Source organism: Primulina eburnea, chromosome 12 (assembly GCF_022965805.1).
Source record: "Primulina eburnea isolate SZY01 chromosome 12, ASM2296580v1, whole genome shotgun sequence".
Lineage (NCBI taxonomy): Eukaryota > Viridiplantae > Streptophyta > Magnoliopsida > Lamiales > Gesneriaceae > Primulina > Primulina eburnea.
This window is the reverse complement of record NC_133112.1, coordinates 18,786,190-18,858,278: the sequence shown is the minus strand read 5'-3', so window position 1 is coordinate 18,858,278 and position 72,089 is coordinate 18,786,190. Positions and strand designations below refer to the sequence as shown.

Genomic DNA, 72,089 nt, shown 5'->3' with positions numbered 1-72,089 from the left:
CTCCATTAAAAGCTTGCTGTTATTCTGCCAAAATCTTAGCTCACTCTTACTTGGTTTATTCATAGCAATTAAGGCTACAATTTGATCTCACTAGCACTTTGAAATAATCGTCGAATTCGATAGTGCTAAGATCAGTTACGCACTGAGAACATTTTGTAATACTAAGAGTTTCAGCTTTTGACAGTGATAAGTCCAAACTGAAGTGGGTCAGTACGAACCTTGTATTCGATCAAAGTCTTTTAGCGAAAATCCTATCCTTGAGATAGAAGGGGTTATGTAGGAGTAATTGAAATCTCCGAACATCCAGAAACAATCCTTGTGTATTTTATTTCAGTTTCGTATTCTATCTTTCAGTCAGTTACTTTCCGCAAGTACTTTAGTTTAACCGATTGTCATTGACCAACAAGATTCTGAGAATCAGTTTGTCACAAAACTGAACTCAAAATTTGAAAAGATCAGTTTTAATTGTGAGTGTTTATTCAACCCCCCCTTCTAAACACTCTTGATACGTTAATCGATCCTATCATTGTGAAACACATATAATGATCTAAATTGTAGCATGAACACCACTCGACTTAAGCTTTTTCCTTTTTCTTTAAAAGATAAAGCTAAAACTTGGCTACAAAATCTTAGATCGGGATCCATTCGAACTTGTGATGCATTGCAACAACAATTTTTGAAAAAAAAATTTCCATCTCATAGAACAAATTCTTTCAAAAGGCAAATAATCACTTTCACTCAAAAACAAGGAGAAAATTTTTATCAGTGTTGAGATAGATAAAAATAATTGCTTAACCTTTGTCCACATCATGATTTTGAAATTTGGATATTTGTTTCTCAATTTTAAGAAGGCTTAACACCTAAAGATAGGCAAATGATTGAATTTATGTGTAATGAAACTTTTGAAGATAAAGATCCAAACGAGGCAATTGAGTATCTCGATTCATTAGCTTCAAATGCTCAAAATTGGGACACTATAGGCACAATCGAACCATCAAACAAGATTCAATCTCACACATCTTGTGGAGGTATGTACACCCTCAAAGATGAACATGATCTCCAAGCTAGATTTACCTCTTTGGCAAGAAAAGTTGAGGCACTTGAATTGATAAAGAATGGTCAATTAAAATCTGTTCAAGAAATTGTGTGTCACATCTGTGATGTAGAGGCCCGTATTTCGTATACATAAATTTGCGGAATAATTTAAAATTTTCTCTTTAAATAAATAAAATGCCTCATTCATAAAATATACTGATAAAAATATTCAATGTTTAAAGTAGCAGCGGAAATAAATATCTGTTACAAAACAACAACTTAAAATAATTTATCGTGATAAAAATGAATTTGCATAAAAATGATAAATAAATTGAAACATGAGGTCCTCGGGTTCCTACTACTGCCGACCCAAGATGGCTCACTGGTCCCCGCCCTCAGTCCCGACCTCATCAGTACCTACAACAATCAAGTCTAGTAATTCTAAAGACTCTGCATGCATACATCATGAATAACAAGTAAATATATCGTAATAATCTGGCGTAACGTAAAAATATCATATCATAGAGCGTAACGTGAAAATCGTGTCATGAATAATTATAAATACGTGCATAACTGAAAAATCGTAAGTGAAATGTTTGCTAGATAGAGCCATGTCATAAAATAGCATATCATAATTTTCTGTTGAGATTATGTTCTACGCAAGTGGCCCATAACATTAACTAAATCGTCTGATCAGACTAAACAACGGTATACTGGGCGGTAGAGATCATCACAGCAATTGGACTGGATATCCGTACCCATACATGAACCGGTCAGTAGCCACCGGATGAAGTAATAATCACATAAGCTACAATCCCATGAGTGTGAAGTGGCCACAAGACATTGCATAAATCTCAAAAATAAACTTTTGTAATTTATGCACGTAATTTAATTATTATCTTGTTTTATTTTACCAATGGAGTTAGATCGTTTCCAGGCTCGCTGCAACCTAATTCTAACATGAGGAACATGAAAATAAACTTAACTTGACCAACACTTCAAAATCGAACTAAAAACGAGACTATTAAGCCCAACGAACTTAGTATCTAACAATGACTACGTACCAACCCGAACCATCATTTAGTAATGACTAAAATACACCTAAAATGATGAAAAATAAATATCAAGGGCTGTAATACACAAAAATTGTGCATGGAGGCCAAAATCATGAAATGCTCTTTCGAGAGTCACTTTGGCACATTGCACCGTAAATTTTCGTATGACCTGTAAGCTTAACCAAATCACGAGCGGCCAAAAACATGACCTTCCCTAACTCAATGAGGTACTTTCCAGTCCAAGGCCATAGGCTAAAAGCCAATTAAGAACTCAAACGAGCCTCTGAACCGAAGCACAAAACTGCTGTCAAAAATTACAGCAGCAGCTGTTGCGCGTCCTTGCTTCGTTTTCGAGACTATCGGCCATTGGGGCTTTAACCACCAACCAGAGCCTCTTCTTCTAAGGCATGGCTTGGACCATGGCTAATGGCTACAAGACAACCACAAACCAATCAATTCCATAGGACAACGCCAAGCTCCACCCGAGAACCATGTGCTTTACGTAGGTGTGTTGCTTGTTCTTGTTGTCATATATCCTTCCAGTGGCCACATGATCGACCATGGCTAGATCTAGACATCAAGAGGTATTGTACGAACCATGGCTAAGGGCTAGAAGCCAACCAAGATCCACACCAAACCACATAAAACCGAAACCACTCACACACACGAAAATCAGAAAACAGACACCGTGGGACACTTGTGTTGTTTGGTTTTAAACCGATGGGACCGTGAACCAAGACATGAAAGGACATTTTGGTCACATCCTAGACATGCCAAGGTTAGGTTCAAACCATGGCTACAGCCTTTAGGGCAGCCAAGATTAGAACACTCGCCATCGACAAGCAAGAATCCGAATTTGAGACTCGAAATGGTAGCTGCTGAAGTTGCTGTCAAAACTCGCTGCTGGGGGGGAGGGAGTGAAACCAATGGACTAACACCTTCCTCGAATACCCTATATCATGTCTATAAGCAGCCTGGAGCCCCTGGAAATCGAGCCAACCCTGAAACCATAAACACAAGCAGAAACCGTGAAGTGCATATAAAAGGGAGGAAATGAATCTTTCTATCCTTGTGTTTGGTAGATAAGGAATGAAGTGTGATTTGACATTATTTGATTGAGGAATGATTTGATTGGAGTGATGCCGATTCTTGCTTATCAAATAAGGGTAGATAATTGCTTAATTAATAATTTTAGTTGATTAAAAGGTGAGGGATTATTATGTCAAGAAAAGGATAATGAAAGATATCAATGAAAATGAGTTGTCAAACTTTTAAATCCTTTTAAGTGGGGTGGCCGAAAATTGCTATTAAAATAGGGTAAAATATTGCTTAATTATTGAATTTTAATTCTTTAAAGTTTTATCTACCCATTAGGTATTTTAGTTAATTGATAAATTAGTTTAGGATGGTAATTGTCTTGCATGCATGGCTAATTCTTTAAATTAAATTACTAACATGTTAAGTTGAAATTCCCTAATTAAAATAAGCATAGATTAACTTATCTCAATTGGTCACATATTTTAATTTAGGCTTTTTAATTGAATTATGGACATAAGGAATTTATTTACTACTTATCTCAAGTTAATTAATTAATTCTTTAAACATTCTTTACATTAAAATAACTTATTATTTATCTTAAATAAATTCTAAGAATTTTTTCTTAATTATAAAGTTTATCTCAATACTCCAAATCCAGTCCGGCCTCACTTATTTAGTTGAAAAAATAACAACTAAACTACTGCAATAAAATAATTAAATTTAAAGAAAAGAATTTAAATCCTCATGCATAAAATCATTTTAATTTAAATAATAGTAATTATGCATGGCTTATGCGTAGTCTGATTTACGGTTCTACAACTCTCCCCCCTTAAAAAGAATTACGTCCTCAAAATTAAAACTTACCGAATAACTCGGGATACCGACTCCTCATCTCTGGCTCAGACTCCCACATAGCTTCCTCCTCTGAATGATTAAGCCATTTGACTTTCACTCGCTTAAGCAGCTTGTTCCAAAGCTTCTTCTCTTGTCCGTCTAAGATTCGCACTGGCCTTTCTTTGTAAGACAGGTGCGTAGTGAGCTGCAACGGTTAAAAGTTCAAGACATGCGAAAGATTCGCCATATACTTCCTCAGCATAGAGACGTGGAACACATTGTGTACTCCGGCCAGATTCGACGGAAGAGCAACACGATAAGCTAGCGTCCCAACCCTGTCGAGGATCTCAAAGGGTCCGATGAATCTCGGACTGAGCTTTCCTTTCTTTCCGAACCGCATGACACCTTCCATAGGTGCTACCTTCACAAAAACATGGTCGCCAACGACAAACTCTAGATCTCTCCTCCTCTGGTCCGCATAACTCTTCTGTCGACTCTTAGAAGTCCTCATCCTATCACGGATCTTGACTACTACATCGGCAGCCTGCTGAATAATCTCTTGACCCAATTCTGATCTTTCCCCTACTTCATCCCAATGAACAGGCGATCTGTACTTACGACTATACAGTGCTTCATACGGAGCCATACCTATAGACGACTGAAAGCTGTTGTTATAGGTGAACTCTACTAATGGAAAATTCGACTCCCAACTCCCTGAGAAATCGATGACACAAGCACGGAGAAGATCTTCCAAAATCTGGATAACTCTCTCTGGCTGCCCATCTGTCTGAGGGTGGAAAGCTGTGCTAAACAACAACTTCGTACCCACTGCTGAATGCAGACACTTACAAAATGCGGAAATGAATCTAGGATCTTGGTCAGATACGATAGAAACGGGAATATCGTGAAGTCTGACTATCTCTCGGATATACAACTTTGCATACTGAATCATGGTGAAAGTCGTCTTGATAGGCAAGAAGTGCGCTGATTTGGTAAAACGATCAACAATCACCCATATAGCATTTGATCCTCTGACCGACTTTGGCAAACCAGTCACGAAGTCCATGGTAATATTTACCACTTCCACTCGGGAATAGGAAGAGGCTTGAGCAATACTGATAGTCTCTGATGCTCCGCTTTCACTAGCTGGCAAGTCACACACTCGGATACAAAACGTCTGATATCTTTCTACATTCCTGGCCACCAATACAGCAACTGCAGATCTTTGTACATCTTCGTACTCCCAGGATGAATATAGTACGGCGACATATGGGCCTCAGATAGAATATCTGCTCGAATAGAATCACTGCTAGGAACCCACATTCTGTCTCGGTATCTCACAATACCGTCGCTAACTGTGTACAAGATACTGTCCTTGGCCTCATCTCTCTGTTCCACTTTGCCAACTGCTCATCTGCTGGCTGACCACTGCAAATACAGTCTAGAAGGGAAGACTGAATCGTCAAAGTAGATATACGAGGAACTCTACCTTGAGGATAAGTCTCTAGACCAAACCTCTGCATCTCAGACTGAAGAGGCCTCGAAATCGCTAGATGATCCATTACTGCGACTTTTCTGCTCAGTGCATCCGCAACTACATTAGCTTTACCCGAGTGGTAGCTAATGTCACAGTCATAGTCCTTCACTAGCTCCAACCAACACCTCTAACGCATATTCAGCTCCTTCTGCGTAAAGAAGTACTTGAGGCTCTTATGGTTGGTAAAGATCTGGCATTTCTCTCCGTACAAATAATGCCTCCAAATCTTCAAGGCAAAAACTACGGCGGCCAACTCTAGATCGTGGGTAGGATAGTTCTTATCATGGACTCTCAACTTACGAGAAGCATACACTATCACTTTCCCATGCTGCATCAAAACTGTGCCTAACCCAAGCTTCGAAGCATCGGTATACAAAACAGAGTCTCCGGGCCTTGACGGCATGGCCAACACTGGTTCTGGGATAAGAGCTTGCTTCAAAGTATCAAAGCTCTTCTGACACTCATCGCTCCACACAAATTTAACATTCTTCTTTGTCAATGACGTGAGTGGAACTGCGATGGAGGAGAATCCCTGAATAAAATTTCGATAGTATCATGCTAGTCCAAGGACACTACGGATCTCTGATGCATTCTACGACACAACCCAATCTCCGAATGCTGCAACTTTCGCTGGGTCTACCTCGATACTGCTGCTAGAAACGATGTGGCCTAAGAACGCCACCTTCTCTAACCAAAATTCGCATTTACTGAACTTCGCGAATAGCTTATGCTTCTGTAGGGTCTGCAAAACTGCGGTCATATGTCTGCTGTGATCCTCTTGATTCTTTGAGTAGACGAGAATGTCGTCTATGAATACTATCACAAACTAATCAAGATACGACTGAAATACGCGATTCATGAGATCCATGAAGGTCGCTGGGGCATTCGTCAAACGGAACGGCATCACAAGGAACTCGAAGTGGCCATAACGAGTCCTAAAAGCAGTCTTGAGAAAATCTGCATCTTTCACCCTCAACTGATGGTAGCCAGAACGCAGATCGATCTTCGAAAATACTGAAGCTCCCTGCAACTGGTCAAATAAATCTTCAATCCTCTGGAGTAGATATTTGTTCTTCACTATAACCCTGTTCAATTCCCGGTAATCAATGCAGAGCCTCATCGTACCATCCTTCGTCTTCACAAACAAGACTGGCGCGCCCCATGGTGAAAACCCGGGCGAATGAACTTCTTGTCAAGAAGTTCCTGAATCTGCTTCTTAAGTTCTGCCATATCTGTCGATGCTAATCGGTACGGTGCTTTGGAGATCGGAGTCGTACCTGGCATAAGCTCAATAGAAAACTCCACCTCTCGCTCGGGTGGCACACCAGAGACTTCGTCGGGAAAAACGTCTAGAAAATCCCTAAAAATTTGGACATCGGAGGCTGATTGACTGGGTGCCTCGGGAACGGATATAAAAGTTGCCAAAAATGCTCGACACCCTCTATGCATGAGCTTCCTAGCCTGGACACAAAATATAAAACACGGTAAATGAAAGTACCTGTCTGGTTCGAATAAGAACTGCTCCATCCCAGGCGGTCGTACTAGAAGGGATCTCCGCTGAAAGTCGATCAAAACTCTATTCCTTAGTAGAAAGTCCATACCCAGAATGATATCAAACTCTGGCATCGGCAAAACGATAAGATCCGCATAAACAAGATTGGAGACTCAAAATCTTGTGCTAAAGAGCGTGAAGCTCGAGGTCTATGTCTCGGATCACATTAGTAGCTGTCATCTCCTCTCCCGAAGGCAGTACTACTGAATAGGCTATATCTAGCCCAATGGTCTTGACCTTGAGAAAATTATCAAAGGTCTCCGAAATGAATGAATGTGTAGCCCCTGAATCTATCAAGGCTTTCGTAGGTGAACCAGCTATAAAAATTCTCCCTGAAAGATTGGAACGTCAAGCTGAACCCAATAATCACAAGAACTAAACTATAGACATGCGAAGGTCAAAGTTCTTCTAACATAATTCCCGAAAGTATCACTGATTAGAGCATACAATCCTATCACAATTCTAATTTCAAAATCTTAATCCAGATTCCCAAAATATTGAATTTCAAATATTAACTTAAATCTTTAAGATACCTGTCATGAGCATGGATTCTGGGTTCGTCTCCGCTGCATGGAGTGGAAAAACTCTGCCTTGGGTAGGCAGACTCCCCTGTGTGCATTACTGCCGCAAGGGTTCTGGACTAACACACTTGTAACACTTCCCTGAACCATACATATACGCTCCAGCATGGCGGCATGTGCACCTAGGACAGACTGGGTGCTCAAAAGTCCTCGGGACTGTGCGTCCCCGTGGCTGCTGTTGTCCTCTGTTTCTGGTTGGGTCGTGGAAAGGCCTCTTACTCTGGGGCTGCTGCTGAGGAGGAGGGCGGTGTGGCACTTGGATTGATCGCTTGCCCTGGCGGTCTTTCTCTATATCATTCAGATCCTGCTCTACAGCTAGGGCTCTGGAGACAGCGACATCATAAGTAGTAAGGCCAGCCACCCTAACATCATGGCACAAGATCGGCCGTAGACCATCCAGAAAATGCATCAGTTTTGCTCTAGCATCATTCGCAATCAGGGGCACGAAATGGCAACTCCTCTCAAACTTACGGATGAACTCTGTAACAGTCAAATCTCCTTGCCTCAGGGTCATGAACTCCCTGGTCAACCTGGCACGCACATCGTCAGTAAAATATTTAGAATAGAATACCTATGTGAAGCGTGTCCAGCTCAGAGTAGCCACATTCAAGGCTACAGATGCTCTTTCCCACCATAAGTGAGCGTCTCCTCCCAACAGATAGGTCGCACAACAAACTCGGTCCTCATCTCCAAGCCCCATGAACTCGAAGATAACCTCGAGAGACTTAATCCAGCCCTCAGAAATCATGGGATCTGTCGTCCCTGAGAACTCCTTTGGTCTCATCTTCATGAACCGCTCATAGATAGCCTCAGGCCCAGTCGGCCTGGCTACCCCAGCATTGTTCCCCGCAAACTGTGCGAAGAATTGCGTCATACCGGCTTGCTTCTAGGCATTCATGTCTAGTGGAGGTGGAGGTGGAGGTGGTAAATATCTCTCCTGCCTCTAATTCTCACCGTCCTCCTGGCGAGGTTCATCATCTCTCGTGTGCTCAAGAATGCGTCTAGGAGGCATACTGTTCCACACATAACCCATACGTAACTAACATGCATAATCTTTATTATTTCTTTAAATTTAAATAAATATTGTATAATCATAATCTTGACATAAAATATTTCATGAAAACATGTTGTTAAAATATTTCATGCTTTAAACAAAATGCGTAAACGTATAACTTACAGACAGAAGATGTGACTTCGTGAGATTCTCGAGATCAGCAGTAGTACAACCCTTTACAAGAACATAGGTTCTGATACCAACTGTAGAGGCCCGTATTTCGTATACATAAATTTACAGAATAATTTAAAATTTTCTCTTTAAATAAATAAAATGCCTCATTCATAAAATATACTGATAAAAAGATTCAATGTTTAAAGTAGCAGCGGAAGTAAATATCTATTTCAAAACAACAACTTAAAATAATTCATCGTGATAAAAATGAGTTTGCATAAAAATGATAAATAAACTGAAACATGAGGTCCTCGGGTTCCTACTACCGCCGACCCAAGATGGCTCACTGGTCCCCACCCTCAGTCCCGACCTCATCAGTACCTAAAACAATCAAGTCTAGTGAGTCTAAAGACTCAGCATGCATATATCATGAATAACAAGTAAATATATCGTAAAATCTGGCGTAACGTAAAAATATCATATCATTGAGCGTAACATGAAAATCGTGTCATGAATCATTATAAATACGTGCATAACTGAAAATCGTACGTAAAATGTTTGCTCGATAGAGCCCTGTCATAAATTAGCATATCATAATTTTCTGTTGAGATTATGTTCTATGCAAGTGGCCCATAACATGAACTGAATCGTCTGATCAAACTAAACCACAGTATACTGGGCGGTAGAGATCATCACAGCCCTTGTACTGGATATCCGTACCCATACAGGAACATGAACCGGTCAGTAGCCACCGGATGAAGTAACAATCCCATAAGCTGCATTCCCATGAGTGTGAAGTGGCCACAAGACATATCGCATAAATCTCAAAAATAAACTTTTATAATTTATGCACGTTGATACCCCATGGATGAACCCATTATTCCTGGCCCATCCCTAGCCCAAATGGAAGACATGCCCATCAAGGGCCCATGTATTCTCTTATAAATACCAGGTTTGATATTAATTCATTCATTCAATATATTGTTTTCAGCAGCACCCTTAGCTGCTCCCCCCATATATCCTCAGTCACTGACTTGAGCGTCGGAGGGGCTACGCCAGGACACCCTCCTGGCCCCCTCCTAACGATCTTATTTGTGATTTCAGGCTCAGGGTAATTTCAGAACCTGCGTCTGGACTAGTGACACTTGCTGGAATCGGACCCAAAATTTCCCATGAGTATCACTTGGCGCCGTCTGTGGGAACTTTGAGTTGAGACGTAGATATGGTAGGGAAGAGAGGGAGTGGAAGAGCTACCTCAGCATCATCGCGTTCTCGGAAGGGACCCGAACCATCTCATGCTGAGACAATACAGGAACAGCCGCATCTTGAGACGAGACAGGAACTACCTCGTCAAGAGACGAGAACCAAGCAGCCCATTCACGAGACGAGGTTCGAGCAAACCCGTCCCAATGAGAATGTGGGGAACTTGACCCTGGAGCAGTTGGGCCAATTTATCGCCCGTACTGTGGATGAAGCCATGAAAGAGAACCGAGAGTCTATTTTTGCTTAAGAGCAGGCTGCTCGCCAGGAGCGAGAGGAAGATGCTGAGGGCCACCAGAGCAAGGTTGAAGAGACACAGCCCCACCAAGGGGGGAGATTAGTGAGATGAGAGAAATGTGGAAGGAAATACAGATGTTGAGACAGTAGTTGGGAAGCAGAGCGCCGGAACCCAAGAGAAGAAGTCCTTTTTCACTAGCCATTTTAGAAGAAGGGCTTCCTCCAAATTTTCGACAGTCAAATGTAGGAGAGTACAATGGACATACTGACCTCGAGGAACACTTGGGGAGATTTGATAATGCGGCCCTGTTACATCAATATTCAGATGGAGTGTAGTAGCCCGAATCCCAAATTGGGTAATTAACGGAGTAATGGTGATTAAGAAGGTTTAAGGTGTAATTTTGACCGAGTCATGATCGGACGGACCGAAGATGGTTCGGAAGCACCGAAGAGTTCGTAAGGTCCGAAGTGGGTTCGGTGGATCCGACCATTAGGTGTCAAGAGTTGATCGACACGTGGGAGTTCGGACGTTCCGAAGTGTAGGTTCGGTGGATCCGATCCTGAGGTGTCAAGAGCAGCTGGACACGTGCATGTTCGGACGGTCCGAAGTGTATGATCGGAGGATCCGATCATGAGCTGTCAAGAGCCAATGGACACGTAGCGTTCGGACGTTCCGAAGTGGTGTTCGGAGGATCCGAACATGGCCTATAAATAGTGCTCGGATTTCTCATTTGTGACTTGCCATTCCTTGAGTTAAGTCTCCTCTTTGAGAGTTTTGGAAGGATTCTAGGGCTAGTTGTTGTTCGAGCGATAGCCAAGAGCTGCCGGGATTGGTAGCATAGCAGCGCCGGAGTTTCGAGGCAATCGACATCAAAGGGCTGTCGACGGACGAAGGTAAACCCTAAACCTTTGGTAGTACTAGGGAGTACTGGTTTTGCTAGTCGAGCATGGTAGTATTGATTGAGTATGCTTTTGATGCATAGGCTTGTTCTAGACCTGATTAGCGGTGTTGCGTAAGGCTAGGCTTGCTGTGATAGAGGTACGAAAGTACTATCCGAGATATCCTGGTTGAGTATACATTCATATATGTGTTGCATGATTATTTGCTGCATTGTTATATGTCATATGATGCATGTTATTATGTCACGTTGTATGATGCATGTTGCATTTCATGTTGAGCCGTATCTTCTTCGAGATAGCCTTTACTGTTGAGCTGTATCTCTTTCGAGATAAGCTATATCTTGTGGGGCCGCTCAGCCCTATCTTGTCTTGTGGACGCATGGACACCGAGAGTACACAGTGGCCGACGGGTCGGGAGGGCTTCGGTGGTCCGGGACATTTTAGGTCCACGTCTGTCTTGTAGTGGATGCAGTGACCCAGAGGTTGGACCGCGCGGCACTATCCACTTGGCGCCTCTAGACTGAGCATTGTTGAGATCCTTTTGTGACTCCTGTTTCTTGACTACCCCGGTATCATGATCATAGCATGTGCATTTCATATAGGTCTGTATACTCATACTTTTGTACTGGGCGTTCTTATCGCTCACGTCCTCGGTTTTGTTTATTCTTGGACACCCCATTCCCTCGGGGCAGGCCTCAGGTTGGACAGCTCAGGAGGAGCAGGAGGAGGACGTTGAGTAGCTGGTTGGTTTAGTTTATCGGTATTGTTTTGATTCTGTATGGTTGTATTGGGTATTTTTATTTTGAGTTATTCTAGACTTCGATTGGGTTGTATAACCATCATTTTGATTGGTATTTTCCGCTGTTATCTCTGATTATTGTTTATTAGGTTAATTGCATGCTTAGTTCTTGATTAGTAGGTGATTCTGGAACGGGTCACTACATTTATGGTATCAGAGCATGCATGCGATTTTGGGATATAGATTTCTGTTTTGGGATTTCCGTTGACCATTTTACTAGTTTCCCCATTCTATGTTGTAGCAATGGCTGACCACTTTGGTGATGAGAGTAGTCAGGGAAGTGTAGGTCGTTGGGGTGACCAGGACGATTTGTTAAGCGTCATAAGTTACCGCATGTTTCTCTAGATGTCATTCTTTCCGTTTCTACTCCGATGGGTCATTCGGTTTTAGCCAAGCGTCTAGTGATGGGTTGTCCCTTAGATTTGGAGGGTAATGATGTTGTTATTTTCGTTTTGTTCATTCTCTTGCCTTGATTTCGAGGACGAAATCTTTTTAAGGGGGGGAGAATGTAGTAGCCCGAATCCCAAATTGGGTAATTAACGGAGTAATGGTGATTAAGAAGGTTTAAGGTGTAATTTTGACCGAGTCATGATCGGACGGACCGAAGATGGTTCGGAAGCACCGAAGAGTTCGTAAGGTCCGAAGTGGGTTCGGTGGATCCGACCATTAGGTGTCAAGAGTTGATCGACACGTGGGAGTTCGGACGTTCCGAAGTGTAGGTTCGGTGGATCCGATCCTGAGGTGTCAAGAGCAGCTGGACACGTGCATGTTCGGACGGTCCGAAGTGTATGATCGGAGGATCCGATCATGAGCTGTCAAGAGCCAATGGACACGTAGCGTTCGGACGTTCCGAAGTGGTGTTCGGAGGATCCGAACATGGCCTATAAATAGTGCTCGGATTTCTCATTTGTGACTTGCCATTCCTTGAGTTAAGTCTCCTCTTTGAGAGTTTTGGAAGGATTCTAGGGCTAGTTGTTGTTCGAGCGATAGCCAAGAGCTGCCGGGATTGGTAGCATAGCAGCGCCGGAGTTTCGAGGCAATCGACATCAAAGGGCTGTCGACGGACGAAGGTAAACCCTAAACCTTTGGTAGTACTAGGGAGTACTGGTTTTGCTAGTCGAGCATGGTAGTATTGATTGAGTATGCTTTTGATGCATAGGCTTGTTCTAGACCTGATTAGCGGTGTTGCGTAAGGCTAGGCTTGCTGTGATAGAGGTACGAAAGTACTATCCGAGATATCCTGGTTGAGTATACATTCATATATGTGTTGCATGATTATTTGCTGCATTGTTATATGTCATATGATGCATGTTATTATGTCACGTTGTATGATGCATGTTGCATTTCATGTTGAGCCGTATCTTCTTCGAGATAGCCTTTACTGTTGAGCTGTATCTCTTTCGAGATAAGCTATATCTTGTGGGGCCGCTCAGCCCTATCTTGTCTTGTGGACGCATGGACACCGAGAGTACACAGTGGCCGACGGGTCGGGAGGGCTTCGGTGGTCCGGGACATTTTAGGTCCACGTCTGTCTTGTAGTGGATGCAGTGACCCAGAGGTTGGACCGCGCGGCACTATCCACTTGGCGCCTCTAGACTGAGCATTGTTGAGATCCTTTTGTGACTCCTGTTTCTTGACTACCCCGGTATCATGATCATAGCATGTGCATTTCATATAGGTCTGTATACTCATACTTTTGTACTGGGCGTTCTTATCGCTCACGTCCTCGGTTTTGTTTATTCTTGGACACCCCATTCCCTCGGGGCAGGCCTCAGGTTGGACAGCTCAGGAGGAGCAGGAGGAGGACGTTGAGTAGCTGGTTGGTTTAGTTTATCGGTATTGTTTTGATTCTGTATGGTTGTATTGGGTATTTTTATTTTGAGTTATTCTAGACTTCGATTGGGTTGTATAACCATCATTTTGATTGGTATTTTCCGCTGTTATCTCTGATTATTGTTTATTAGGTTAATTGCATGCTTAGTTCTTGATTAGTAGGTGATTCTGGAACGGGTCACTACATGGAGTCAGGTGCAGGGTGTTCCTGGGCATGTTGGTGAGCTTTCTTGCAGAGATTTTCCAGCAGCAAGAGGCATCAAAAATACTATTTGAGCCTGTTTGTGGTGAAACAGCAAGAGAATGAAACTTTACGAGAATTTGTCCAGCGTTTCAACAGTGCAGCGCTGGAAATACCAGCGGCTACTCCTAACATCATGATAATTGCCTTCACACGAGGACTAAGAAGAGCAGAGTTGGGGATGAGAAAATATTATTTTCCTGCTATGGTGTCGCCTAGTAGAGGAGTTAGGGGATGAGGGTGGAGAATATTTATTTTCCTGCTAAGGCATCGCCTAGCAGAGGAGCAGAGTTGGGGATGAGAAAAATTTTATTTGCCTGTTAAGGCATCGCCTAGCAGAGGAGTTAGGGGGTGAGGGTTAAGAATCTTTATTTTCATGCTAAGGCATCGCCTAGCAGAGGAGCAGAGTTGGGGTGGAAGAGAAATTTTATTTTCCTGCAAAGGCATCGCCTAGCAGAGGAGCACAGTTGGGGTGGAAGAAAAGATTTTATTTTCCTGCAAAGGTATCGCCTAGCAGAGGAGTAGAGTTGGGGTGGAAGAAAATTTTCATTTTCCTACTAAGGCATCGCCTAGTAGAGGAGCAGCGTGTAGAAGAAAATTTTTATTTTCCTGCTAAGGTATCACCTAGCAGAGGAGTTAGAGGGTTGGTGCGTCGAATTTTCATTCTCCTGCTAAAGTATCACCTAGCAGAGGAGTTACAGGTTGAGGGTGGAGAATCTTTATCTGCCTGCTAAGGCATCGCCTAGCAGAGGAGTTAGAGGGTGACGAGGTGAAATTTTTATTTTCCTGCTAAGGCGTCGCCTAACAGAGGAGTTAGAGGGTGAGGGTGGAGAATCTTTATTTGCCTGCTAAGGCATCGCCTAGCAGAGGAGTTAGCGGGTGGCGAGGTGAAATTTTTATTTTTCTTCTAAGGCGTCGCCTAGCAGAGGAGTTAGAGGGTGAGAGTGGAGAATCTTTATTTCCTGCTAAGTCATCGCCTAGTAGAGGAGTTAGCGGGTGACAAGGTGAAATTTTTATTTTCCTGCTAAGGCGTCGCCTAGCAGAGGAGTTAAAGGGTGAGGGTGGAGAATCTTTATTTTCCTGCAAAGGCATCGCTTAGCAAAGGAGTTAGCGGGTGACGAGGTGAAATTTTTATTTTCCTGCTAAGGCATCGACTAGCAGAGGAGTTAGAAGGTGAGGGTGGAGAAATTTTATGTTCCTGCTAATGCCCGGCTTAGCAGAGGAGTTAGAGGATGAATGTGGTGAATTTTATTTTTTTCTGCTAAGGCCCGATCTGGCAGAGGTTTTAGAGGATGGGGGTGGTGAATTTTATTTTTTCCTGCTAAGGCACGACGTAGCAGAGGAGTTAGATGGTGGAGGTGTTGAGTTTTTATTTTCCTGCTAAGGCGCGGCTTACGAGAGGAGTTAGAGAGTGAAAGTGGTGAATTTTTATTTTCCTGCTAAGGCCCAGCTTAGCAAAGGAGTTAGAGAGTGAGAGTGGTGAATTTTTATTTTCTTGCTAGAGCCCAGCTTAGCAGAGGAGTTAGAGGGTGTAGGTGTTGAATTTAAATTTTCCTACTAAGGTATCACCTAGCAGAGGAGTTAGATGGAGGAGTTGAATTTTATTATCCTGCTAAAGCATCGCCTAGCAGAGGAGTTAGAGGGCGGGGGCGTTGAATTCCATTTTCATGCTAAGGCATCACCTAGAAGAGGAGTTAGAGAGTGGGCGCGTTGAATTTTTTTTTCTTGCTAAGGCCCGGCTTAGCAGAGGAGTTATGAGATGATGAGGTGATAGTTTGATTTTTCTTGCGAAGGCCCGGCTTAGCAGAGGATTTATGAGATGATGAGGTGAGAGTTTGATTTTTCCTGCGAAGACCCGGCTTAGCAGAGGAGTTATGAGATGATGAGGTCAGAATTTGATTTTTCCTGCTAGGGCCCGACCTAGCAGAGGAGTTAGAGGGTGGAGGTGTTGAATTTAAATTTTCCTGCTAAGGTATCACCTAGTAGAGGAGTTTGATGGAGGAGTTGAATTTTATTATGCTGCTAAGGCATCGCCTTGCAGAGTAGTTAGAGGGTGGATGTGTTGAGTTTTTATTTTCCTGCTAAGACCCGGCTTAGCAGAGGAGTTAGAGGGTGGAGGTGGTGAATTTTTATTTTCCTGCTAAGGCATCACCTAGCAGAGGAGCAGAGTTTGGGAGGAGAAAAATGTTATTTTCCTGCTAAGGCATCACCTAGCAGAGGAGCAGAGTGGATGAGGAGAATTAAATTTATTTTTCCTGCTAAGGTGTCATTTAGTAGAGGAGTTAGAGGGTGGAGATGTTGAGTTTTTATTTTCCTGCTAAGACCCGGCTTAGCAGAGGAGTTAGAGGGTGGAGGTAGTGAATTTTTATTTTCCTGCTAAGGCATCGCCTAGCAGAGGAGTAGACTTTGGGAGGAGAAAAATGTTATGTTCCTGCTATGGTGTCGCCTAGCAGAGGAGCAGAGGGGAGGAGGAAAATTAATTTTCCTGCTAAGGAATCTCCTAGCAGAGGATCAGAGTTTGAGAGGAGAAAAATTTATTTGGTTAGTCGATAACAAAAGATGTTTACGGGGAGCAGAGTTTACGAGGATCGAAGCTGCAGCGTTGGCTTGGGCGAAGCTGGGCGAGCTGGCGAGGGGTGTCTTGGGTGACGAGACAGAGGCAAAGTGAGGTGAAGGGAAGGTGAAGGCTAGGCGTGCAAGGGCGAGCATGCAAGTGCTGGTGGCGAGGGTGATGCGTGCTGGTGTGAGCGTTTCGGCAGGGCGAGAGTGGTGCGCTTGGGCTGGGCGAGAGTGGAACGGCCGAGGCAGAGGGGAGCGTGATGGGTGAAATGCGAGGCTGGAGTGGTGGGCGAGGGGGCGAGACGGTGATGGTATGAGCGAGAATTGAGCGGGCGAGGCGGAGTGTGGCGAGCAAGGAGGGGGCGAGGGGCGAGGGGGGCGAGAACGATTTGGGGCGAGGCGAGCGTGCGAAGAGGCAGGATCTGTGGGCGAGGCTGGAGCATGGGGCGAGTGCAGAGGGGCTGTGGGTGAGGCTAGTATGTGGGGCGAGAGTGCAAGGGTGAGGGCTTGCGGGCGAGCTCACGCAGTGCTAGGGCGAGAGGAGAGGGCTGGCGGGGTGAAGGGGCACTGTGGTGTGAGAGGCAGCATGGCGAAGGGCGAGGCGAGGCAGGTGAGGTGAGTGGGTTGTAGGCAAGGTGCAACAGGCGAGGGTGAAAGGGCTGTAGGCGAGGCGCATCAAGCTAAGGCGAGGACGAGCGAGAACGATGCGGGGCAAGGTTTAGCGTGGGAGAGGAAAGCGAGGGCAGAGTGAGCGCTGGAGTGGGTCGGCGAGGAAGTGAGGCGACGTGGGGCGAGAACGAATGCTATACAGGTGAGCGGGACAAGGCGAGCGGCCGCTGGGCGAGGAAGAGCTGATGAATGAAGCGCGAAGGAAATTCTGTGTGGGAATAATGAGAATGAAGTAAGGAGGGGATAGGCCCTGAGCAGATCTGGCCGTTGAGGACGGAAAGATGATTTAATTTGTTTCCAAATTTTTGGAAACTAATGTGCGGCAGGAGGAGAATGCACAACTCACGCCCCGTAAACCAAGGACAACACAATTAATCGAACTTCGAACATGCGATTCAGTTCGACTCGGGAGGGGGAGACTGGTGATACCCCATGGATGGACCCATTACTCCTGGCCCATCCCTAGCCCAAATGGAAGACAGGCCCATCAAGGGCCCAGGTATTCTCTTATAAATACCAGGTTTGAGTGTTAATTCATTCATTCAATTTATTGTTTTCAGCAGCACCCTTAGCTGCTCCCCCCATATATCCTCAGTCACTGACTTGAGCGTCGGAGGGGCTACGCTAGGACACCCTCCTGGTCCCCTCCTAACGATCTTATTTGTGATTTCAAGCTCAGGGTAATTTCAGAACCTGCGTCTGGACAAGTGACACTTGCTGGAATCGGATTCAAAATTTCCCGTGAGTATCACACGTAATATAATCATTATCCAGTTTTATTTTACCAATGGATTTTGATCGTTCCCAGGCTCGCTGCAACCTAATTCTAACATGAGGAACATGAAAATAAACTTAACTTGACCAACACTTCAAAATCGAACTAAAAACGAGACTATTACGCCCAACAAACTTAGTATCCAACCCGAACCATCATTTAGTCATGATTAAAATACACCTAAAATGATGAAAAATAAATATCAAGGGCTGTAATACACGAAAATTGTGCATGGAGGCCAAAATCATGAAATGCTCTTTCGAGAGCCACTTTGGCACATTGCACCATAAATTCTCATAATACCTCTAAACTTAAGCAAATCACAAATGGCCAAAAACAAGACCATACTAACTCAATGCGGTACTGTCCAGTCCAAGGCCATAGGCTAAAAGCCAACCAAGAACTCAAACGAGCCTCTGAACCGAAGCACAAAACTACTGTAAAAAATTACAGCAGCAGCTGTTGCGCTTCCTTGCTTCGTTTTCGAGACTATCGGCCATTGGGGCTTGAACCACTGACTAGAGCCTCTTACCAACATCCTAAGTCATGGCTTGGACCATGGCTAATGGCTACAAACCAACACAAACCAAGCAATTCCATAGGACAACGCCAAGCTCCACCCGAGAACCATGTATTGTACGTGGGTGTGTTGCTTGTTCTTAATGTCATGTATCCTTCTAGTGGCCACATGATCGACCATGGCTTGTGTGGGGACCCGGACGCTAATCATCTTCTTAATCATCACTGGGATGTAATTATCTATTCTGATAAACAGGGTCTAAAAATTCTTCTTTTTAAAATATAAACGCGGAAGGTAATAGCATCTAATAATATACATATCTGTATAAAATACATTTCAGTATTAACATACAATAATCTAATCTAAGGTTCAACTACTAAATTCAAGTAATAAAACCCAATCTACTGTAAGTCCGGAATCACCACGCTAACTCGTCTTCTCTCATCGTCATCTCGACCCTGATCCAGCCCCACCTGTTGTCATGCACACATACAAAACAAGACAACAGCCGGATAACTCCGGTGAGAATAAATCCCAGTATAAAACATGGTAAACATGTATATACATAAAATAATTCATGAAACATGCTGTTACGAATAAAATCGAAACATTAGATTTCATAAGCTATGAAATCTAATCACACAACAAGCATGCACTTCAAATCAACCAACCATGCATATAACCAATCTAAATCATAAAAACATGCTAGCACAATTGAAAGCAATAATGATGGGTCCTATGATCTAGGAACCACATCCATATAAGCATGCAGTCCTAATCAAATCACGTCTAGACTTGACTCGACTAGAACTCTAGGGATCCCGGTGTGAATAAGACGTCACTACCTACCCTCCAATCGGGGTAATGAACGTCTCATTCCTAGACTTCGGTCTGAGCTGTATCAACGGCGGCAATAAGAGTAATACCTATTCCTATGCTGAGATACACCGAAACGTCTAGATATTTGACAATGCCTGTCAAAGACTTTCCTATCTTAACTGCAATGAATAACAATCTGTAAACAAAGCATAATCATATTCATAACTGAATATCACAATTATCTTACCTGCTTGAATACAGATTCTATAATCAAAGCATAATCAGATAACAATATAAACAATAATCTAGTATGTGATTTTATTGGGAAACTCAAATTAATCTAATTTGAGTTATGCGTCCCGAATATCACATGAATTATACCTTTATCTTCCCCGTCTGAGGAAGACGAAGTCTCGAAGTCCAATCTGTCCATCTTCACTCTGAAATGACAAGAATAAATACACTGTATCAATGTGTAGCTCAAAACACAATCTGTTCTATCAATACCCAATTCAGTACAAAATCTGATCACATCAACAATATCACGAGATAACAGAAACCAATACTGAATCTGATCAATCTGTACCAACTGATGTTTAGACGGCATAACACTACAGTCTTGTAACCCCGTCAGTCTTAACATCACGATTACACTACCAGAATTCCTAATAAATCTCAGTACAATCTATAACTTCAGTATCTGTACACTTTAAAATGAATAACAGCATAATTCTGATAGCAATCTCAATCAAATCAACTCTAAAATTCATAACAATGCCATAACCAGTCTATTTCTAAATCTGACTTCGCTTCTACAATATCTACGGTAGCAGAAACACCATATCTGAATCATATTCAATTCTGACAACATCATAAAATCAAATCTTGTCTAAACGTAATAAAACTTACGTCCTTGCGTAGCCTGTGTTGATAGGAACACCGTACTGAAGTCGGATTTCAATTTGGATAGACGGTTCGCTCGCAAATCAATTCCTAAATCTAAGAACGAAGCATTCCTCAAGATTCTCGATTCTTGCTTCAATTCTTCTGATATGCATGTATATATATATATATATATATATACCCCCGAACATGCAATAGGCCAAGTGGCTCGCCTTTCAAGTTGCACGTCGCTCGCTAGGGCGGTCAAAACCTACCGCTAGGGCGAAGCACTCTCGGCCCTCACAATTCTACATGCGCGCTCGGGCGGACAAAAAGTGCCGCCCGGGCGAAGGACTCTCGGCTTTCTACCATTAACTCTCTCGCTCGGGCGGACAAAAGTTGCCGCTCGGGCGAGTCATTCTCGGCCTCGCCCATTCCAGCAGCCTCGCTCGGGCGGTCAAAAACATCCGCCCGGGCGAGTAATTCTCGGCCCTCTTCTCCTAGGCACTCTCGCTCGGGCGGTCAAAGACGTCCGCCCGGGCGAATGACATTCGGCCCAAATCTTGTGTCCCTCATAATTTTTTCCAATTTGATCTCGAACTGGCCCGGCTATAATTACATCAAGTCATAATCAACAAATCATCTCAGATTACGTTAATTAAATTCTCGGGCATTACATTTCTCCCCCTCTTAGATCTGAGTTCGTCCTCGAACTCACCAATCATCAAACCAAATCTGTCAGAAGAAATATATGACAGAGTTTAACATCCAAACTCATTTCACTAGACGAATCAATCCCATATTACTGGCTATATAACACCTGTATACGCCAATTGCAATTTATAACAAAGCCATACCACCTGTAGTTGCTATTCCATCTTCGGCTCCCAATACCAATCGTCATCATCCGACATTGGTTTCTTACATCTATTCATTCTAATCTAGCTGGATAGTTATGGTCATACCGTAAGTCATACCCTGACAACCATTCATAACCGCTAGTACTAACATCTAGTACTAAAGTTCTACCCATATCCGCCAATATCTGGTTACTACACGCTGACTACCTGTCAATCTGTAACAACTCTGCGAGGGAGAACTCATGATATTTCCGTCACAAGTACCGCTCCATCCAAATCACAATCTGATATCATCTAATGCAGCATTCTAGTAAATCTGACAATTCCTTTGACATTGATCTATGTCATCTGGTTCTATTTGTACGTAATCTGGTACAAACTGATAGATATAGATTGAATATTCTGTCAATCATAATCATATCATATCATAAGCTGTAGAATTGACGGTACTTTTATCCCGAAAGCCATACTCACATTTTCTTATTCAGAAATATACTAAATCGGTAATCATCTTCTGATTCATATCTTTCTGGCTTCTTTTGTTCTCAATTCAAACATATCAGTACCATTTCTACCAATCTTACAACATAATTGCTGTCCCAACTGATCTCATCTATCTATGCCACATTATCTGTTCGAATATCTTACATTCTGAAATAGCTGAATGAAACCTGAATCCACCCCAGTGCAGTTCTGACACTACCTGTGACTTCAGATTCGAACTAATGCTGTACAAGATCAGTTAATAACATAAAAGAACGAAGAAATACCTACCTGGTATTCGGCTCTGACTATCAATACCAAAAGCTGTAAACAATTCTGATAACATTCTGATATCACACAATAACCAAACCCATAGAAAACGCAAACTCATACAGATGTTATATTGATCTGATCAACAAAATACAGGTCTGAAAATTCTGATCACCGTTCGGAACTACAGTATTTTCCACAACAACGCTGATACAATTGGAACTGCATAGTATCACACACTGAATAATACTTACAATAACATCAACTCAAACTCAGAATAGAAATGTCCTATGCTGATCTAGTGAGTTTAAGAAAACTCATAACATAATAGATTCTGGCTGGCTGACCAATCTTCATACTGTCCAGATCAACTGCTATATTTCATCTGCAAATAGAATATACTCCCAACCAATATACGATGTCTCAAATACTGATTTAGAATCATAACAATACTCAGCAGATGTAAAGTAATACAAGAAAAAGATACTCAGAATAAGATAATCTGTCCAAATCAGATAAGGAAGTTCTGACATATCTGACATTTTGCTAATTCTGACATTCCTGATACCACATAGTCTGAATGAAAACCTGTATCAGTAACTGCATACCGGATTCATACCTGACCCATTGCTGTATACAATAATCACAGTTCTCGGAATATTTAACCCAGTCTTCAAATATTCAATATAAACAATCAAATGCTATGGATATATCCCGGAATCATAGATATAACAAGTATAATTCTTCAAAATACCCTTGCACACATAATCTGTCAATTTAGAAACCAACTAAAATGTCTTCCAGAGAAATACACAATCAACTGGATTCCTTAGCCCATACTTTAATCTGTCACTTCTTCCTGTTCATTCTGATATAAAACACATCTGACATCCTATCTAGGCCAACACCAGTCAACTATTAGATTACTAGCCCATGTGTTACTGCTAGACTCGATTTCAGTGGATCTACTGAATACATAAGGATACTATCTATTCCTTTTTGTACTAATCGAGTCAAGAACAGTACAATGATCTAAGGAATTCTAGATCTAGAAGCCTCATTTATCAACTATTTCCAGAACACATGCTACAATATTTCTGTACTTGTTTAGCAGTACATATCCATACTGAGATCGAAATCATATAACACCAGTACATCATAATCTAGCCCAATCCCGGTTTCATTCTACTGTAGTATATAACATGACACAGAAATCTCTGATATCAACATATTCCTCCAAACAGTAAGGAAATCAATACTACAGCACAACCAGACCCCATAAATATAGCATATCACCATGCTACTCAATCACATATACTCATGAAGAATGCATTAATATACATCAATACATCTGCAATATAATCATAAAGAATAGTACCTGTTGTCGTGTCTGGGTTTGTTTCTCAGTCATTACCACTAATGACTCTGCTCTTTAAGATCTTCGAAAATGTTTCTGAGGACAAACTTTAGCAAAGTGTCCCGTCTGCTTACAGATATTGCACTTCCCAAGCACTCCTTTGCATTGCTCTGAGGAATGTCTCCCTCCGCAAATCCTACAGTATACTCCTGTATAGCTCGGGCTGGAACCACTGGAACTAGAAGAAACATTTCCTACTTTCTTGAACGGTTTCTTTTGAGCTTTCAATGGTTCTTTCTTTATATCACTGCTGCTGCCAATCTCGACTCTAGAAGGCAGTTGCTGTGGATTCGGAGTTGGAAGATCATACAACACTTCCTGTTGTCCTGTCAGAACCGTTTCCGCTCTTTTGGCTCTATTCAAAGTATCAGCAAAACTACTTGATTGCTTCACATTCACCAATGTACGTACTTCTGGATTCAATCCCTGAATGAACTGACTAGAAATAGCATCATCATTTCTAGCCACAAGAGGAGAAAAACGTAGAAGTGTGAAGAAATGTGCCAAGTACTCTTCAATACTCATCTGGCCTTGTCTCAGGTTTGCAAATTCTGCACTTCTGTCCTCTCTATATGACCCGGGGAAAAATCTTTGATAAAACTCAAACTTGAAAGTCTTCCACGTAATCACTGAACGACTCTGCTCTAAAGCTCCTTTGGTGAGTAACCACCATCTCCTGGCAGTCTCATGCAATTGGTTCTCAATAAGCCTAATTCTACACTCATCTGTGAAATTTAGAAATTCAAATAACATGTCTATTTCTTCAAGCCACTTCTCACAATCTGCTGGCGTCTCATTTCCCTTCAGAACCGGCGGCTGAAACGACTGAAACCTCTGAAACTGTGTTTCCATCTGAATCTCTGCCCCATCTATCTTAGGTTCTGACCTACCTGTCTGATCATATGATGTACTGCCTTTTTCTGGAATTCTGCGGGGAGCTATATCTGATTACCAAAAACATCAGTAATCCATACCACCAATCTGTTTCAAATCTTTTCCTGACCATCTTACTGCTGGTCATGAATCCGATCTGATTCATATTTAAGAATACATAATACCAATTCAACTCACATAATCAGGTAAGCATGTAACTTAAAGCAATAACACATAGTCTCATGCTAGCATCACAATGTCAATCAACATGAAAATCCAGCTCATGCCAGCACACACATGCAAGGAAAGAAAGAAAATTCATCTACCCCGCTCAATCTTTTCTATCTCTAGAAGATCTATTGCTAAAGAATCTATAGCTAAAGGAACTATCAGCTCTAGGAATCTTATGGCTCTGATACCACCTGTTGTGGGGACCCGGACGCTAATCATCTTCTTAATCATGACTGGGATGTAATTATCTATTCTGATAAACAGGGTCTAAAAATTCTTCTTTTTAAAATATAAACGCGGAAGGTAATGGCATCTAATAATATACATATCTGTATAAAATACATTTCAGTATTAACATACAATAATCTAATCTAAGGTTCAACTACTAAATTCAAGTAATAAAACCCAATCTACTGTAAGTCCGGAATCACCACGCTAACTCGTCTTCTCTCATCGTCATCTCGACCCTGATCCAGCCCCACCTGTTGTCATGCACACATACAAAACAAGACAACAGCCGGATAACTCCGGTGAGAATAAATCCCAGTATAAAACATGGTAAACATGTATATACATAAAATAATTCATGAAACATGCTGTTACGAATAAAATCGAAACATTAGATTTCATAAGCTATGAAATCTAATCACACAACAAGCATGCACTTCAAATCAACCAACCATGCATATAACCAATCTAAATCATAAAAACATGCTAGCACAATTGAAAGCAATAATGATGGGTCCTATGATCTAGGAACCACATCCATATAAGCATGCAGTCCTAATCAAATCACGTCTAGACTTGACTCGACTAGAACTCTAGGGATCCCGGTGTGAATAAGACGTCACTACCTACCCTCCAATCGGGGTAATGAACGTCTCATTCCTAGACTTCGGTCTGAGCTGTATCAACGGCGGCAATAAGAGTAATACCTACTCCTATGCTGAGATACACCGAAACGTCTAGATATTTGACAATGCCTGTCAAAGACTTTCCTATCTTAACTGCAATGAATAACAATCTGTAAACAAAGCATAATCATATTCATAACTGAATATCACAATTATCTTACCTGCTTGAATACAGATTCTATAATCAAAGCATAATCAGATAACAATATAAACAATAATCTAGTATGTGATTTTATTGGGAAACTCAAATTAATCTAATTTGAGTTATGCGTCCCGAATATCACATGAATTATACCTTTATCTTCCCCGTCTGAGGAAGACGAAGTCTCGAAGTCCAATCTGTCCATCTTCACTCTGAAATGACAAGAATAAATACACTGTATCAATGTGTAGCTCAAAACACAATCTGTTCTGATCAATACCCAATTCAGTACAAAATCTGATCACATCAACAATATCACGAGATAACAGAAACCAATACTGAATCTGATCAATCTGTACCAACTGATGTTTAGACGGCATAACACTACAGTCTTGTAACCCCGTCAGTCTTAACATCACGATTACACTACCAGAATTCCTAATAAATCTCAGTACAATCTATAACTTCAGTATCTGTACACTTTAAAATGAATAACAGCATAATTCTGATAGCAATCTCAATCAAATCAACTCTAAAATTCATAACAATGCCATAACCAGTCTATTTCTAAATCTGACTTCGCTTCTACAATATCTACGGTAGCAGAAACACCATATCTGAATCATATTCAATTCTGACAACATCATAAAATCAAATCTTGTCTAAACGTAATAAAACTTACGTCCTTGCGTAGCCTGTGTTGATAGGAACACCGTACTGAAGTCGGATTTCAATTTGGATAGACGGTTCGCTCGCAAATCAATTCCTAAATCTAAGAACGAAGCATTCCTCAAGATTCTCGATTCTTGCTTCAATTCTTCTGATATGCATGTATATATATATATATATACCCCCGAACATGCAATAGGCCAAGTGGCTCGCCTTTCAAGTTGCACGTCGCTCGCTAGGGCGGTCAAAACCTACCGCTAGGGCGAAGCACTCTCGGCCCTCACAATTCTACATGCGCGCTCGGGCGGACAAAAAGTGCCGCCCGGGCGAAGGACTCTCGGCTTTCTACCATTAACTCTCTCGCTCGGGCGGACAAAAGTTGCCGCTCGGGCGAGTCATTCTCGGCCTCACCCATTCCAGCAGCCTCGCTCGGGCGGTCAAAAACATCCGCCCGGGCGAGTAATTCTCGGCCCTCTTCTCCTAGGCACTCTCGCTCGGGCGGTCAAAGACGTCCGCCCGGGCGAATGACATTCGGCCCAAATCTTGTGTCCCTCATAATTTTTTCCAATTTGATCTCGAACTGGCCCGGCTATAATTACATCAAGTCATAATCAACAAATCATCTCAGATTACGTTAATTAAATTCTCGGGCATTACAGCTTGATCTAGACATCAAGAGGTATGGTATAAACCATGGCTAAGGGCCAGAAGCCAACCAAGATCCACACCAAACCACGTAAAACCAAACCACTCACACACACGAAAATCAGAAAACAGACATTGTGGGACACTCGCGTTGTTTGATTTTAAAACCGAGGGGACCGTGAACCAAGCCATGAAAATGCATCTTGGTCATGTCCTAGACATGCTAAGGAGAGGTTTGAACCATGGCTACAGGCCCTAGGGCAGCAAAGATCATAACACTCACCTTCGACAAGCAAGAATCCGAATTTGAGACTTGAAATGGCAAGCTGTTGAAGTTGTTGTCAAAACGCGCTGCTGGGGGGGAGTGAAACCAATGGACTAACACCTTCCTGGCACACCCTATATCATTTGTATAAGCAGCCTTGATCCCATGGAAATCGAGCCAACCCTGAAACCATAAACTCAAGCAGAAACCGTGAAGTGCATGTGGGTGCCGAAAAATTCTGAGCAGATTTTCGAAAATGGTGTAGTCTTGAATTTTTTTTTTTTACCAAAAAAAAATGATCATGTAATGTTTAAAAACATTAATATGACTTGATTAAAGAGCAAGAGAAAATATACACATGCCTTGGATTTTTTTGAAATGAAAACAAATCGATTACGACGACACAGTGCGGAGGAGACGGAGTTTTTTTCTTTTCTCACTTTCTCTCCTGTTTTTCCTAGCTTTCTCACGTTTTTTTATAGCTGAATTGCTCTGAAATTTCGAGAATGGTGAGGGAGAAATTGTCTAGAAAATGAATGGGAAGGTTACAAAATAGATAGGAGATTAAATGGCAAGATCAAATCTTTTCTATCCTAGAGTTTGAGGGATAAGGAAATGGTTTGATATGATTTGATTTGAGGGATATTAGAGGTGTGCATGGCCGATTTTTTTTATGTTAAATAAGGGTAGAAAACTGCTTTAATCAATAATTATTGATGATTAAAATGAAGGGATAAGGAAAGGAATCAAAGTTTGTGAGTTTTCAAATTTAATTAAATCTAAGAAAGGAGTGACTGAAATAATCAAGTCAAATAAGGTAGAAAAATTGCTTAATTAATAATAATTGAAGATTAAATGTGATGGAATTAATTCCAAAGAAAAGATAAGGAATTGAATAAAAGATGGAGAGTTGCCAAATATTTTAAATCTATTAAGGAGGTGGCCGATTTTCTAAGATAATGGGGGAGATAATATTTCTCATTAAATAATTTTTTTTTTTTTGTGATTGAAAGAAGGGATTAATCAAACCAAGAAAGAATTAAGGAATGATATCCAAAAATGGTGAGTTGACAAATAAATTTAATTTTCTAATGTAGTGGCTAAAAATTAGCAAGGTAAAGAGGGAAAATAATGCTTAAATATTGTATTTTAAGTCTTTAAAGTTTTATCTACCCATTAAGTATTTTAGTGAATTAATAAATTAATTATTGGACCTAAAAGAACTTATTTACTACTTATCTCAAATTACATAACTAAATCCTTTAAACATTCTTTTACATTAAAATAACTTATTATTTATCTTAAATAAATTCTAGAAATGTTTTCTTAATATTAAATTTTATCTCAATACTCCAATTCCAGTCCGACCTCACTTATTTAACTGAAAAGATAACAACTAAATTACTGCAATAAAATAATTAAATTTAAACAAAAGAATTTAAATCCTCATGCATAAAATCATTTTAATTTAAATAATAGTAATTATGCATTGCTTATACGTAGTCTGATTTACGGGTTCTACAAATTGACCGTACTGTACGCTAACCATAATTGAATGGTTCTTGCAGGCACTATCATTTGATGCCTAGAGAATCATGTAAGCGATTCTTCTGGGAGTTTAACATGATTGGTTGGGTACTATCATGCTTGAGTTCCGACTTTCTTATTATCAAGGAGTTGATAAGTAAGAATGGAATCATTGGGGTATGCTCATATATGGACATGTTTAGCCCTGAATCACATTAAGATACAAACCCACTGCTAGTTTTATCAATGAACCATTGAGGGCCACACAAGTACTAGCTTTCTAGATCTCGTTGAGAAGGAAATTAGTTCAATGTGTTGAACGACTTATAAAAGAGTTTATAAGTACAAGGAAAATCAGAAGTATTATTTCTATATGGGAATATCACTTTTAATTTGTGAAAGTGCTCCTAAGTTAAAAGTTGGTCAAATAAATATTGTATTTGAAAATTGTGATTTTCATAAACATTTTTATGGACTAAATTATATTAATTCAAGTGTTGAATTAATTAAACACTAGTGGACCTAGTAGAGTCCAAATAATTAAATTAATTCAAGTGTTGAATTAATTAAATAACATTGGGTCTTGTAAAGCCCAAATGAAAATTATTATTTAACTAGTGGGCTTGAATAAATTCAAGTAAGATTTAACTGATCTCAAATGTGTTTGAGATATTAAAATAATAGTCCATGGGCTTTGTAAATGTTACAAACCCAAATAACATGCTAGGAAGGTGACAGATTGGGAGTCAACTTTTTAATTTAAAGGCTAGCATGCCTCTGGAATACACAACACTTTTTACACAACCAAGAAAAGGTTTCCCTCCTCCTTCTCTCCATGGTGGCCGAAATTTCCTCTCAATTTTCTTCAAAATTGCTTCTTCATTTTGATGATTTGATAGAAAGTTTCTCAAAGAAAAATGTCTTGCATTTCGTAGTGCAAGTGTAAGGTGGTTCTAGCTTGTTGGTGGTGGGCTAGATTTTGAGCAAGGAGTGTTCAAGGGAAGATTGTAGACTTGTCTACCATTGAAGAGCTAAGTTTTATATCATCTTAGTTGGAGCCGTCATCAATCTTCGAGATCAATAGGTAAAACACTTGAACACTCTATGAATGTTTGTGTTTTTGTATTTGCTACACACTAGTGATGGGTGCTTGGCTTTGCTCTTTTAAATGATATTTTAAAACTTCTGTTGCATATTCCAGGCACCTGTAAACGATTCCCTTTCAGATTTAGAAATTTTCGCTAAGTTAGGATACACAAACGTTTGACGATTTTATGATTTAAACTATTTCCTTGGGATTTTTAAATATGGTTGGTTGTTTATTTTTAAAATGGTGTAAAAAATATTCTATAAATATATATGTATTTCAACCGATTAGCAGGAGGGAAAAAATATTTCTAGTACTTTTTAAGAAAACGAGTAGTGGACGTTTAAGTTGGTATCAAAGCCGACCTCTCCTATTACGGTGTGGTTCGGGAACGAACCGAGCGGAAGCTGGTGGGCATGTGAGGCCAGGGGTCGAAGAGGTCGGTGGGTGATCGTTAGTGCCATGAGGTTGCACAGACAATGAGCGGCTCCTAGCAGGCTTCTAGGCGGAGGACACATGAATCAACCGATCTTACACCGAAAGAAGAGGGATTCCGAAATTGTTCAGGTATGCACTATGTGAAAAAAGGCTTTTTACTTCGGATATTATCTGAAGTAATATGGTAGTTAAGTGCCGAAGTATATGGACGTGAAGTAATAGATGTACCTTTTACTTCGCATAATACTCGAAGTTGTAGTATTGACGAAGTCTTTTGGCCGGTTTTGGGAGGAAAACCCGTCCGGAATTGGACCGGTGCCGAAGTAATAAATGTGTTTTACTTCAGCGATTATAGTGAATAATGAAGTAGTATATTATATATAACTTCATCTTAATTATTATTTAGCGACGTAATTTATAATATTTTACTTCATTATTTCAATAATAGAAGAAGTAAATCAGCTGAAATACTTCGTAATTATGTATTTAATGAAGTAATACATTCAAACAACCTCACAATTTATCCTATTTGTTGAAGTAAATTTATTCTATAACTCCAGCATTTATCCTATTTGTTGAAGTATTTTATATTATGTTACTTCACAAGTAACATTTAGTGACGAAGTAATAAATGTGTTTTACTTCATTGATTATAGTGAATAATGAAGTAATATATTATATATAACTTCATCTTAATTATTATTTAGCGACGTAATTTATAATATTTTACTTCATTATTTCAATAATAGAAGAAGTAATTCAGCTGAAATACTTCGTAATTATGTATTTTAATGAAGTAATACATTCAAACAACTTCACAATTTATCCTATTTGTTGAAGTAAATTTATTCTATAACTCCAACATTTATCCTATTTGTTGAAGTATTTTATATTATGTTACTTCACAAGTAACATTTAGTGACGAAGTAATAAATGTGTTTTACTTCATTGATTATAGTGAATAATGAAGTAATATATTATATGTAACTTCATCTTATAATGATGGTATTTCACAATTATCATTTAGTGACGAAGTAATTAGTTCTAAATACTTCAGTAATTAATATTTTGGTGAAGTAATTGCGCAAAACAACTTCGTTTGTACAGAATCCATAATTGCAATATATGACTTAATACACTATTATAATTAAATTCATAAATTATCCATCTAAAAATAATTAATAACCACGAATCCGTAATTACATATTCATCAATCCACAATTGTAACCCAAAAAATGCATCCAGAAAACCAAAAGTATATCCAAAAATCCACAATGACAAACAAAATATTTATCCCAACATACACTTTCCATCTAAGCACCTACATGGGAGTAAACAAATTCACTCCATTCACTTCTGACCTCGTCATATTGACATTGGGTGTAATATTGATTCTTGATGCATCCTTCAAACTGAAATTTGAAAAAGAAAATACATTAGATTCTTCTATTTCAAATAAAAACCACCCAAATAGAAAAATGATGTAGCATATCGAACACCAAGCAAATTTATTTATCCATGGACCATTAACGCACAACAGGGAAACAAATTCAATCAACTTGATTTCAGTTTTGAGGAATATAAAACAAGGTGGCAAATGGAAGCATTGATCTATGAAAGAACAGAGTGATCCATCCAATCAAAGAAAAAAACACTAAACTTTTGCACTTGCCCACAAATTGTTTCCACCAAAACAAGCAATCAATCACAAATCATACGCTGAATTCAAACTTTTATCATATGTTTGATCCCTTCAACTGCACCCCAATCCCCATGCATTCAGAGAAGAAAAATAAGGAAAAACAGAAGGAAAAAAAAAAACAGAAACGATATGAACAAGTCTTACCAGAAAAGACAGAGAAGAAGAAAAATAAACAAAGAAAATATGGAAAGTAGATGCTGGACTGGATATTAATACATACATATACAGGAAAGGAAGACCAATAGACAGTGATTATTTGGCTATGCCTTCAATAGTGCTTTTTGTTTAAGCAAATTACTAGAACAAAATAAAGGACACGTGGATGTCAATGACAGGTTTGCTTCATTGGAACTTGGAAGAAAAATGAATGTAAGCACTTGAGTAGATTTAAGATGAACATTTTATCATTTCCCCGAAGAAAATGCTAGAATTAGGCCACTACCTTATCGCCCATATGCACAGTGGACAAATCATGCAAGTAAAACCAGTTCTTATAAAGCATTGACTATAATTATGTAGCAGCAATGGAAACGATTCGCATCACATAAAGGATACAATGAATATTATAATATTCTATCAACTACAATGATAGCATTTTCCCAATGTCCCAGAGACGTGATCCCAAACCAACCCCCAATTTATCAAATACATTAACATATATTAACTTTTTTAACACTAATATAAAATATATCACAATGACAACAACTCATCTCAAGCAATTATCTCAACAATAAAATATATCCCAATGGCAACACATTATCTCAACAATAAAGCATATTCCAATGGCAACACATTATCTCAACAATAAAATATTGACCAATGGCAACACATTATCTCAACAATAAAATATATCTTAATGACAACAATTCATCTCAATCAATCAACAAATTTATCCGAAGAAGAAACTCACCATCTTCTCCAAGTGTGGATCATCGCAATCGACAATCTCTTTCATGTACCTCATGACACAATATCCACACTCAACCGAACCACTTTGTTTCATATTACCCTATAATGGAATTGAAAAGTTAATGCAACAATCACAATCTAATTAATAACCACTACGAATTCATGTATTCACAAATAAGTACGATACATACCGTCAATATTTTATAACCTAGCCCTTTAGAAATACCCTGAGAGGCATTGTACATCTTCACCCCACTACATTTTAAAAAGTAAGAAGTTATTTTTTTGCATATTTTTAAGTTAATGTATTCGAAATCAACATAAGCTACTACCTACTTTGTCACAATTGTTTTCCATGTATCATCTCGGATCCTGTTAGACGTAGAATCCAATAAATATACCATATTCTTATCTTCGTTAACGATTGTCGAAATCCAATGATACCTGGAAAAATGAAATTACATCATTGAGTACCATGAAGTAGACATCTATAAATAACTAAATTCTTACCCAGTGTTGTAGGGGATGAAGCATATGCTATCTCTACACACTGCTTCCAATTGGTCAGCAATATATTGTGACAAGTCACGGCCATCTGTGCCAATCGGGCATGTAGGAATATTACCGGGATCCACAAACGAAAAAAAATCAGCCTTGTCTCTTTTCTTCAAATCTTTGTAGAGGTGACTGCATGATATAGATACACAAATATATCGTTTAGAAAATTTTCAAAATATGAACAACTACCACAAAAAATATTATATAAATGCACAAATATTGTAAGTTAGACATTATATATACCCCATGTAAACTAAAATTTGTCTGGCACCGATCTCCCTCATCTCCATAAAGCGTACGATATCTTCTCTTAGCAACCTTATGCTTTTAGGACGTCCAAACATAGCGTCCTCAAAATTAATATGGTATTCGATTCATTCAGCAATCGAACAACATGAGAGTAGATATACTTGCACGACATGGGTAATGTTTTCTCAATTTCTTTGAAATTGTCGCGCTGACCAGGAACATTCGCAAGCACATCTGATTGAGGTTTCCCCTTCCTCTACAATTTAAAATATTATTCATAAAAGTGCTTTAAAATAAAACATTATTCGAGCAACATATATGACAGTTACAAACACAAAGTCAAATGAAAACCGAAAGTACCTTTGTCGTTGGAAAAATAACAAACTCTTTAGGCCAACCAACAATGACTCCAACAGCATCATTGATGATTGTTGGTCCAAACTTAATTGGGATCGGAAGCTGTGCTTTTGCATCTAAGACAACATCAACAGATACCTTGAAGTTCTCTTCCCCAAGTGGAACATGGTGAATCATAACATTTGGACCTCCTTCTGATATTATTGTGCCATAAGCCACCACGTTTTCGCGTTCCTTTACAGCCTGGTGACATTTTTTCCCCTGTCAAGAACAAAAAGACATGATATATTTTGATATGGAGGTGAATAGAATTTAATTGACATCAAAATTCAGAAACATACAACCTTCATATTTGAAGTGCCGCAATCATAAACTTCTTGCACATCATCTGACAATTTTGAGTCTTTCACTCTTGAGAACTTGTTTGATGCTACAGTTTCAGAAGATCGATCATTGATTAATGGAAGCACAGCAGCAAGTTGAGACCTCAGCATCTCCAATTCAGCTTTCAAACTTTTAGTCTCCTCCGATTGTGCTTTTACATTTTCAATCACAGCTTTTGATATTGTCTCTCTCTTCTTCCTTGGAGTTTTAAAGTATACTTGTGGTTTTATGAAACCTCCCACACCTCGAACCCTTCCATAGTGTTCTTGGCTTCCTAAGGCAGCGGTTAACACGTCATTCATTCCAGAAGATTTGAACTCTCCTTTGCCTTTCTTTTCCAACAATTCATCCTACAATTGGAGACATGACAAATCAATTCACAATCTACAGTGTTATTTATCTAGGCAATATGGCGATTGAATAAAACTAAACATTTACAATTTTTTCAGCTACTTCGGATGTCTCCGAACATGTTATGTTGCCGGATTTGTCTTCTCGAGCTTTACGCCAAAGCACAGATCTATCAACTTCCTCATCTTTAGCAACCAATTTTTTGTTCCGCTACAATTTTAAAACTCATATGTTTAATAACATGAAGAACATGCTAAAAATTACAAACATATTGCTCTGTTTCTTACCAGTTCAGCCTCCAATCCGATGTAACCCTTGCGAGACATTCTGTGGTGATATTTACAATGCATGGTCCGTTGTTTTTGTTTTTCATGAGTAACCTGCATCATTATATTGGCTCAGTTAAGTATTGAATTTAATACATTCGTGAGGAAACATATCAATTATTAAAGTACCTCCCATGATGGATCCAGTCTCGCATCCACAAATTCTTTCCAATCCGCTAGTGGAAGTTGATACTGACTTGGTGGAGAAATCAACTTTTCAGGATTATCTTTGTTCGGCCAAACAAATCTACTAGTCAATTTGTTTTTGAAATCTCTCCACTTCTGAGATGCTGAATTCATCACAGCATACTGACTTTTAGGCTCTAGTTCAAAGACATTCTGCAACAAAAAAGATTATTTTGAGGTGCAAGTATGATTGTAAATTCAAATTGAAGCTTGTACTTACCGAAATCTCTTCCCACAGTTTTTGTTTTATGGTTTCTGGAACTTCAGGCCATGACTTTATACTGATTGGCACCATAGCTCTAGCAATAGAACCAATGTATGATTGTAAAGCCCTTCCATTTGCATTGTATGCTGGCCGCCCCATGTCATCATAATCAATCTTCGCTTTTTTCCCCCATCTGGCAGTAGCAATTAGTTTACCCATCAACGTAGGGCCTCGCTTGTTCCTCTGCACATCTACAGGATGTTCTTCTTCATCAGTAAGTATAGGGTGCTCTGCATTAGTAACTTCCTTTAGCTTATCATCATGTACTCCTTGTATCATCTCAACTGTAGCATTTGTGCCCTTTTTTTTACGACCCATTGAGCCTTTTTCTACATATTTACATTAATGACACAAATGTTAAAACCTACACAATAACATTAACCATTAAAATAACATAAACAATAATTCTAATAAGACATGTATAAACATGAAATAAATAATAACACGAACAATAATAACATAAATAATAAACATGACTTGTAGAAACCTGACATAAATAATAAACAGGACATAAATAATAGCAATAAGGTTATGTTTATAGCATAACAAAAAACATGACATGAAAGTGAAACACATCATTTTTTCTTGTTCGTTTCCCAGCCACCCTCAGTTTCTGATCTAAAGTAACTTTCATGAGCCGGAATACAATGAGTATCAACATCATCAATAGGTCGAGAATCAGGAATACTAGTCCAACCATCATCATCTCCCTCTTAACATCGATTTGGCACAGGGAGTACAATTGACCACCTTTTTTGTAATGGGTCATCAATATAAAAGACTTGATTGACTTGACTTGCAAGGACAAATGAGTCATTCTTGTGCCCTATTTTGTTCATATTGACCAAGGTGAATCCACATTCATCATTATTGATAACTCCTTTGTCATTTGCAACACACGCACACTTGAAAAGAGGAACTTGAAATTGATGATAGTCCAACTCCCATATTTCTTCAATCACTCCATAGAAAGTCACATCAGTCATCAAGGGATTCTTATCTTTGGCACTACAGACAAGCATGGTGGTAGCAACTAGAGAAACCCCACTGTTTTGGCAAACTCTCTCATCATCCCGTGCCTTTGTTTGGTATAAATTGCCATTTATCACGTAACTGCTATACTTAATGACTTGCCCACGTGGACCATGAGCCAGCCATGTCAATGTTGATGTCGTTCCACCATTGCAGCTATCTATTTCAGCATCCACCTGACATTTATACAATTAGAATAGGGTGATTAAAATACTTGCTCCAAACTGTTCACCGCAAAATGCATAAAGCAGATTTATCCACCTAACCTTTGCACGAAACCAGTCAATGAACTTCTTATTGTGAGCATCTTGTATCCACCTTTCATCTTTCTCTTTTGTCGGAAACATTGACTTCAGGAAATATTTATGTTCACTGTGGAAATATTTATATAGCAATTTGTGTTGGATATTAAATATTGACAATCACATGGGTGCATAATTATAGAATAATGCAATACACTTACATAACGTATGGAGATACTTCTTCTGTATTTTCCAGCACAGTAAAATGTGCTTGTTGAAGGTCAACTTGTGGCACTACAATTGGTGTTTTGCAGGCTACAATGTTTGATTTGGGATCAAGATTTGATTGAGGCAACCCAATAGGATCAAGGTCATTTAGGTATTCCGAACAAAACTCAATTGCTTCTTCGGCTGAATATCTCTGCACAATGCAACCTTAAGGATGTTTACGACTGCCTACATATCTCTTAAGCACCTTCATGGATCTTTCGAACGGGTACAATCCACCGGAAGTACACTGGTCCACATAATCGAACTTCTCGAACAAGATGAACTGTTAAGTGAAGCATGACATCGAAGAAAGAAGGGGGGAAATACTGCTCCAATAAGCAGAGTGTAACAACCAAGTCAGATTGCAGCTTATCTAACTTGGCTACATCTATCACCTTGCAACAAATATCTTTGAAGAAGAAGCATAGTCTTATAATGTCATATCTAACATGTTTTGGTAACGCATCACGTATGAGTATTGGCAGGAAATGCTGCATTAGAACATGACAATCATGAGATTTCAAGCCAATCAATTTCAACTCAGACAAGGACACAAGATTTTTCAGGTTCGATGAGAAACCTTCTGGGACTTTTATATCCATTATCGAATGACAAACCTGTAACTTTTCTTTTTTTGTGAATGAGCATGCAGCAGGAGGAAGATATGTTCTTTTTTCACCAAATTTAGGTGCCAATTCAGGCCTAACTCCCATTTGAACCATGTCCAACTAGCTGCCACATTGTCCTTGGTTTTTCCTTTAACATTCATCAAAGTATTAATGAGAGATTCGAAGACATTTTTCTCTATGTGCATCACATCGAGACAATGCCTAACATGCAGGTGTTTCCAATAAGGAAGATTGAAAAAAATTGATTTCTTCTTCCAAAATTTTCTGAAATATGTTGATCCAAAATCTTTTTCTTCTTTACTATCTTCCAAATTATTGTCCTTTGCATTCTTTCTCTTTTTACCTTTCACAATAATTTTCTTTCCGAAAACACACCTTATATCAGAAAGCTTGTCAAACAAAGCAACCCCAGATAATGGTGTAGATGATTCTCCATGTTCTTCCATACCATAAACTCTTTCATTTGCCTCCGATATGGATGAAACCGTGGTAGGAATCGTCTATGACCAACAAATGACATTTTCTTCCCATTTTCCAAATGCCTTGCACAAGTATCTTCTTTGCATACTGGGCATGCATAATAACCATGTGTAGTACATCCACTAAGGTTACCATAGGCTGGAAAGTCATTGATGGTCCATAGTAAGACTGCTTTAAGAGTGAAAAATTGTCTACGATAAGCATCATAGACACCATCAACTCCATCCCACAATCGTTGAAAATCTTCAACTAACACATCAAGATAGACATCTATATCGTTTCCTGGCTGTTTAGGCCCTGAAATGAGCATAGTTAGCATGATGAATTTTCTCTTCATACACATGTTTGGAGGCAGATTATAGGTGACCAACATAATTGGCCAGCAACTGTACCGACTACTAAGGTTGCTATAAGGATAAATGCCATCAGCTGCAAGTGCAAGGCGAAGATTTCTTGGTTCACTTTCAAAGTCGGGCCACATATGATCCACCAACTTCCAAGATGGTGAATCAGCTGTGTAATGCCCAAGAATTTGATTAACGTAATCTGAGATGATTAACTTAATCTGAGATGATTTATTGATGATGAGCGAATATGAGTATAGTTAGACCACTCCGGAACCAAATTGGTTAAAGCATATGAGTTATGTAATGTTTGGGCAGAACCGGTGGCGCCCGAGCGGTAGAAAGAGACCGCCCGAGCGCCAATGTTCAACAAAGAAGAGTCTCGGGCAGAAGAGGTGGCGCCCGAGCGGTAGAATAGTACCGCTCGAGCGCCAATGGAGGAGCATCCGGACAGAGAGCCTCGCGCCCGGGCGGCAGATTGTCACCGCCCGAGCGCCGAGCTCGCGCCCGAGCGGTACTTTCTTACCGCTCGAGCGCGAGACGTGTTGCATGAAGAAAGAGCCACTCGTCAGTTTGCATGTGCGTGGGTATATATATATATATACAAACGGAATTCAGTCAGGAGAATGGAGAAAAGGGTCGAGGGATTGAAGAAGAAATCCTTACGCCTTTTTACATTTTCGAATTGTGATTGTGAAAGATCCGCCCGTCTGATTTTGAATCCGACTTCGGTACTGAGTTCCTATCGACGTAGGCTACAACTGGACGTAAGTTTTGTTACGTTTTGTTAAGATTTGAAATTATGGTATTGTCAGAATCTGATATGATTCATATAGGATGTTCTTGGCATATTAGACATCGTATAATCTGAACTGGATTGAGAAACGGATTGAATATGGAATTGTTATGAATTTCAGAATGGAATTGACTGAGATGAGATGTCAGATTTGTACAGTGGTTGATTTTAAATTAGTGGTATTAGTATATACTGGTGTGGTATTACTGGTATCGCAAGATTGTACCATTGTACTGGCAGAATTTGATAAAACAGAGATGTTGTGATTTGATTTGAATATTAATACAGAATATCGATATTGTCATTGCCAGATTGAGTATTGACAGGCTTGGGTTCGAGACTTCGACAGAGTCAGAGTATCAGAGTGAAAGGTATAAATTAATGTTGAGTTGGGATTGCACAACTCGAGGAAGGTTTGACTCGAGTTTCCCTAAATCACATACTTTTACTTATTGCATTGATATTTGCAATTGATCAGACTTATGATTGTAGTCTATTGATTTATAGCTACTGTGTGATAAGATTGATATTTGTAGCCTATTGATTTATAGCTACTGCATGTAATGACTGCTGATTCGCTAGTCATTGACTGATTTGCTTAGATACTGACTGTATGTATTGATTACTGAGTCGTTGAGTTATAGGCTGATTCGTCCTAGTCACCGGCTGATTCGTCGGGTTATAGACTGATTCGTCTAAACTTAAGCTGATTCGCTTAATTAAGGCTGATTCGTCTGGTTATTGGCTGATTCGCCTAATTACTGGCTGATTCGTCAGGTTATTGACTGAGTCGTCAATTCTGCGGCTGATTCGCCCAGACACTGATATAAGAATTATATCGATGCCGTTTAGGGATTGATTCATTCCTATCGACTGAGATTCGATATAATACCTATATTCAGACATCGGGATCCCTAGGATAGAGTTGAGTCGAGTCTGAGACGACGCGTCAGTGGAGTCGAGTCTGAGACGACGCGTCGGTTGAGTTGAGTCTGATACGACATGTTGATTTACATTGTTTATGCCATTCATGATTATTGAATGTTTGATATTGATTTATGTATTCTGAGTTGATATAGGTTAAGAATATTTCTTATATATGCTGTCGGATATGCTTTTATATGATTACATGTTTACATTGTTTATACTGGGATATTCATATCTCACCGGAGTTATCCGGCTGTTGTCTTGTTTTGTATGTGTGCATGACAACAGGTGGGGCAGGTTCAGGGTCAAGAAAAGAAAGAGGCTGGACTAGATAGCGTGGAGATCCGGGCTTCGAAGCAACTTAGGATTCAGCACTGACATGTAGTTGAACCTAGTTGAATCCTTGTAGATCATACAGGATGTGTATGTTTATGTTTAATATGTAGTTGAATCCTTGTAGATCATACAGGATGTGTATGTTTATGTTTAATATGTAATTTGAAGTTAATTACATTACGTTTCCGCTGTGGATATTAAAAAAAAAAAAAAAAAATTTAGACCCTGTTTTATAATTGATTAATTAGTCCCAATGATGATTAAGAACATGATTAGCGTCCGGGTCCCCACAACAGGTGGTATCTGAGCTGTAGGTACTAGAACTGTGGATTCTTGAGATTGAGATAGAAGAGGATAGTGAGCGGGGTAGATTGAGGTTTTCTTTCCTTGCTTGTGAATGCTAGCATGCTTACTGCTTTATATAATACATGTTACTTGATTTATCTGATTTGATTTTGTAATATGTATTATTGGGCACGAATCTGAATTGATTCTCGATCAGCAGTAAGATGATCGGGAGGGAGATTGAATTGAAACAGATGTGTTGGATGGGGTCACTAATCCTTTTGAGTTTCAGATATGCCTCCTAGACGAATTCCAGAACAGGGTAGTACATCGAATCTTCCAATGGATGTAACACCGACTCCCATGGAAACCTTGCTGAAGAGGTTTCAATCATTCAAACCACCCACTCTGAAAGGTACTGAGACATCAGTTGAGTGTGAGAGTTGGCTGAATGATATCGAAAAGCTGTTTGAATTGCTGGAGTATAGCGATGAGCGCCGAATTAAGTTGATTGGGAACCAGTTGCATGATGTTGGAAAGAGCTGGTGGAGTACGATGAAGAGGGCCTTGGAGCAACGAGGTACGACTATTACTTGGGATGTATTTAAAACTGAATTTTATTAGAGATTTTTCCCAGTGTCGTACAGGAAAGACAAGGAGGCAGAGTTTACCAATTTGAGACAGGGTCAGCTGAACATTGAAGAATACGTGACCAAGTTCTCTACCTTGTTGAAGTTCGCTCCACATGTGGCTGAAAATGATGAAGCCGTGGCTGATCAGTTCATCAATGGCTTGAATCCTGATATCTTTACATTGGTGAACACACGGCCGACCCAATAACTTTGCTGATGCTATGAATAGAGCAAAGGGCGCTGAAGCAGGCCTGATAAGGCAGAGAGGAGCTGAATTTGTTCCTCCAGTGTCGAGACCACAGCAACCACTTCCCCGATTCGAGGGTGGTAGTAGCAGTAGCGGAAAGAAAGATTTTCTAAAGGCTAGAGGAAAGCAATTTAAGAAGTCTGGCGGAAGTTCTTCTAGTTGTAGTGGTTCTCAGCAGAGTTATACTGGTGTTTACTGCGGAACTTGTGGAGGGAGACATTCCACTGAACAATGCCAAGGAGTACTTGGTAGTTGTCACTTCTGCAAACAACAGGGACATTTTTCCAGAGTGTGTCCACAGAGGGGTTCCCAAAGATTCCAGGGAGTCGAATCATCTGGATCAGTAGCACAGTGGAGTAGACAATCAGCTGCTGTTCCTTCATTTCAGCCAGCACCATCTCAGTCACAGCAGAGGCCAGGAGGAAGCCAGACAGTTGGCCAGCCTCCTAGACAGCAGGCCAGAGTATTTGCTTTGACCGAGGAGCAGGCTCAGGAAGCACCAGATGACAATGTTGCAGGTAACTGATTTGTTTGATTATCCTGCATATGTAATGAGGGATACCGGTGCTTCACATATTTTTATTTCTGAAAAATTTGCATTGATCCCTGCATTATCTAGTTGAATCCCTAGTTACTGTAGTATATGTTTCTGTTCCTTTGAGAAAAGATCTGGTATCAGTGAGTTCTGTTAGATCTGGTATACTACAGTAGGATAAGAAGGAGATCGAGTTAGAATATATGGTAGCTAGTATTGTACCGATGATGTCTGAGTTTGGGACTGCATTACGGATATTGATATGCTGATCAAGTACAGAGCTACCCTAGATTAATTTTAGAAGAGGGTGAGAATTGAACCTGAGATGGCCAAGGGATGAATACTGTACGATAAGGATTCTAGATTGAGAATTCCTTGATAATTCGTACTAACTATGATTCGATTAGTACAAAAAGGAGCAGAATGACTCCTTATGTCTTCAGTTGATTTACTGAAATTGAGTCTATCATTGGCTGATTTACCAATGATATGAAAGTTAGTAATGTTTTCCCTGATAAGATTTCAGATCTGAGTTCAGTCAGAGAGATTGAGTTAACCGTGCGTAGTTGACCAAGGTAAATATCAGTGTCAGATATTTACGGTTTTATGAGTTTAGCAGATCGGTACTAATGAGTGATGTCTTGAATCCGACTGAATAGTGTTGCTATTCTGAATTCGGGTTTGCATCAGATAGAAGACGGTGTTGGTGGAAACAAATGAAAGCTGATATTGCTGAAATTGTAGCCAAATATCTAAATTGCCAACAGATGAAGGCTGAGAAAATGAAACCCGAAGGACTATTACAGAGTGTGACTATTCCTGTAAGCAAATGAGATCACATTTCCATGAATTTTGTAATGAGATTACTGAGATCCTCCCGAGGTTGTGATGCAATTTGGGTTGTGATTGATTGATTGACCAATTCGCATGCCTTATTCAGTACAAGATGATGTACCGATATGACCAGATGACTGAAATTTATGTCAGATGAGTGGTCAGACTGCATGGAGTGTCAAAGTCGATTTTTTTAGACCATGATTCTCGGTTTATATCGCACTTTGGGCAGAGTTTGCAGTAAGCACTAGGTACGAAGCTACATCTTAGTACCACATATCATCCATCGACCGATGGATAGACTGAGCAGATAATCCAGACATTGGAAGATATGCTGAGAGCAGTAGTACTTGATATTGGCACTAGCTGGCAAGATTCATTGCCATTTGGTGAGTTTGGTACCACAACAGAGTATTGTAATGACTTCTTTCGAAGCGTAGTACGAAAAGAGGTGTCGATCCCCTCTTTAGTAGAATGATATCTCTGAAGTTCCTCAGATCGGACCTGACATGATCAGGGATATGACTGAAAAATGTGAAGCTGATTCAGAAAAGAGTGAAGGCAGCCCAAGATAAATAAGCCAGATATACCAATGTCTGACGATGACCGTTAGTATTTGAGGCTGGAGATCGAATACTTTTGAAAATGGTACGTTTCAGAGGAATTGTCAGATCTGACAAGAAAGGGAAACTGTCTCCACGATATATTGGGCCGTACGAGATTCTGGAGAAGATAGGAGATCGTACCTATCGACTCGTTTTACTGCCTTCATTTTCTGAAATACATGATGTTTTTCATGGTTATTCTTGAGTAAATATCTTTCTGATGCTTCACGTGTTATTTAGCCAGGCGAGGCTGAATGGAATGAGACATTGGGATATGTTGAGAAACCGATTTAGATTCTTAATCGGAAAGAATAAGCCGCTCAGAACGAGAACTATTCCACTATGAGGATTCAGTGGAGTTGTCATGGCATTGAAGAAGCTATCTGGGAGATTGAGTCTGATATGAGATAGAGATTCCCAGAGTTATTTCACTGATATGTGTTATTTAGTTAGCTTCTTCTGTATACCTTCTTATTGATATGATTTGATTGCCTGTGATTTCGAGGACGAAATCATATCTTAGAGGGGGAGAAATGTAATGCCCAAGAATTTGATTAACGTAATCTGAGATGATTAACGTAATCTGAGATGATTTATTGATGATGAGCGAATATGAGTATAGTTAGACCACTCCGGAACCAAATTGGTTAAAGCATATGAGTTATGTAATGTTTGGGCAGAACCGGTGGCGCCCGAGCGGTAGAAAGAGACCGCCCGAGCGCCAATGTTCAACAAAGAAGAGTCTCGGGCAGAAGAGGTGGCGCCCGAGCGGTAGAATAGTACCGCTCGAGCGCCAATGGAGGAGCATCCGGACAGAGAGCCTCGCGCCCGGGCGGCAGATTGTCACCGCCCGAGCGCCGAGCTCGCGCCCGAGCGGTACTTTCTTACCGCTCGAGCGCGAGACGTGTTGCATGAAGAAAGAGCCACTCGTCAGTTTGCATGTGCATGGGTATATATATATATATATATATACAAACGGAATTCAGTCAGGAGAATGGAGAAAAGGGTCGAGGGATTGAAGAAGAAATCCTTACGCCTTTATACATTTCGAATTGTGATTGTGAAAGATCCGCCCGTCTGATTTTGAATCCGACTTCGGTACTGAGTTCCTATCGACGTAGGCTACAACTGGACGTAAGTTTTGTTACGTTTTGTTAAGATTTGAAATTATGGTATTGTCAAAATCTGATATGATTCATATATGATGTTCTTGGCATATTAGACATCGTATAATCTGAACTGGATTGAGAAACGGACTGAATATGGAATTGTTATGAATTTCAGAATGGAATTGACTGAGATGAGATGTCAGATTTGTACAGTGGTTGATTTTAAATTAGTGGTATTAGTATATACTGGTGTGGTATTACTGGTATCGCAAGATTGTACCATTGTACTGGCAGAATTTGATAAAACAGAGATGTTGTGATTTGATTTGAATATTAATACAGAATATCGATATTGTCATTGCCAGATTGAGTATTGACAGGCTTGGGTTCGAGACTTCGACAGAGTCAGAGTATCAGAGTGAAAGGTATAAATTAATGTTGAGTTGGGATTGCACAACTCGAGGAAGGTTTGACTCGAGTTTCCCTAAATCACATACTTTTACTTATTGCATTGATATTTGCAATTGATCAGACTTATGATTGTAGTCTATTGATTTATAGCTACTGTGTGATAAGATTGATATTTGTAGCCTATTGATTTATAGCTACTGCATGTAATGACTGCTGATTCGCTAGTCATTGACTGATTTGCTTAGATACTGACTGTATGTATTGATTACTGAGTCGTTGAGTTATAGGCTGATTCGCCTAGTCACCGGCTGATTCGTCGGGTTATAGACTGATTCGTCTAAACTTAAGCTGATTCGCTTAATTAAGGCTGATTCGTCTGGTTATTGGCTGATTCGCCTAATTACTGGCTGATTCGTCAGGTTATTGACTGAGTCGTCAATTCTGCGGCTGATTCGCCCAGACACTGATATAAGAATTATATCGATGCCGTTTAGGGATTGATTCATTCCTATCGACTGAGATTCGATATAATACCTATATTCAGACATCGGGATCCCTAGGATAGAGTTGAGTCGAGTCTGAGACGACGCGTCAGTGGAGTCGAGTCTGAGACGACGCGTCGGTTGAGTTGAGTCTGATATGACATGTTGATTTTCATTGTTTATGCCATTCATGATTATTGAATGTTTGATATTGATTTATGTATTCTGAGTTGATACAGGTTAAGAATATTTCTTATATATGCTGTCGGATATGCTTTTATATGATTACATGTTTACATTGTTTATACTGGGATATTCATATCTCACCGGAGTTATCCGGCTGTTGTCTTGTTTTGTATGTGTGCATGACAACAGGTGGGGCAGGTTCAGGGTCAAGAAAAGAAAGAGGCTGGACTAGATAGCGTGGAGATCCGGGCTTCTGAAGCAACTTAGGATTCAGCACTGACATGTAGTTGAACCTAGTTGAATCCTTGTAGATCATACAGGATGTGTATGTTTATGTTTAATATGTAATTTGAAGTTAATTACATTACGTTTCCGCTGTGGATATTAAAAAAAAAAAAAATTTAGACCCTGTTTTATAATTGATTAATTAGTCCCAATGATGATTAAGAACATGATTAGCGTCCGGGTCCCCACAAGCTGGATGACGTAACTGACCGGGAACTCCTGTGGTTTCTGCATGCCATGTTAAATTTTTCGAGGTATGTAGAGATTTAAACATGCGCTTAAATCTTGGTATGGGAGGGAAATACTACAACACCTTTGCAGGAACACCTTTCTTCTCAACGTTCTTCTTGTTTAGCTTCCACCATGACAAGCCACATTTAGGGCAGTTTACGCAGTTTTTATATTGCTTCCTATAAAGAATGCAATCATTGGAACAAGCATGAATCTTTTCATGACTCAACGCCAAACAACTCAATGTCTTTTTTACATCATACATTTTGGTTGGCAGGTTGTGATTATCTGGTAGCATATCCCCAAAATCCATTAGTAGATCGGAAAATAGAGCGTCACTCATCCCATGCTTTTCTTTGGTGTTGTATAGTTTCACAATTGCAATCAACTTTGTGAAACGCTTACAACCACTATAAAAAGGTTTCTCTGCTTCCTCCAAAAATTCCATAAACGCTTCTGGATTTTCTGTATAGTTATCATATGCTGCCTCACACATATTAGTGGTTTCAAAGTGTCCGTGATAGTTACCAATTGGCTCCTTGTTCGTGCTCCAATTTACTTTGTTACTTTCAGCAGACTCACCGTGCCAAATCCAATTCACATAATTTTGACTAAAACCATGGAAATAAAGATGCTCTCGAATGGACTTAGATGGTCTTTTTTTAAGATTTTTACATTTGCAACAAGGACAATGAATTAAATTGGGGTCAATATGGGGATTCTCTAAACCACCTCTGATAAACAGTTCCACACCCTCCTCGTACTGTTTTGACCTTTTGTCCGAGTGAATCCAAGATTTATCCATTTCAATACAGCAAAATATCAGAAATATATAACAATGAATTTGATCTAAACCTGAAAATATTACATTTAATAATGTCATTTTCAATTTAATTTGTCGAGCGCAAAAAAAAAACTAAAGGAGACTACCTATTGACTAACAAACAAAAGAAGACTACACAGATGCATATAAGTTAGAAAAACAAAAAAAATCGACGGAGACAATGACTGACAAGAAATAAAATGATAATTTAGTGCTTAGTGGAAAAGTAAGAATGAGAAAAGATGTGGTAATAGCTAAAGTTTGAATTCTGCTCGGTTCCTTTTAAAAGTCTACTTGTTCATTCTTAAAGCTTCAAAATCCAAACAACCAGAATATTAAAACTTGCAATCAATTTTTTCACCAAAAGCAGAAGTTCCAAAAATCTGGTAAGAGTAAAAATGCGCATTTGCTAATTAGGTAGCATTTGCTAATCTGCATAACAATGCAGAATAGCTCAAAGTAATTAAATTACAAAGAACAATGCGCACATGCTTCTACAATATAATTCAAATAAATCAGTCCAAAACAAAAGTCAAGAGCAAAATGTTTATAGAAATGCTTTTGTAAATCACATGGTTTATTCAACTCAAATTAGCAAATTTTGAGAGCAAACAAGAAACCAAGTGGAAAAAACCACTGTATTACAAAAGTAGATGATTTTTTTTACATCAGGGACGGAATAACTAGATTACGGTGGTGGTGGTGGTGTTTTGCTTCTCTCTCGGTGAGTTGAACGGCGGTGGTGTCGGCAGGTTCGAAGAGAGAATGGCGGTGAGTGGAAAATGTGGCGCGTTAATGAGCTCGTCTATGAAGGATATATTATATAATCGATATAAAACAGCGACGGTTTTTAAAAATTCCGTCGGTAATAGCGACGGCTTTTAAAGTACCGTCGCTAATAGCGACGTGATTATTTAAAACCGTCGCTGACTAGATCGGCGACGGTTAAAAAACCGTCGCAAAATGTCAGCCCTCACCAAATGTTCAGCGCGGTTCATCTTATTACTTCGGCATTAACTTATTTTTCTTCTTTTTTACTTCATCAACATTGAAATACCGAAGTAAAATATAATAATAAAAAATAGTGAAGCCCGTGTTTTTAAACATCCGAAGTAAAATATATTATTTTACTTCGCTTGTGTTATTATTGAAGTTATTTGTAATGTATTACTTCGTAAATTATTATTGCCGAAGTATAGCCTGCCAAAGTAAAATCCGATTTTTCTACTAGTGATGGGACTGTGCAGTTGAGGAGGGCTAAAAAAATTTGATATGTACTACTCATATCAAGAAGATGCATTTTCTTTTCGGTAGTTCATCACATAAGAACTCCAAAGTTAAACGTGCTTGACTTGGGAAAATTTTGGGATAGGTGACCCCGTGGAAAGTTCCTTAGGGTGCGTGTGAGTGAGGACATAAGCACAGTGGAAAGACCTAGTTTGATACTGTGAGGACAGTCGTCGAATCTGGGGCATTACAACTACATTCTCTACACCTTTTTTTATCTTTTATTGCGAGGTCAAACTATTGAAGAAGTAAAATCCACATAACCAATCGTTATTTGGCCTCTTTCTTAGCAAGCATATATATTAAGGGCAGAGTGGTCAGTAAACACAATAACCTTTTACAAAACAAGGTATGAATGGAACTTATCACGTGCAAATACAACTGCAAGTAACTCTTTTTTAGTGGTTGCATAATTTAATTGTGCTTCATCTAGAGTCTTACTTGCATAGTATATACTGTGAAATACCTTGTTCCGTCTTTGTCCTAGGACAACACCAACCGCAGTATCACTGACATCACACATTACCTCAAAAGGAAGATCCCAATCCGGTGCCACCAACACATGAGCCGTCCCCAAGCGCTACTTCAGGTTCTCATATGCCTGCAGATAATCAGAGTTAAAGTCAAATGGTAAATCTTTCATGATTAGGTACGATAGAGGCTTAGAAATTTTAGAAAAATCTTTAATGAAGTGCCGGTAGAACCCGACATGCCCTAGAAAACTTTTAACTCCATTTACTGAAGCCGGTGGTGGTATGTTCTTGATAAATTTCCCTTAGCTTTGTCCATCTCAATCCCTTGTTTCGAAATATTTTGCCCTAATACAATTCCCTCTTGTACCATGAAGTGGCACTTCTCCCAATTCAGCACCAGGTTCGTCTCCTCGCACCTCCTCAACACGGAGCTCATATTCTACAATCACTCATCAAACGTTGCACCAAAGATATAAATGTAATAGCCAAGCCTGGTGAACAGTACGGTTTAAGTTTTCGTAGTTTATGGATTATTTGGTTTAGATGTTAAGAGTTGTGATTATGGGTCATAGTATTGTTGGTTATTATTGTTTTGTGGCATTGTTGATATTAGTTGATGGTATTTATATTGTATCAGCGTTGTGATTCGATTTTAGTTGCATAAGAGTTTGTTTTGGCCGAGACCAGACCGCACCCGCGGTATTTTGAGCAGCGCCCCCGCGGTCTTCGTTGCAGCATTTTTTGGTGGATTGCCGAACAGACACCGCACCCGCGGTGTGATAGGTACCGCACCCGTGGTGGAGGCACCGCACCCGCGGTAAGTTTTGTACCGCACCCACGGTCGTCAGTTTCAGAATTTTGGTTGTGTTGCCGAGGGCACACCGCACCCGCGGTGCATGTTGGAGTGCACCCGCGGTGCATGAACAGTAGAAGCGTGTTTTCGGATTTTAAGTGATATAATTGGATGAGTTGGCTTATTTCCCTCATTTCCTTCCCCTCATTCTCCATTTTTCTCTCCTTGGAGACTAGGGTTTTCTCATTTCTTCATTTCCTTTCTTTAATCCAAGCTTCTTGTTGGTTATTTGTTGAGAGAACATGTGACACCTCTGACCGGTTTTAATAAAATAGCAGCGGAAATTAAAATTTTCTTCAAAATGGAGGAAGGATTAAAATTTCTTGACATAAAACATTTACAAACAAATTTATATACATGATCAATCAAATGATACAACAAAATGCAAAAGATCATTTTTGTGATCATGTCCAAAATGCTAGCAAAATATCTTCTTCCTTCCTTCTCTATGCATATGACTCCGGCCCACAATCAACGTCCCGGCCCGTCGCTCTTATCTGCATCACATGAAATAACTAAAATGAGTATAAAACTCAGCAAGTGGAACTCTTACATAACAATGATACATAGCATACTCTGAAAATCATGGCTTTGAAATCAATAAATACCATCAACTCTAGGAACATGAATAACATAGCATACTATAACAATACGATGGTATTTCTCTTTTCTCTGTTGGATAGATATCTATATAGTATCTCTGTCTCTGTACCTATATCCCATCGATATAAATCGACAACTCTGAGGGATATAAGCCTATGGTCGTTGATCAACTAATTGCATGCAATCTCTGACTATGTATCTATCAATCCATAAATCATTTGAAACTCTCACTTTGGCATTTCATCAAACACTTTGCATACTCTTTATTTTGTATTCCCTTTTTCACAATTGAGAGATTCAATTGTCTCTAATATATAACCAAGTATATCAATACATAATATGAATCAAATGGAAGGGAATAACATGTTAAAACCATTTAAACACAATACATATACTATCATGTGAGCAAAAGGAATGAAATTCCACTTACAACCAACAAGAACACCTTCAACTAATCTCTTGGTTGAATTCCTACCACAATAAATCATATATAACACCATCAAGAACCCAAAAATCCCACAATCAAACCATTTAATCCAAAATACCAACACAATCAACAAACCCATATCATCTCTCATACCAAAACCAAGAATAACTAAACCAAAATGCTTACCTTAGCTTCTTGAACCAATGATAACTTAGTTCTCCCAACAATAATCCACCAAGAGACTTGAATCAAAGAAAGGAATTGAAATGAAATGAGGAAACCCTAGCTCCAAGGAGAGAATTTCGGGAATGAGGGGAAAAAAATGAGGGAAATGACTAACTTATTGGCTTAGAAACTCTTAAAAATGTGTTTTCTACGCCCCAGACACGGACCCCGTGCCTCCCTCCGTGTATAGGTCCGTGTACATGGCCAGACCCGGACCCCATGTAGGGGTCCGTGTGGGGTCCGTGTCCGTGTACCCTAGGTCGAAGGGCCAAAACCGCCCTTTTTCTTCCGAAGTAGCCAAAGTGGTAATCATGAAAGTTGTAGCCCTATGTCTTTTCTCGAATCCCTCCAAATTTCATATCATTTGGAGGTCTGAGTGAAAAGTTATGCCCATTCTCCCAACATGTGTCACTGGAGGAACGACGAAACACTCGACACACTTCGGGGCTCTATTGGCTTATCTTCCACAATGATTTGAACAAAACTCAAAATAAGAAAGTTACACCTCTATGTCTTATCTAATCACTCCAATTGACCTCATACCAATTGGCTCAACATACAAATTATCATGAATTTAATCGTAATGCCGCTACAATAGCACTACACATCATCTATAACCAACCATACTATAAATCCTAAATCGAAACTCTTAACATCCAAACTATACTTAAACTTGACCAAGTAGTCAATAAACATACGAAATCTTAAACCATACCGTACACCAGGCTTGGCTATTACAATCTCCCCTCCTTAGAGGAATTTCGTCCCCGAAATTGACGTCACTGCGCAAACAACTCAGGATACTTCTCTTTCATCTCATCCTCTGGTTCCCACGTGGCTTCTTCAATCAAATGATTCCTCCAAAGGACTTTAACAATGCCGATCTCTTTGTTTCTCAACACTTTACATTTTCCGATCCAGAATCTGGACTGGAATCTCTTGGTACGTCATGTTCGGCGTCAAATCCAATGGCTCGTGACGAAGAACATGGGAAGGTTTCGAAATGTACTTCCTGAGCATTGAAACATGAAAAACATTATGAACTCTGTCAAGATCTGGCGGTAGGGCTAACCTGTAAGCTCGATCACCAACTCTATCCAAGATTTCAAATGGGCCAATAAATCTCGGACTCAACTTTCCCTTTTTGCCAAACCGCATCACACCCTTAAGAGGTGCTATCTTCAAGAACACATGATCGCCAATCTCAAACTGCAAAGGCCTTCGTCTCACATCAGCATAACTCTTCTGTCTCCACTATGCTGTCTTCATTTTCTCTCGAATAACAGCAACAACATCAGCTGTCTGTTGGACCAACTCTGGACCCAACATCTTCCTCTCACCAATCTCATCCCAATACAAGGGAGATCTACACTTCCTGCCATAAAGTGCTTCATACGGTGCCATGCCAATCGTCGCTTGGTAGCTATTATTGTACGTGAACTCAACCAGAGGCAATTTGGAATCCCAGCTACCAGGATAATCGATAGTACAAGCTCTGAGCATATCCTCTAGAATCTGAATAACTCTCTCTGATTGACCGTCACTCTGGGGGTGATATGTTGTACTAAATGATAACCGTGAACCCATAGCTCTGTGCAAACTCTTCCAAACCTCTGAAGTAAATCTAGGGTCACGATCAGACACGATCGACACTGGAACACCATGAAGTCTAACAATCTCTGCTATGTACTCTTCGGCATACTGGTTCATGGAATACATCGTCTTGACTGGAAGAAAATGCGCTGACTTGGTCAACCGATCAACAATAACCCAAATGGAATTAAAACCTTTCTGCGTTCTGGGAAGACCAGTCACGAAGTCCATCATAATATGCTCTCATTTCCATTGAGGAATCGGCAATGACAACAATGTCCCAGCAGGTCTCTGATGCTCGATCTTCACCTGCTGACAAGTTAGGCACTGAGAAATAAACATGACAATATCTTTTTTCATACCTGGCCACCAATAGAGTCTACGAAGATCCTGATACATCTTGGTACCACCTGGATGTATCGACTATGGTGCGGTATGTGCCTCTGTCAAGACGACTCGCCGAATATCATCACCAACAGGAATACAAATACGGCCTCTAAAAGTCACCAAACCATCTCCATTCAATCCAAACTCTGAATTACCTCTCTCCTCTGCTCTGGCTCTCAACTCTGTCAACTGTAAATCATTGACCTGCTCTCTACGGATCCTGTCCGTCAATGTAGCTCGAATAACCAATGCTGAAAAGCGAGCAATGGTTCCTGGAACCACCAAAGCTATCTCTTCTCTCTGCAAGTCAAACAACAATGGCTTCTGAATCATAGCACTCAAAGAAGAACTCGACTTACGGCTCAAAGCATCCGCTACAACATTTGCCTTACCTGGGTGGTAACTTATAGTCACATCATAGTATTTGACAAGCTCTAACCATCGTCTCTGCCGCATATTGAGCTCTTTCTGGGAAAACAAATACTTCAAACTCTTGTGGTCCGTGAAAATTTCACACTTTTCGCCATATAAATAATGTCTCCAGATTTTCAGGGCGAAAACCACAGCTGCCAGCTCCAAATCATGCGTAGGATAATTCTTCTCGTAGTCCTTCAACTGGCGAGAAGCATAGGCTATAACCTTTCCACGTTGCATCAGCACTGCACCAAGACCTTTCTTCGACGCATCAGTAAAAACAACAAAATCCTCTGAACCACTTGGCAATGCAAGAACAGGAGCTGTCGTCAACTTATCTTTCAGCTCTTGGAATCCACTTTGACAATCATTGGACCACTCAAACTTCATAGTCTTCCTCGTCAAATTGGTTAATGGTAGGGCAATCTTGGAAAAATCTGAAATGAAACGACGATAGTAACCCGCCAAACCAAGAAAACTGCGTACCTCTGATACAGTGGTAGGGATAGGCCATTTCTGAATCGCCTCGATTTTCATAGGATCAACAGCTATACCATCCTTCGAAACAACATGGCCTAAGAAAGAAATATGCTCCAACCAGAACTCACATTTCTTTAACTTAGCAAACAACCTCTTCTCTCTCAACAACTGAAGAACAACTCTGAGGTACTCTGAATGAAGCTCTTTGGTCTTGGAATAAATCAAAATGTCATCGATGAAAACAATGACAAATCTATCCAAATACGGCTTGAACACACGGTTCATAAGGTCCATGAAGGCTGAAGGAGCATTTGTCAGACCAAAAGACATCACAAGGAATTCATAATGACCATACCTGGTCCGGAACGCCGTCTTAGGGATATCAGACTCCCTAACATTCAACTGATAATAGCCAGATCGTAGATCAGTCTTCGAAAATTACTGTAGCCCCATGCAATTGGTCAAAAAGATCGTCTATCCGTGGCAACGGATACTTATACTTGATAGTCACTTTGTTGATCTCTCTGTAATCAATACACAGCCGCAAAGTCCCATCTTTCTTCTTGACGAAAAGAACCGGAGCTCCCAAGGCGAAGAACTCGGTCGAATAAAACCTTTATCCAAGAGATCCTACAACTGCGTCTTCAACTCTTTCATCTCTGTTGGGGCCATTCTATGCGGAGCCTTAGAAATAGGAACCGTACCCGGAACCAAATCAATCACAAACTCTACATCTCTGTCTGGCGGTAAACCCGGCACATCATCCTCAAAAAAATCAGGGAACTCTCTCACCACATCAATATCATCAATATTCAACTTAATCATTCTATCCACATCCACAATCGAAGCCAAAAACCCATCACCACCTCTACACAACAACTTCTTAGCCTCAAGACAAGAAATAAAAGGAAGGACCAGCGAAGTACCTGCACTGGCGAGCATACCTTCCCTATTGCCATCATCTGCAAATTTCATCGTCTTAGCAACGCAATGAATCACTGCACGATAGGTTGATAGCCAATCCATGCTAAGTATAATATCAAACGTAACCATCGGAATAACAATCAAGTCGGCATAGACCACTCGCTCATCAATTTGAACAGAGCAATCATACACAATAGATGTCGGGCACAACACAACCCCCGAAGGCAATACAACATTAAACTGGAGGAGAACAACAGAAGGACCTATACCCAAAGATCTCAAAAAGAGTTCAGACATAAAAGAATGAGTAGCACCTGTATCAGTCAATGTCGTAGCTACTCTTCCTGAAATTAAAATAGTGCTAGAGATCACAGAAGAATCATGGTTTATACCTTCCTTCGTTATGGTGAAGATGCGACCCTGCACCTTCTCTTTACTCGCTCCTCTTGGACAGTCTTTGTCAATATGGCCTGCAGTGCCACATCGATAACAAGTGTGAGTACCAAATCTGCACTCTCCCCGATGATGTCTACTGCACTTGGGACACAATGGCTTCTCGGGATCAAATAGAACAACCGGTGGCTTAGGACTCGGCTCTATCTTGCCTTTACCCTTGAAACGATCCTTTCCTCTTTGACTTGAACCTTGGCCTCTCTGAGCAATGGCCTGCTGCCTCGCTTGTCTTTCCCTGGCAATGTCTTTCTCATCTTGTTCGGCCAACAAAGCCTTAGCCACGATCTCTTTGAATGTCACCGCCTTCGACATGTTGATATGCCTCCGGATCTCTGCTCAAAGGCCTCTAATGAAATGAGCACCTTTGTCCTTGTCATTGGAAGCACTATACGGGACAAACAGAAAGCCCTCCTCAAACTTCAGAATGTACTCATCGACATTCATACCTCCCTGTCGAAGCTCCAAGAACTCAGTCACCTTCCTAGCTCGAAGTGCGTCTGGAGAGTACATGTCATAGAAGAGATCAGTAAACTCTTGCCACTTCAACGTCGAAACATCCACACTAACCTTGGTAGCATTCCACCAAATGCGTGCAGCCTTGACCAACGTGAACACTGCACAACTGATTCTGTCTTTGTCTGCATAGTTGAGATGATCGAAAATCTCCTCAAGAGCTTTGATCCATTCCACGGCCACCAACGGATCAGTGCTTCCTTCAAATTCCGGCGGATCCATCCTCTTGAAAGCAGTAAAGGTCCCATCGGTTCCAACTGCTTGTGCCACTTGGCCTCTTACTTGACCTCTACCTTGGCCTGCTCCTTGCAAACGTAGCAACTGTTGGATCTGCTCACTATGGACCTTAGCTTGCTCTTTCAACAACTTTCCGAACTCGTCGACAACCCTAGAGGAAGAACTATCCTCACCCTCTGCAGTCCTTTCTCTTAGGAGGCATTCTCCTACGATGTGCTCACAAAATACATATCAATAGATAACAATGAATAAATGTAAAAGAAGACATACCCAGACTGTTGAAAGTAGACGAAGTCATATGCATTGGTCCGAAGAACGGTGCTCTGATACCACTAAATGTGACACCTCTGACCGGTTTTAATAAAATAGCAGCGGAAATTAAAATTTTCTTCAAAATGGAGGAAGGATTAAAATTTCTTGACATAAAACATTTACAAACAAATGTATATACATGATCAATCAAATGATACAACAAAATGCAAAAGATCATTTTTGTGATCATGTCCAAAATGTTAGCAAAATATCTTCTTCCTTCCTTCTCTATGCATATGACTCCGGCCCACAATCAACGTCCCGGCCCGTCGCTCTTATCTGCATCACATGAAATAACTGAAATGAGTATAAAACTCAGCAAGTGGAACTCTTACATAACAATTGTGGGGACCCGGATGCTAATCATGTTCTAAATCATCATTGGGACTAATTAATCAATTAGTATAAACAGGATCTAAATTTTTTTTTTTAACATAAAGTGCGGAAGGTAATGGCATCTAAATAATATACATATCTGTATAAAAGTACAATAATGTACAACAGTCTTTCAACTAATCTAAGGTTCAACTACTAAAGTTCAAGTAATGAAACCAAATCTATCCAAGTCCGGAATCACCACGCTAAACTCGTCTTCTCTCATCATCTTCTCGACCCCGATCTTGCCCCACCTGTTGTCATGCACACATACAAAACAAGACAACAGCCGGATAACTCCGGTGAGAATAAATCCCAGTATAAAACATGGTAAGCATGCATATAAATAATCTAAATCATAAAACATGCTATCATGAACATATTCAAAGTAATAGATTTCATAATCTATGAAATCACATCAAAATAAGCATGCAACTCAATTCAGATAAACATGCAATTTAAATCAAATCATATAAACATGCTATCATAACTGAAAGCAATAAACATGGGTTTCATAGTCTATGAAACCACATCTATAAACGCATACAGTTCTAGTCAAATAATGTCTAGACTCGACTCAACTATAACTTTAGGGATCCCGGGGTGAATAAGACGATCTGTCACCTACTCTCCAATCGGGGTGACGGTACATCTTATTCCTAGACTTCGGTCTGATCTGTATCGAATAATCTACAATAGGACGGTGTCTGCTCCTATGTAACGATACACCGAACGTCTAGAAGTCTGACTGTTTCTGTCAAACTTTCCTATCTTAAATGCAATGCATATAAATCTATAAACAAAGCATTAACATATCAGCATATAAACAAAGCATATTCATATCAGAATATAACAATAATCTAGTATGTGATTTTGTTGGGAAACTCAAATGGGATCTATTTGAGTTGTGTCTTCCCGAATATCACATGAATTATACCTTTGTCGTCCCTGTCTGACGAAGACGATGACCTGTATTCAAATCTGTCCATCTCGAATCTGAAATGATAATATAGAATACGCTGTATCAGTACATAACTCAATATACAATCTGTTCTGATCAATACTCAATTCAGTATATAATCTGATCAATGTCTGAACAAGATATAATCTGATTCATATCATCGATATCACAATACAATCTGAATCATATCGAAATCTGATTAATCTAAATCAACTGATGTTTCGACGGCATAACAATACAATCTGAATAACCCCGTCAATCTGAACATCATAATATAATATTGAAACCCATAATCTGTGTCAATACAATTCATACTCTGAATACTAACACAATTCTGATATAGAATCTCAGTCAATCTCTTTCCAAAAATCATAACAATTACAGAAACGGTCTGTTCTTTAATCTAACTTCAATTCTATAATGTCTACGGTAGCAGAAACACCATATCTGAATCATATTCAATTCTGACAATATCATAAATTCAAAACATGTCTAAACGTAACAAAACTTACGTCCAGTTATAGCTGTCGTCGCTAGAAACTCGGTACTGAATTCGGATTCAAATTCTGACGGACGGATTTTGCGTAACGTTCAAATTCCCGCACGTAAGGACTTAAAGCTTTTCCCCTCCGTTTCTTTCTTTTTCTGAAGGATTTCGCATGTATATATATATATATACATACATTGCATGATACAAAGGCAAGTGGCGTTGTCCATGTTCTGCACGTTTCGCGCATATGCGCCAACAATGTCGCGCATATGCGCCAGTTATAAAAACTAGCATTTGTCTTCTCGCGCATATGCGCCAATTATTCCGTGCATATGCGCCAATCATTCTGCCTATCCCGCGCATATGCGCCATTTATGTCGCGCATATGCGCCAGTTATGCAAACTAGCGCTTTGACTTCTCGCGCATATGCGCCACTTTTCTCGCGCAGATGCGCCGTACCTACTGCCCCTCCCGCGCATGTGCGCCATTTACGTCGCGCATATGCGCCAATGCTACTGGACGTTCCGCGCATGTGCGCGCATTCAAGTCGTGCATGTGCGCGGGGACTTGTATTGGCACCTTTTGTCAATTCTTTTCTCGACTCTCCCGGTCTAATCGGTTCCGTCTATAAGTATCTCAATTAATCAATAAATCATCTCAGATTAATTTCTGATTACAGTAATAAAATCTCGGGCATTACATTTCTCCCCCTCTTAGTTCTGAGTTCGTCCTCGAACTCGCAAGTAATCAATTCAGATATATCAGAAAAAATGTATACAGAGTTTTAAATCAAAACTCTTATCTTACTGAATCCATTCTGAAATCTCTTTCTTGTATCAATCTCTGGTTTCAAATCTGGAATAAGACTTCATGAAGTATATTATCATAATACTTCTCAATTTAATTCTGAAAAAATCAATCTTGCCATGTGGGTTATACAACATCCGTATAAACCACTCCATAGTCTATAATGATTCAATACAGCCAACCATCATTAAATCTGCTGCTCTTGATCTAGGACATATTCAATCCTCGACCTCAAATACCAATCATCATCATTCGATGTTGGTTTATGACATCTGTTCTTTCTGAACTATCTTCATCTTCCTTCGAATTTCTTCAAAAGAATTAAAAATCTGTAGTATTCACTGTATACTGTCCTGACTAAAACTATCTCATTACCCATCTGATAAGCCGATAGCTATTGTCATGTCATGATAATAAGTCATATCAATTAGAGCTAACATCCAGCACTAAAGCTGTACAAAAATCTTCCAATCTCTGGCTAATACATTCTGACGGTCTGTCAATCTTTAAAATCATCTAAGAGAGAGTTCATGATATACTCTTTCACACGTGCAAAATCAATCAAATCACAATCTAATATATTCTACTGTGGCATTCTGATCTTTCTGACTACTTCTCTGACATCGATCTGTGTCATTTGGTCATGTTTGTACGTTATCTGGTATAAACTATTGAAAATAGATTGAACAATCTGTCAATCTTAATCATATCATATTACACAATCTGTAAAAATGACGGTAATTTCATTACACAGGCTATAGAAATGCACTCCCATTTTTATTCAGAAACATACACATCTGTAATAATTTTCTGATTTCTATCTTTCTATCTTTTCTGTTAGCAATTTAGACATATCAGTATAATTTCTGCCAACATTTCAGTACAAATTCTGTCTTAGCTGATCTAATCTGTCTATATCACAACTATCTGTTCGAATACAATACACTCTCAATCATCAGACTGAACACTAAATCCATGACTGTAAGCTTCTGACAATATTTGTTCTTTTAGATTCGAATTATTTGATATCCACCAATCAGTTAATAACATAAATGAAAGAAAATATACCTACCTGGTATTCGGCTCTGACTATCGATATCAAGCTTTGCTATACAATTCTTACACATCTGGCATAACCAGATAATCGGTCTCATACAAAATACACAATCACATATCTGTTACTCGACTCTGATTACTGAAATCTAGTTCTGAACATTCTGATCACATTCCTGAATTACTGTAACTCTCGAATTCAACTCTGATTCAATTGAACTGTATATACTCTCTGTTATTCACAATAATCTGTAGCATATACGGATTCAACATAATAGTAATATCAAATCAGAGACGAAATATCAGTATCCTATACAGATCTAGTGAGTTCAAGGAACTCATAACACAAGGATTTCTGATAAATATCTTCATGTCATTCTGATCAACTGGTATATCTTATCTGCAAATAAAATGTGCTCCCCCAAAACAATATAAGATGTCTCAAATACTGATTTAGAGCAATAACAATACTCAGCAGATATGAAGCAATAGTCGAATAAAATAATATGCCAAATCAGACAAAATATATCCCTGTCATTTCTGAACTTTCTGGTCTTTCTGATATCGGTTCCTTATCAATCCCTGGTTGCAATCTTAACTGTAATAAAATCAATCTGTATACTAACTTCAGATATCACATACTCTGAATACAATTTGTTTCGGTAGGATTATTATCTGAATAATTTCTGTATACAATCATCACGGTTCTCAGAATATTCAATATAATCTTTAAATATTCGATTCAGTCAATCAAATGCTGCAATTATATCAAAATCTCATAAAGCCAATGAGCAAAAAAATCATCAGAACATCCCTGAAGATACTGAACATGCCCAAGAGTATCACTAAATCAGATGTACTCCTGGTCGGTACTCTTCTACTGATTTTTCAATTCTTTTTAATTCATTCTGTATCATTCTGTACACTCAATATCATTCTGTACTGAATTCTAAAACAACAATCAGTATCTGATCTGAATTCAATTCTGAAATCTATCTTTCTGATATAAAGCAATTCTAAAATCTTATCTAGCAATATCAGTCAACTCATACATTACTGACAAATCTGCCAATGCTAGGCTCGATTTCAGTGGATCTGCTGGATACATAAGGATGCAATCTGCTCCTTTCTGTATTAATCGAGTCATATACATTAGTATCAAAGGAATTCTAAATCTAGAATCCTTATCGTGGTATCTCCATTGATCAGTCATCTCTGGTCTGACTCTTACCATTTCTGGAAAAATTCTACAATATGTCTTTATTTGTTCAGCATATACATATCAATAATGCGTTCAAATCAGAATACACAAGTACCTTATGATCTAACTCAATCTTATTCTCATCTTACTGTAGTATACCATATTCTACAAAAATTTCTGATATCACTCTTTCTTTCCCAACAAATAGGAATCAATACCACAGTACAAACAAACCCCACAGATACATCATATATCAATGCAATTCAGTCTAAGATAATCGTAGGGAATGCATTAGTATATATCAATACATATGCCATCTAATCATAAAGAATAGTACCTGTTGTGGCTTTTGGGTCTGTTTCTCAATTAAACGTTGTTCCCTAAGATCTTCGGGACCATCTCTGGGGACAAACTTTAGCAAAATGCCCCAGCTGTTTACAGTTATTGCATCTACCAAGCACTCATTGGCATTGTTCTGAAGAATGTCTCCCTCCGCAAGTCCTACAATAAACATCAGTATGGCTTGGGCTGGAACCACTTGAACTCGAGGAACCACTTCCCAACTTCTTGAATGGCTTCTTACGAGTTTTCAACAGATCTTGCTTCCCACTCGTGCTGCCATGCTCAATTCGAAGAGGGGACTGCTGTGTCTGGGGTGGCTTCACACACAACCTTGTCAGTTGTCTAATCAGACTTGCCTCAGCTCTCTTCGCTCTACTCAAGATATCCGCAAAATGGTAAGGTCGCTGCAGATTCATAAATGCAACTACCTCTGAATTCAACCCTCTGATGAATTGATTCACTACAGCTTCATCATTTCCAGCTAAATGAGGATCAAAATGCAGTAGAGTCGAGAATTTAGCAATATATTCGTCAATATTTAATTGCCCTTGGCTCAAATTCTCAAACTCTAATTTCTTGTCCTCTCGGTATGAAGCTGAGAAAAATCGTCGATAGAATTCAGTTTTGAATATTTCCCACGAAATCATTGTACCTCTCTGTGCCCACATTCTTCTACTGGTAATCCACCAACTCCTGGCGGCTTCTCGTAATTGATAAGGCACCATTTTAATTCTCTGTTCATCTGTACAATCAAGTAAATCGAACAAGATTTCTATATCATCAAACCAGTTCTGACAGTCTTCAGATGTCTCGGTACCACTCAAAGTCGGCGGCTGTAATAACTGAAATTCTTTCATCTTTTCTTCTAGATGATTTTCTAATGTATCTATCTGTTCAGACGAAGTACTGCCCTTTTCTGAAATTCTTCGAGGCGGTATATCTGATAATCAAACAGATTAGTACATACTCTATACAATCTGTCTCAGCCCTCCTCTGATCATATACCTCTGATCCAGACTCGGTTATGATCCAGGCTTAATAATTACATGCTGAGATCAACTCAGATAACAAACAACATGTAATATGGAAAGCAATAAATCATGCTAGCACACACAATGTAGTCAACATTGAAATAAATCTCATGCTAGCAATCACATGCAAGGAAATAAAATTCAATCTACCCCGCTCATTCTCTTCTATCTCAATCTAAAGGATCTATCAGTTCTGACTATCTCAAGTTAAAGGATCTATCATACTGATAATCTAAGTCTAAAGGAACTATCAGCTCTGATACCACCTGTTGTGGGGACCCGGATGCTAATCATGTTCTAAATCATCATTGGGACTAATTAATCAATTAGTATAAACAGGGTCTAATTTCTTTTTTTAACATAAAGTGCGGAAAGTAATGGCATCTAAATAATATACATATCTGTATAAAAGTACAATAATGTACAACAGTCTTTCAACTAATCTAAGGTTCAACTACTAAAGTTCAAGTAATGAAACCAAATCTATCCAAGTCCGGAATCACCACGCTAAACTCGTCTTCTCTCATCATCTTCTCGACCCCGATCTTGCCCCACCTGTTGTCATGCACACATACAAAACAAGACAACAGCCGGATAACTCCGGTGAGAATAAATCCCAGTATAAAACATGGTAAGCATGCATATAAATAAACTAAATCATAAAACATGCTATAATGAACATATTCAAAAGTAATAGATTTCATAATCTATGAAATCACATCAAAATAAGCATGCAACTCAATTCAGATAAACATGCAATTTAAATCAAATCATATAAACAATCTATCATAACTGAAAGCAATAAACATGGGTTTCATAGTCTATGAAACCACATCTATAAACGCATATAGTTCTAGTCAAATAATGTCTAGACTCGACTCAACTATAACTCTAGGGATCCCGGGGTGAATAAGACGATCTGTCACCTACTCTCCAATCGGGGTGACGGTACGTCTTATTCCTAGACTTCGGTCTGATCTGTATCGAATAATCTACAATAGGACGGTGTCTGCTCCTATGTAACGATACACCGAACGTCTAGAAGTCTGACTGTTTCTGTCAAACTTTCCTATCTTAAATGCAATGAATATAAATCTATAAACAAAGCATTAACATATCAGCATATAAACAAAGCATATTCATATCAGAATATAACAATAATCTAGTATGTGATTTTGTTGGGAAACTCAAATGGGATCTATTTGAGTTGTGTCTTCCCGAATATCACATGAATTATACCTTTGTCGTCCCTGTCTGACGAAGACGATGACCTGTATTCAACTCTGTCCATCTCGAATCTGAAATGATAATATCGAATACGCTGTATCATACATAACTCAATATACAATCTGTTCTGATCAATACTCAATTCAGTATATAATATGATCAATGTCTGAACAAGATATAATCTGATTCATATCATCGATATCACAATACAATCTGATCATATCGAAATCTGATTAATCTAAATCAACTGATGTTTCGACGGCATAACAATACAATCTGAATAACCCCGTCAATCTGAACATCATAATATAACACTGAAACCCATAATCTGTGTCAATACAATTCATACTCTGAATACTAACACAATTTTGATATAGAATCTCAGTCAATCTCTTTCCAAAAATCATAACAATTACAGAAACGGTCTGTTCTTTAATCTGACTTCAATTCTATAATGTCTACGGTAGCAGAAACACCATATCTGAATCATATTCAATTCTGACAATATCATAAATTCAAAACATGTCTAAACGTAACAAAACTTACGTCCAGTTGTAGCTGTCGTCGCTAGAAACTCGGTACTGAATTCGGATTCAAATTCTGACGGACGGATTTTGCGTAACGTTCAAATTCCCGCACGTAAGAACTTAAAGCTTTTCCCCTCCGTTTCTTTCTTTTTCTGAAGGATTTCGCATGTATATATATATATATATATATATACATACATTGCATGATACAAAGGCAAGTGGCGTTGTGCATGTTCTGCACGTTTCGCGCATATGCGCCAACAATGTCGCGCATATGCGCCAGTTATAAAAACTAGCATTTGTCTTCTCGCGCATATGCGCCAATTATTCCGTGCATATGCGCCAATCATTCTGCCTATCCCGCGCATATGCGCCATTTATGTCGCGCATATGCGCCAGTTATGCAAACTAGCGCTTTGACTTCTCGTGCATATGCACCACTTTTCTCGCGCATATGCGCCGTACCTACTGCCTCTCCCGCGCATGTGCGCCATTTACGTCGCGCATATGCGCCAATGCTACTGGACGTTCCGCGCATGTTGGCGCATTCAAGTCGTGCATGTGCGCGGGGACTTGTATTGGCACCTTTTGTCAATTCTTTTCTCGACTCTCCCGGTCTAATCGGTTTCGTCTAAAAGTATCTCAATTAATCAATAAATCATCTCAGATTAATTTCTGATTACAGTAATAAAATCTCGGGCATTACAACAATGATACATAGCATACTCTGAAAATCATGGCTTTGAAATCAATAAATACCATCAACTCTAGGAACATGAATAACATAGCATACTATAACAATAAGATGGTATTTCTCTTTTCTCTGTTGGATTGATATCTATATAGTATCTCTGTCTCTGTACCTATATCCCATCGATATAAATCGACAACTCTAAGGGATATAAGCCTATGATCGTTGATCAACTAATTGCATGCAATCTCTGGCTATGTATCTATCAATCCATAAATCATTTGCAACTCTCACTTTGGCATTTCATCAAACACTTTGCATAAACTTTATTTTGTATTCCCTTTTTCACAATTGAGACATTCAATTGTCTCTAATATATAACCAAGTATATCAATTCATAATATGAATCAAATGGAAGGGAATAACATGTTAAAACCATTGAAACACAATACATATACTATCATGTGAGCAAAAGGAATGAAATTCCACTTACAACCAACAAGAACACCTTCAACTAATCTCTTGGTTGAATTCCTACAACAATAAATCATATATAACACCATCAAGAACCCAAAAATCCCACAATCAAACCATTTAATCCAAAATACCAACACAATCAACAAACCCATATCATCTCTCATACCAAAACCAAGAATAACTAAACCAAAATGCTTACCTTAGCTTCTTGAACCAATGATAACTTAGTTCTCCCAACAATAATCCACCAAGAGACTTGAATCAAAGAAAGGAATTGAAATGAAATGATGAAACCCTAGCTCCAAGGAGAGAATTTCGGGAATGAGGGGAAAGAAATGAGGGAAATGACTAACTTATTGGCTTAAAAACTCTTACAAATGTGTTTTCTACGCCCCAGACACGGACCCCGTGCCTCCCTCCGTGTATAGGTCCGTGTACATGGCCAGACCCGGACCCCGTGTAGGGGTCCGTGTGGGGTCCGTGTACCCTCAGTCGAAGGGCCAAAACCGCCCTTTTTCTTCCGAAGTAGCCAAAGTGGTAATCATGAAAGTTGTAGCCCTATGTCTTTTCTCGAATTCCTCCAAATTTCATATCATTTGGAGGTCTGAGTGAAAAGTTATGTCCATTCTCCCAACATGTGTCACTGGAGGAACGACGAAACGCTCGACACACTTCGGGGCTCTATTGGCTTATCTTCCACAATGATTTGAACAAAACTCAAAATAAGAAAGTTACACCTCTATGTCTTATCTAATCACTCCAATTGGCCTCATACCAATTGGCTCAACATACAAATTATCATGAATTTAATCGTAACGCCGCTACAATAGCACTACACATCATCTATAACCAACCATACTATAAATCCTAAATCGAAACTCTTAACATCCAAACTATACTTAAACTTGACCAAGTAGTTAATAAACATACGAAATCTTAAACCGTACCGTACACCAGGCTCGGCTATTACAGAACAAGGTTATTTTGGGATCAAGGAAGCTAAGGTAAGCTTTTGGTTTAATTTATTCTTGGTTTAGTGTTGGAAGAAATCATGGATTTGGTGTTGGTGTTGGTTTTATGGATTAATTGATATGGGTTTATGATTATTGAGATGATGCTGGTGCAACTTATGGTTTACTGTTGTAGGTGGTGTACCAAGAGTTTAGATTCAAGGGTTCTATTGGTTGTAAGTGGAATTTCATTCCTTGTGCTCACATGATAATATATGTATTGTGTTTCAATGGTTTTAATGTGCTATTCCCTTCATTTGATTCATGATTTGTATTGGTACATTTTTTATATATATTGGAGGCATTTTATGTCTCAATTGTGAAAAAAGGGAATACAAGATATTAGAGTCTTCAAAGCGTTTGATAAAATTCCAAAGAGAAAATTCAAATGATTTTTGGATTGATAGATACATAGTCAGAGATTGCATGCAATTAGTTGATCAACGACCATAGGCTTATATCCCTCAGAGTTATCGCTTTATATCGATGGGAGAGACAGAGATACTATATAGATATCAATCTAACAGAGAAAAGAGAAATATCACCTTATTGTTATATTGCTATGTTATTCATGTTTTAGAGTTAATATTTTCAAAGTCATGATTTTCAGAGTATGCTATGTATCATTGGTATGTAAGAGTTCCACTTGCTGAGTTTTATACTCATTTCAGTTATTTCATGTGATACAGATAAGAGCGATGGGCCGGGACGTTGATCGTGGGCCGGAGTCTTATGCATACCAAGATGGAAGGAAGAAGATTATTTTTGCAAGCATTTTGGGACATCATCACAAGAATGATATTTTGCTTTTTGTTATATCATTTTGTTGATCATGTGTATACTTTTGATTATTTATGATTGTATTTTGAATCCTTCTTCCATTTTAAAGAAAATTTTAATTTCCGCTGCTATTTTATTAAAACCGGTCAATGGTGTCACATTTAGTGGTATCAGAGCACCGTTCTTCGGACCAATGCATATGACTTCGTCTACTTTCAACAGTCCGAGTATGTCTTCTTCTACATCTATTCATTGTTATCTATTGATGTGTTTTGTGTGAGCACATTGTAGAGTATGCCTCCTAAGAGGAAAGCCGCAGAGGGTGAGGATAGTTCTTCCTCTAGAGTTGTCGATGAGTTCCGCAAGTTGTTGAAAGAGCAAGCCAAGGTCCATAGTGAGCAGATCCAACAGTTGCTATGTTTGCAAGGTACATGCCAAGGTAGAGGACAGGGTAGAGGCCAAGTGGCTCAGGCAGTGGGAACCGATGAGATCTTTACTGCTTTCAAGAGGATGGATCCGCCAGAATTTGCAGGAAGCACTGATCCGTTGGTGGCCGTAGAATGGATCAAGGAACTTGAGGCTATTTTTTATCATCTCAACTATGAAGACAAGGACATAATCAGTCGTGCAGTGTTCATGTTAGTTAAAGCTGCACGTATTTGGTGTAATGCTACCAAGGTTAGTGTGGATGTTCCAGCATTGAAGTGGCAAGAGTTCACTGATCTGTTTTATGACAAGTACTTCCCAGACGCACTTCGAGCTAGGAAGGTGACTGAGTTCTTGGAGCTTCGACAGGGAGGTATGAATGTTGATGAGTACATCTTGAAGTTTGAGGAGGGCTGTCTGTTTGCCCCGTATATTGCTTCCAATGACAAGGATAAGGGTGCCCATTTCATACGAGGCCTTCGAGCAGAAATCAGAAGGGATATCAACATGTCGAAGGCTGTGACATTCAAAGAGATTGTGGCTAAAGCTTTGTAAGCTGAACAAGATGAGAAAGACATTGCCAGGGAAAGACAAGCGAGACAGCAGGCCATTTCTCAGAGAGGCCAGGGTTCAAGTCAAAGAGGAAAGGATCGTTTCAAAGGGAAAGGCAAGATAGAGCCGAGTCCTAAACCACCGGCAGTTCCATTTCCCGAGAAGCCATTGTGTCTCAAGTGCAGTAGACATCATCGGGGAGAGTGCATATTTGGTACTCATACTTGCTATCGATGTGGCACAGCAGGCCATATTGCCAAAAACTGTCCAAGAGGAGCGAGTAAAGAGAAGGTGCAGGGTCGCATCTTTACCATGACGAAGGAAGGTATAAACCATGATTCTTCTGTGATCTCTAGCACTATTTTAATTTCAGGCAGAGTAGCTACGACATTGATTGATACAGGTGCTACTCATTCTTTTATGTCTGAACTATTTTTGAGATCTTTGGGTATAGGTCCTTCTGTTCTTCCCCTCCAGTTCAATGTTGTTTTGCCTTCGGGGGATTTGTTGTGCCCGACATCTATTGTGTATGCGTGCTCTGTTCAAATTGATGAGCGAGTGGTTTATGGTGATTTGATTGTTATTCCAATGGTCACATTTGATATTATACTTGGCATGGATTGGCTATCAACCTATCGTGCGGTGATTGATTGCGTTGCTAAGACGGTGAAATTTGCAGATGATGCCAATAAGGAAGGTATGCTCGCCAGTGCAGGTACTTCGCTGGTCCTCCCTTTTATTTCGTGTCTTGAGGCTGAGAAGTTGTTGTTTAGAGGATGTGGTGGGTTTTTGGCTTCTATTGTGGATGTGGATAAAATGGTTAAATATAATATTGATGATATTGATGTTGTGAGAGAGTTCTCTGATGTATTTGAGGATGATGTGCCGGGTTTGCCGTCGGACAGAGATGTAGAGTTTGTGATTGATCTAGTTCCAGGTACGGTTCCTATTTCTAAGGCTCCGTATAGAATGGCCCCTACAGAGATGAAGGAGTTGAAGAGGCAGTTGCAGGATCTTTTGGATAAAGGTTTTATTCGACCGAGTTCTTCGCCTTGGGGAGCTCCGGTTCTTTTTGTCAAGAAGAAAGATGGATCATTACGTCTTTGCATTGATTACAGAGAGATCAACAAAGTGCCTATCAAGAATAAATATCCGTTGCCACGGATAGATGATTTGTTTGATCAGCTGCATGGGGCTACAGTGTTTTCGAAGATTGATATACGATCTGGCTATTATCAGTTGAAGGTTAGGGAGTCTGATATCCCTAAGACGACGTTTCGGACCAGGTACGGTCATTACGAATTTCTTGTGAAATCTTTTGGTCTGACCAATGCTCCTTCAGTATTCATGGACCTGATGAACTGTGTGTTCAAGCCGTATTTGGATAGCTTCGTCATTGTTTTCATCGATGACATTTTGATCTTTTCCAAGACCAGAGAGCTTCATGCAGAGCACCTCAGAGTTGTACTTCAGTTGCTGAGAGAGAAGAGATTGTATGCTAAGTTGAAGAAATGTGAGTTCTGGTTGGAGCAGATTTCTTTCTTAGGCCATGTTGGTTCGAAGTATGGTTTAGCTGTTTATCCAACGAATATTGAGGCGATTCAGAAATTGTAACGACCCATTACAGGCCCAGTGGACCGCCCATACGGCCCACTGCCCCAATCGACCGAAGGCTATCCCGATCTTGGGGTCCCTCTATGGGGCCTTGTCCCTCACGGGCTTTCCATAGGCGTCGTATGGGTTACTCATAGCACCAGGATTGTGCCAAGTATCTATATATCCATGTGATCTTGGGTTCGATCTTGGGGAGGCACATACTTAAGTTCATGGGCTTAAGAGTTCTATGAGTAACCCATACGACGCCTATGGAAAGCCCGTGAGGGACAAGGCCCCATAGAGGGACCCCAAGATCGGGATAGCCTTGGGTCGATTGGGGCAGTGGGCCGTATGGGCGGTCCACTGGGCCTGTAATGGGTCGTTACAATAAAAGGCGCCTTTTATTACTAGCTCAATTGGTACAAGATATGTTGCCAAGTACCTTATATCCAGGGAGGTCTTGGGTTCCATTCTTGGAAGGCACAAACTATAGCCTGGACTATAGAAGTTCTATGAGTAACCATACGACGCCTATGGAAAGCCCGTGAGGGACAAAGGCCCCATAGAGGGAGCCCAAGATCGGGATAGCCTTGGGTCGGTTGGCAGTGGGCCGTATGGGCGGTCCACTGGGCCTGTAATGGGTCGTTACAGAAATGGCCTATCCCTACCACTGTATCAGAGGTACGCAGTTTTCTTGGTTTGGCGTGTTATTATCGTCGTTTCATTTCATATTTTCCCAAGATTGCCCTCCCGTTAACCAATCTGACGAGGAAGACTGTGAAGTTTGAGTGGTCCAATGAATGTCAGAGTGGATTTCAAGAGTTGAAAGATAAGTTGACGACAGCTCCTGTACTTGCATTGCCCAGTGGTTCAGAGGATTTTGTTGTTTATACTGATGCATCGAAGAAGGGCCTCGGTGCAGTGCTGATGCAGCGTGGTAAAGTTATAGCCTATGTTTCTCGCCAGTTGAAGGACTACGAGAAGAATTATCCTACGCATGATTTGGAGCTGACAGCTGTGGTTTTCGTCCTGAAAATCTGGAGACATTATTTGTATGGCGAAAAGTGTGAAATTTTCACGGACCACAAGAGTTTGAAGTATTTGTTCTCTCAGAAGGAGCTCAATATGGGACAGAGATGGTGGTTAGAGCTTGTCAAAGATTATGATGTGATGATCAGTTACCACCCAGGGAAAGCGAATGTTGTAGCGGATGCTTTGAGCCGTAAGTCGAGTCTTTCTTTGAGTTCGATGATTCAGCAGCCGTTGTTGTTAGACTTGCAGAGGGAGGAGATAGCTTTGGTGGTTCCAGGGACCATTGCTCGCTTTTCAGCGTTGGTCATTCGTGCTACATTGACGGATAGGATCCGTACAGAGCAGGCCATTGATGTTCAGTTGATAGAGATGAGAGCTAGAGGAGAGGAGAGAGGTAATTCAGAGTTTGGGATGAATAGAGATGGTTTGGTGACTTTTAGAGGCCGTATTTGTTTCCTGTTGGTGATGATATTCGACGAGACGTCTTGACAAGGGCACATACCGCACCATATTTGATACATCCAGGCACCAAGATGTATCAGGATCTTCATAAGCTCTATTGGTGGCCAGGTATGAAGAAAGATATTGCCATGTTTATTTCTTAGTGCCTAACTTGTCAGCAGGTGAAGATCGAGCACCAGAGACCTGCTGGGACATTGCTATCATTGCCGATTCCTCAATGGAAATGGGAGCATATTACGATGGACTTCGTGACTGGTCTTCCCAGAACGCAGAAATGTTTTAACTCTATTTCGGTTATTGTTGATCGGTTGACCAAGTCAGCGCATTTTCTCCTAGTCAAGACGACGTATTTCATGAACCAGTATGCTGAAGAGTACATAGAAAATATTGTTAGACTTCATGGTGTTCCTGTGTCGATCGTGTCTGATCGTGACCCTAGATTTACTTCAGAGTTTTGGAAGAGTTTGCACAGAGCTATGGGTTCACGGTTAGCATTCAGTACATCATATCACCCTCAGAGCGACGTTCAATCAGAGAGAGTTATTCAGATTCTAGAGGATATGCTCAGAGCTTGTACTATCGATTATTCTGGTAGCTGGGATTCCAAATTGCCTCTGGTTGAGTTCACGTACAATAATAGCTACCAAGCGACGATTGGCGTGGCACCGTATGAAGCACTTTATGGCAGGAAGTGTAGATCGCCCTTGTATTGGGACGAGATTGGTGAGAGGAAGATGTTGGGTC

The 72,089-nt window shown here is 39.8% G+C and overlaps 1 protein-coding gene and 2 long non-coding RNA genes across 3 annotated transcripts; all 3 read right to left on the bottom strand.

The window, feature by feature from the left end:
* Positions 1–4,084: 4,084 nt before the first annotated feature.
* Positions 4,085–8,506, bottom strand: LOC140806714 (uncharacterized). The gene is made up of 3 exons (XM_073163254.1): positions 8,265–8,506; positions 7,906–8,162; positions 4,085–4,167 (listed from the first exon to the last, which is right to left on the bottom strand). Exons 1-3 carry the CDS (start codon positions 8,504–8,506, stop codon positions 4,085–4,087), a joined length of 582 nt encoding a protein of 193 aa, XP_073019355.1.
* Positions 8,507–31,295: 22,789 nt separating this feature from the next.
* LOC140806590 (uncharacterized) lies at positions 31,296–32,935 on the bottom strand. Its single transcript, XR_012112591.1, has 3 exons — positions 32,918–32,935; positions 32,728–32,826; positions 31,296–31,527 (listed from the first exon to the last, which is right to left on the bottom strand). It is a non-coding gene; the product is annotated as an uncharacterized lncRNA (long non-coding RNA).
* A 726-nt stretch (positions 32,936–33,661) lies between these two features.
* Positions 33,662–47,381, bottom strand: LOC140808409 (uncharacterized). The gene is made up of 3 exons (XR_012112876.1): positions 47,218–47,381; positions 33,894–34,624; positions 33,662–33,789 (listed from the first exon to the last, which is right to left on the bottom strand). It is a non-coding gene; the product is annotated as an uncharacterized lncRNA (long non-coding RNA).
* Between the last annotated feature and the right edge of the window lie 24,708 nt (positions 47,382–72,089).

Bases quoted from the DNA above. Each gene is read 5' to 3' on its own strand.
- LOC140806714 (XM_073163254.1), bottom strand. From the start codon at position 8,506: ATGACGCAATTCTTCGCACAGTTTGCGGGGAACAATGCTGGGGTAGCC. The intron at 8,163-8,264 runs GTGGGAAAGAGC...TGTGCGTGCCAG, and splicing joins GGAGGAGACGCTCACTTATG to GTTGACCAGGGAGTTCATGA. The intron at 4,168-7,905 runs GCAAGCGATCAA...TAACCGTTGCAG, and splicing joins TATAGAGAAAGACCGCCAGG to CTCACTACGCACCTGTCTTA.